Source organism: Marmota monax, unplaced genomic scaffold (assembly GCF_021218885.2).
Source record: "Marmota monax isolate L192 unplaced genomic scaffold, Marmota_monax_Labrador192_F-V1.1 WCK01_AAM20220418_F8-fsc01174, whole genome shotgun sequence".
Lineage (NCBI taxonomy): Eukaryota > Metazoa > Chordata > Mammalia > Rodentia > Sciuridae > Marmota > Marmota monax.
The window spans coordinates 14,309-86,397 of NW_026693033.1; the positions used below are offsets into that span (position 1 = coordinate 14,309).

Consider the following 72,089-nt stretch of genomic DNA (forward strand, 5'->3'; position numbering starts at 1 on the left):
TTTATAGAATGACATGGATGGAAGTGCTTTGTCATATAATTGTCATTTTGGGGATTAGAGAAAGATGGAAATGTATACCATTTCTGTCTTGGATATTGGGATACTTGATGTCAGTGAACAAAGTTTCATCTTACCTTTTATTAAATTATTTCACTGAGTAGGTAAGTTTCAGATTTTTTTTTGATTCATGACATAGAGAATTAAATTAGTAAAATTCATTCCAATAATTCAGAATTTGTGGTAATATTACAGGGCAGGAGGGTTGTATTCTTTCTGTAAAAAAAAAACTAGTTTGTTTCACTCTGTGAAAAGGTTATAAAGGAAATATTAGAATCATTTTTGTAGCTTACAAAGAGCTTTTTAGTGATAGCAATTATAAGTAATTCCTAAGTTTTAAAAAGTAGGATGCCCCCATTAGAACTGTATTTGGAATTGTCAGTAACATATTTGAATTCATGTTTCTACTCACAATCTAATCAAGAACACTTATCACTGTGCTTTATGCAAAATTTTTTAAAAAGTCAGAATCTGTTACTGGTTTAAATTTGTTGCCTTCTAGTTAATTTTGATTGGCAGGTTTAACTTCTTAAGTCCTTTGAAATTCTAGAGTTCAGATTATAATGGCTTGACAATTAAGGCAGACATCAGAATCTGAAAATATGATTGTTTCAGCTACTGTTGATATTACCATTTCTAAATCACTTTTATTCATTTGTTTTCTTTTTATTCTATCAAATATTTGAAGGAGAGAAAATAAATTATTTTGCTTCAAGTTTATATTATGTATTATATGTGTATAACATCTGTATGCTATATGTATATAATTTATTTTACATATATGGTACTGGACTTATATTGCTATTGCTTAATCATAAAATATATTCCCCTTACACAGGTAAGAAATATATTAATTTGATATTAGTTGTTACCTGCTTTCCCAAATAAGTAACTTGCCTGAGATCATCCACTTCTGATTAGCAGAACATCAACTGGGAAAGCCAGACTTGTCTGCTGAGCTTGTGACTTTGAGCAATGTGCTATGCAGATGTAAATAGACGATTACAGTGCAGAATAATGAAAGAATGCAGTGATAGAAATATAGTCCATCAACTTGAATACTTTGCAATTCTTGATATCCTTTTAATGAATTTATATGTGTGCAGCACTGTTAGGAAAATCATAGACCATGGAACTAGAAATGACTGAAAAACTGTCAAATATTTGTTCTAAGTGCTTTACACAAATTATTTCACTTAATCTTCAAAGCAGTTTTATGAGGTTGGTGCTCCTGTTATTCACCTCTGCAGCCTGGGAAACTGAGACTCAATAGAGATTAATACTTGATTTTCCAAAAGAGGATAGGCTAAATTCAGCCATGTTCTTTTAAGCAGTATGAAATTTTTTCCCCTAACTCAGGAATGTTTTTTTTTTTCCCTTTAACTCTTAAAAGTAAGGAATTTTTTATTTGCCACTAATGGTTTTCTTGTAACAAACTGCTTTTACTCTCCTCAGTACAGTTCTAGCAGCCTAGAACACTTTCTGACTTAGGCCTCTGTGGTTAGAAATTAACTCAGGGTCATCAAAAAGTTCTTTGCTTTTGCAGTAGTAGTATTTAGGTAAAATGTAATTAATGGATTGCTTTGTCAAAATTTATAGTTCATAAAGTTACATATTCTAAATATTTTATTAGTCTAAATACAGATTAATTTATTTATTGTTATTGAGTTGTAAAACAATGGGAATATATCTTACCAAGAATTTAGTCTGTTTTCCTGTGTTTACCTGAAAATACCACTCATTCCTCTCATTGACATGTGTCTTATTACTCCTCCCTATGAGTATTATGCTGTTTGTCTTGATAGGACACTCTGGGCTTTTGTGGTATCCTGTCATCCTCAGCATTTTGTATTCTTAAGTTTGTATGTATGCATAAAGGAACAACTAATTTCTTCAGCATTTTGAGTACTTTGTTATATTGCCACAGTAATGACCTTTGTTTTGAAACATACTGCTACCCTGTGGATCTGCAGAAGAATACATTGGGGGTATGTGATTAAAGGGCTTTTATCAGTGCTTAAAGACATAGCAGGAATAATAAGATTAAAACCAAATCATTGCAAATCTTGTATATCTGAGAAAATAGTATCAAATATTCAATGAACCATTAATGTGTGTTCTTTAATATTTAGCAAATTTTATTTCCTTTTTCCTCTCATCGTGGAGTTTATTTGGAGAGAAAAGGATCTCATACAATCTCTTAAAAATTCATAATTCAGACTTTATTTTGTGTTATATTTAAATATGAAAGATTGTATCAACCATGTCATTTCTTTTTCTGGTCTTTCTAGGAGATTATTTGAATTTCATACTCCAGGTTTGAGGGAACTAGAAGGCTACTATCTCTGGATAAGATGTATTTTATATTAAATGCTTAAGTTATTTGTTCTTTATGTTAAATTTAGAATACTTTTAAGCATTTGATATTTTTTCCCCTCCAAATATTAAGCCAGTTAGTTGATTTCAACTCTTTTGACCTTTTCAAAATCCCATCTACCATTTTCGTTTCCCTGAGAAAGCTCTCCAGACTCCTTATTTGGACACCTGAATCACCAGTTTGTGAGGCAGTGTGTTGGAGAATTATAAATAATTTGGCATAATGAGAGCACAGAATGCAGAAGTACAAGAAGTGAGAGAAGATAGAAAGATGGACAGATAGAAAGATTTGTCTTTATTCAAAAAGACAGTGGGGAGCCAATTGCAGAAACAATTATATCAGATTTGTAGCTAGGTAAGAGTACCTTAGCAGAAGTTGGGAGAATAGGATGGAGAAACCAGAAGAAAATCTATTGTAATGATCCAAGAGAAACAAGAAATAATGAGAGCTTAAACTAAACAGATGGTGGGAGTAAGAAATAGTTCAGAGAGAGAGAGGATGGGACTTAGTGCTTGATTAGATGTGGAAGGTGAAAGGAAAGAAATTGAGATGAATCTGAAGTTCTGAGATGCCTGTTTAGATGTGATACCATGCATGGAGACAGGAATGATTGAGAAAGGAAGGAGGTGGCTGGAAACTAGGTCAGTGATAGTGAAAAGAAAGGGAGTGATGAGTTTAGTTTCACACACATTAAATTTAGAAGGCAAACATTTAGTCATTTTATGGACTTGGAGTTTAGGAGAAAGATCTTGACTGGAGTATTTAGTGTGTAGCAAGCTGAAGGTGCAAGTGTGGGTGTTCACACTGGGAAGGTGTGAACAGTTTTGAGAAGTGAAGCACAAAGAGTGCTGGGAGGATATCCACATTGAGGACTAGGATGAGGAGGGTAAGAGTCTACAAAAGTAGACTGAAAATGAACTGTAGAAGAGGACCAGAAGAGAATAGTTTGATTAGAACTAAGGGAGAAAAGAATTTTAGGAGAGGGAGGAATAGTCAGTAATGTCAGTTGTTTCAGAAAGAATTGAGAAAGATGTAAATACTGAAAATTGTCCATTGAATATGGAAATTAGGAGTTTATAGTGGTTTTATGAGGTATTTGTGGAGCATTACGGGCAGAAATCAAATTGCAGTGGATTGAAGAATGAGAAGTGAGAAGCAGAGAAGCGAACTTCTCTTTTAAAAAACTCAGCAGTAATAAGCTGTGGTACACGCGTACTTGGAAAACTGCTGAGCGGTAACAGAAAGGGACTGTTGATAAACGTGACGACCTGGATACATCTCCAGGCAATTATGCCAAGTGAAAGAGTCAATCCCTGCAGTCAATCCCTAACACACTGCATGTTCCCATGTGTATGGCACTCTCGACAAAATTATAGAAATGGAGGATAGAGTGGTTGTCAGAATTTAAGGAAGGGAAGTGGGGTGGGAGGGAGGTGGGTAGAAGGAAGTAGGTAGGAAAAGGACAACAGGAGGGATCCTTGTGGTATGGAACTGTTCAGTGTCTTGACTGTATATATGTGTGAACTAACTGGTAATAAAATTGTATAGAACTTAACACACACACACACAAGTATAAGTAAATCTTGGAAATCTGAATGAGAGAGGTGGATGGTTATCAATGTCAGTATCCTGGTTGTGTTATGTAAACTGTAGTTTTATAAAATGTTACCACTGGAGGAAATTGGGTAAAGCGTACAAGGGACTTTGTTCTTACAACTGCATGTAAATCTATAATAATCTCAATGAAAATTTCAGAGTTTAGCATAAGTCTTGACATATACTAAGGTCATAATAAATGTTGTTCATTGAGTAATTGCTGTCATGCCTTGTTCATGTGGGATAGAGACTGTGAGAAAAATCTATTTTATTCTGAAATAAAGTTCTCAAGAATTGAAGTTATTAACTTTAGATTCCAATTGAAGAATCACATTATTAAATTGGTGTTTGTTAATGCTCCTTTGGAAATGTATTGGCTAAAAGCTGCAGAACAATATGACAGAGAAAGCCTGTAGCATGTAGAGAAGTACCTAAGGAGCACACTAACTTATTAAAAATTATCTTAGATCCTCTGGAGGGCAATAAATCTCAATTCAGATAGCTCAAAGTGGAGAAAGAAGGGTTTTCACCTTTATATCCTCAGTGGGGAGATGGGAAGGGAGAAATGTAAAATGGCATGTCATTCCATTCTCCTGGTGTCTTCAGCCAGTCTGTAAGTAACAGCCATAGAAAGTGTGCCCGAGATGATGTTTGTGACTGTTAGCGTGGACCTACAGAATTGCATACTGAGTTGGCCCATTTGTTTTGAAGTGTAAAGTGTGACGAAGCTCCAACCCATGCAGAATGTTTTTCTGGAGAATGTCATCTTCATCCCACATGGGATGTGTTTTATAGATGACAGGCTGAATTATCAAGACCATCAGTGGATTTATCTAATGAAACTGTGTAAGGGTGGGGAGACCAGGTGAAGCAATTTCACTTGACCCAGTATTATCATAATGTAAAATTTTCCAGTAGTGTAACATAACTATAAAGTGATATTCTATATCTGCCACCAATTAAAGTTACATGCCATAAAAATGCTCTGGCTCCCGCAAAACAAACACACACATGGATTTAGTTTCACTTGGAATTTCCTCTGGCTGGCTGTTTGAATGTTTGCCAAATGCATTGTAAAGTGCTACATACAAAAGATTCAATAGGCTTTCGTTTTTCTGATATTTAACTAGTGCTTATTGACTTAAGTGAGAGTTTTATTTCCTTCCAAGGGCATAATTTGACTTTAGGACCCACCATGGTTATTATAATTTAACATAAAAAGTAAAACTAAGATTTTGGTATAAAGGATGATCCCTATAACATATATTTTTAATCTGATAACCTTTATTTATTCACTATGCATTTTTTTGAATAATTATGTCCCAGGGAATGGGAAGATGAATAAATTTGAAGTTTTTTAAGTGTTTCTGCCCTCAAGTAGCTTATGCCCAAATTTTCATCTTCCCAGACCCCATGTGACGTCTTCTCTGTAGGTTTTCTGGGTCATCTTTTTAGCCATACATTGAAAGACTGACTTGCATTAAAATGCTTCAGCTTTTTCTTTAATAATTTTATTTGTTTTCTATAAAATATTGATTTTTTTTGCTTTACACACAGGTTCTATCATTGTTTTCTGTGGTACTTTTGTCTGTACATTTATTGACAAACAGCTTGTAAATTTCCACTTTATTGGTAAGAAAGTAAATGATAAGTAGTAAACATAAAGAAAGGATGGTTATATGAGTATGTGTGTTTATTCCATTGTAGTAAATACATATTCTGTGAAGTATTTACATGCTTTTCTACTCATTTCACAGACAGGCATACATATTTATCTGTACTCTATTCAAGATGTACATATTCACAACTGACTCCAGCCTAGGTTTTCTACCTATTTGCTGGTATTACAAATTCACTATAACTTTTGGAATATCAGTTACATGATCTCCTTATCATTAGATGTCCAGTAGGTCTTCTTTATTCTTGAATTCTGCTGATTAACTTCCCTTTTCTTCCCATTAAACATCAAGGCTAAGTTTGGACAGAAGTTCAGATTTGTTTTCTCTGTCCTGTCTGGGAGAAGAGGTTTAGTAATGAGGTTCTTTGATTAGAGTAAGCTGGTGGACCTTTAGCTTCAAGGCCTTAGGTCCCAGACTGATTATCATCTAAAAACTCCTATTTTCACTAGCTATACTTAGGGACAAGTTGGCATAATAACAAGTTATAGACTTATCTTACAGAAACAGAACTTTTTTTTTTTTTGCTTTTGTTGGATGAAATTTATGCCATCTATATAAACAACAGAATAAAATGACTGCTGTGTTATAAATCACAAACAGAAGATTTCTGGGAGGGTTTATAATTTTATTTCCTTTTAAATATTGTTAGTAAGCTTTACCTGGACAGTTATTATACTTGACCCTAATTTTAGTGGTTTTTTTTCCCTCAAACATGTATAAAGTGTATGTGGTAAAGATTTTTAAAACCATCTTTGCATTAAACAATATATTTTAGTATTTTTAGATAGTGGAATACTAAGGTTAGAAAGAAACTTACAAATTGTATAGTCTATGCCTCTCATTTTATAACTGAAATCTAGAAATAGTGAATTATTTAGGAACCCACAATGAAATTTAGGCCAGTAAGAGTAACCTGATTCCTAGTCTATTTCTTCTCCCCTTCCCTACTCCTCCTCCTCTTCTTTTTTTTAATATTTATTTTTTAGTTTTAGATGGATACAATATTTTTTTTTTATGTGGTGTTGAGGATCGAACCCAGTGCCTCACATGGGCTAGGCGAGCACTCTATCACTGAGCCAGAACCCCAGTCCCCTCCTCTCTTTCTTCCACCTTCTCCTCCTCCTCCCATTCTCCTCTCCCCTTCTCCTTCTCCTTCCCTCTCTTTCCCCTTCCTTCTCTTTCTCCTTCTATTAAGGATGACCATGCTGTTGCTATTTTTTATTGCATAATTATTCTCAACATACATTATAAGGTACCATCCTGGTTGCCAGGTGGTTAAAAACGTTAACATATACACACACATGATTTCTTCATGTAATCGTCCTGTTTGAAGAGTATACAAAGGCAAGAATCAGCTAGACAAATATAGAGAGTATTTGCCATTTTTGTTTATTAAAAATCAAAGTCTGGGGGTATATCTTATTACATGTGTGAGATAGTGGATTCAGTTCCAGAGCAACAACAAGTCTGTGAATGCCACCATTTGCAATCATGATGAAAATAATTCAGGAAAGAATCTGGGAATTCTAAGCTGAATGAATGCCACAATTAGTTTGAGGGAGAACAGGATATTTACATCATTTCAAAGGCTCTCCCCATAAGATACTGATTCTCTACATAGTGGAAAATGTAAGGTGACAGTGGAGAAATGTGGCATGTGCTGCTTTAAACAGGTCATAAGATTAACATCATCAATGATGGGGTAAATTGACATCATGTGCCTCCTAATTTGGTGCCCTAAGCTGTAATAATGGGATGAGTTTTGTAAAAATTTTTTTTTTTTTACCTTAGTGGTTTTGAAATTCTTTAGAATAAAAATTCAGACTTTATATGTTTTATGTCAGCCTCAAAGAAATTTATGTTACTAGGTCACTTCCAATATGACCAGTTATTTCCTTTCTATTTGAGATTTTCTTATATGATATATCTTGATAGTTATGGTTTTTTATGAATGTAACTAAAACACAAAAAGTTTTTATTGATAGTCTAGGAAGTAAATATTTAGTGTTAAAATATGAATAAAAATATTTATACATATCTGAACTAAAAGATAACATTTTCTTCAGAACATGCAAAACTTCAGTTTGTCATTGACACTCTGTTCTTCATTAGATCCTAAAGAAGAAACTAATTCTTGACTAGCGAGTCAATTAAAATATATTGTCAATGAGGCCAGTGGTACCTGTTGGAACTTCTATAGGTGTTATATTGCTCCCTGGCTATGCATCTAATATAGACAAATTGGATTGCAAGTTTACAGTGTTGGTTTCTTGGGTGTCTAAATAAGAGTACAAAAGGTTTTTGAAAGCAGTTATAAATTGCTTTGAAGCTTTCAGTTACCTTCACTTTTAAAAAAGTGCTGTTTTTTAGAAAATTATTTTAGTTGCATCTAAAAACATAAGCAACTTAAAAGATACCTCAAGTATTAGCTTCTTAAGGATATATTTTGCAGCATTGTGTGTATATTTGTGTGTTTATTGTACACACATGCATATATACATTGTCTATATGTATGTGTAATATGTGGGAGAAAACATTAATCATATGCCTAGAGTCTTAAGAAATTTCATTAGGAAGTTCAAGGACAACTAACAGTAGAACTAAAAGATTTCAATATAAGTATACAGTTTGTACAATAGATGTATTTTTAAAATGTTATGCATAAATGTATCAGAGGAAAAAAAATTTTTTTTTTGATACCGGGAATTGAACCCAGGGCTGCTCAAACTCTGAGCCACATCCCCAGCCCTTTTAATATTTTATTTTGAGACAGGGTCTCCCTAAGTTGCGCAGGTCCTTGCTAAGTTGCTGAGACTGGCTTTGAACTCTCTATCCTCCTGCCTCAACCTCTCATGGTGCTACAGGTGTGTGCCACCACACCCAGCTCTACCAGAGAAATATTACCTTTTCAAGATGGTATGAAATAGCATTGGTAACTATGGCCTCTTAAGTGATTTTTTTTCCTTTGGTTCAAAAGTGTTTTGAAATATATTTTTCTTAGCTGCTAGCAAACCTCACAACTTACCTAATGTCCTACTATTGTTGACATTGACCAATCACCTATAATATTGAACTAGTATTTCTGTCTTTATTCACCCTCTGCACCAGCTTCCTTCAGTGAGGCTAATTAGAGGCAGTTGTTCTGTAGAACTCAGGGATTTGTATAATTCTTTTTATAGCAAATTCAGCTGACTAGCAGTTATTCGATTTTAAGAACTGCACTCTTAAGATTGCAATCTTAAGATTGCAACATGCCATCAAAAACACTTTTGCATTACATGGGAGATATCACACTAAATTTTCAAATATTTCAAAAAGTTGTCATTTCAATTTGTTATTCATTTTTAATCTTACATATGAATTTATTATTACTAAATAAGGTTAAAATATCACAATTTAAAATTGCAGTATTGACTTTAACTTATTTTGAAAATTTGTGTTGACTTAAGTATAATTTGATATGGAATAGGGAATATTTCTACAAATGTTGAATTAGAAAGAAACTGAAAATGCTTTCTTTTCTTTATTGCTCTCTCTCTTCTCCCCATCACAACTGATTTTTTTTTAAAGACCAGTTATCTTTTCTGGGTTCTATTTTGTCCCATTTAATTCTTTAGTTACTGCAGCATGGCTTCTGTTGAACATTCCCTTGTCCCTGACATCTCAGCAAGATCACTGTGGCCTCCTGATTTCCATATTCAGTAAACAATTTCTAGTACTTCTTTTTCTTGGCCTTTCTGAAGCAAATGGTGCTTCTAACTATGACTTGTTTTACTTTTAAAGTATATATGCTTTTGGCTTATGGTCACCCAGTTCTCAATCTCTCATATGGTCCTTCTCAAGGCTTCCTTGGGTCTCCTCTTTGTTTTAGGAGAAGTGAAAAATATAACACTTAATAGCTTGTTTGGTATTCTGCCTAAATTAAACATGACTAACTAGAAGTTATATATAAAGGAGTTTTATTCAATATCTTAGGTTAGGAAATAAATTTTCTCACTAGGCCTATTCTTTATCTTTAAATTGACACACATTTATATTTTTCCCTTCAAGTAGTCTCAATTGATACATAGAATATCTGAATTGAAATACTCTTAAGGAAATTCATGTTGGGCCTTTAAGTAGAATTTAATATTTTCCTAAAGAGAATCTGTCATCTAATTACTGGGGTTGAGCAAAGTTTTTTTATTTTATATTTTTGTATCTTCCTATTAGCACAGAGTATTTATCGAATTCTTCATTACTTTTCATTGTGAAAATGCTTCTTTTTTCTATTCACAAACTTTGTTTTAGGCATAAAGGTGCTTTTTTGAGGTTTCCTTGACCGGTGGCACTTTCAAGTAGCTGAGATCAGTCACTTTCACTTCCCAAGAATTCTCCAAATGGGTCTATACATATGTTTCTCTTTACTTGGCCAGCAAACTTTTATTTTAAAGATTAGTAATAGTACATGCTTTATGAATAAACATTCTAGAGTCATCCATAGACTTGTTCAAACCAAAAATAGAGATATATTTCCCAAAGAGCATGAATGCAGTAAATCAGGTGACCGGATTTGGGAAGGGATGGTAGTGAGCCTATTTGTAAACTTTGGGTTTCTGAATGTTAATTTTAAGTTAGCGTTTTTAAAAGGCCAGTGTTTGTAGAGCTTATTCCTGTCAGCAATATCCTGTGTCAATTGTCAGGTCATGTTTAGCATGTGAAGATGTATTAATCTGCCATAGCTAGCACTGTAAGAGTCTGGGATAAATAGAGGGCTCAAGCAGATGAAGAGGGATTAACTGTGTGGATTGAGCAAACTCTTCAATCACAGATCCAGTGATTTTACAAAGGATTAGTTGCTGTTTTTACAAATATTGATTACTGATTTGCTACTCAGAATGGAGATGACATAACTTGTGCAGTTGCTGTGTAGTGGGCTATGTGAAGTGTGCATCATTCATATTAATGGATTTGTCATAGGCATTATAGAAACTGACAGATTTATTATAGTAGCAGTTACTAGAACTGTTATGGTTAAGGTTGTGTCAGCATATCTATTAAAACTTCAGGATTTTAGAAGTTTATGGCATAGCTATAAAATTCATTTCCCAAGTGGAATTTGGAATACCAGTTATAGCCTGGCACATTTTTTAATGCATATTTTTATATCAGTTTGAAGGCATTTAAGTTGAAATAGAACAAGAAAATACATTATTTTGTTATATGTGTACTACAGGTTGAGTATCTCTTACCAAAATGCTTGGAACCAGAAGTGTTTTGGACTTTAGTTTTGTGTGTTTGTGTGTGTGTGTGTGTGTGTGTGGTGCTGGGGATTGAACCCAGAGCCTTTTGCACTTGTGCATGCGAGGTAAGCACTCTACCAACTGAGCTATATCCCCAGCCCAGATTTTTTAAAATTTTGAAATATTTGCATATGCATAATGAGATATCTTGGGACTGGGATCTGGTTCTTAATGTGAAATTCTTTTATGTTTCATATGTACTTTATACACATAGCCCAGAGGTAATTTTATGTAACATTTTTACTGCACCTTTGTTTTGATGTCAGGGGTGGCATTTTGTTTCTGTGGTATCATAGCTGCTCATAAAGTTTCAGATTTTGGAGCACTTGGATTTCAGATTAAGGATGTTCAACTGGTATCACAAACTTAAATTCATTTCATTTTGGGAAAAAAATGTAAATAACACTAAGAAAATCAGTAGAAAGAATTCTATCAGAAAAAAAAAACTCCCTTTAATATTTTTAAGAAATCAGTTTTCTTGCAGATATTTTCATTGTCACAATAGGAGGGCTTTTCAGAAACATGACTTTTATCTTGATTGGTGAATGGGAAACTTTCTAGAAGTTGTGGTGGTAGGGGTGGGTGGGTGGAGAGTAGTAAGGAAGTAGCATATTTCAGGCGGAGTGAAAACTGTGGACATAAGATACTCAGCTGAGTTGAAGAAGAAGAGCCAGGCTTGTGAACTTGCTCAAGTGGCATCTTCATATGAGCTGAGCAGATTGTTTTCAAGTTCTGTTTTTATACTATGAAACTACAAATGGTTTGTTAAATTAAATCTTCTTACCTTTATGGGTATGCTTTTTCTGGCTAATGATTTTCGTAATATAAATTGATTTAATTTGAACTACTTAAAAGCCTGTTTTTGCTTTTCATTTTAAAAGTTTTATCATGTATGCCAGGTGCAGTGCAACATGCATGTAATCCCAGTGTCTAGGAGACAAAGGCAGGAGGATCACAAGTTTGAGGCCAGTCTTGTCAACTTAGCAAGATCCTGTCTCAAAATAAAAAAAATTAAAAGGGGTAGGATGTAGCTCAGTGATAAAGTACCCCTGAGTTCAATTCCCAGTACACCCCACACATTGTATTATATAACACATACTTATGACAAAGGAAAAGTTGTTGCCTTTTCTACTCCCCCCAAAATACCACTCCCTAAAAGTAAGATCTGCTAACAATTCTGAGTGGGTCCTTCCAGACTTTTTCCTTGAGTTGTATGAATATATACATGCTAGAAACAAATATGGAATAAGACATTTTAAATTCAAAAAGTGTTACATCACTGTACATATTTCACTGCTTGCATCTTTCACCCAAGTATTATGGACATATTTCTTTTTTTATAATTTATTTTTTTAATTGTAGTTGGACAATACCTTTATTTTGCTTACTTATTTTTATGTGGTGCTGAGAATCGGACCCAGGGCCTTGCATGTGCTAGGTGAGCATGCTACCGCTAAGCCACAACCCCAGCCCCTATGGACATATTTCTACATCTTATTACATATATTCCCACATTATATTTCTCTGGTCTTATTAAATAAATGGCTTTATAATGTTTCTCTTGCTGGATAGTCTTTCTTCTTCTTTTTCTTCTTCTTCTTTTTTTTTTGTTGTCACAATTTGTGTTTTGGTGAATATTGCGGCCCATACAGTATTATGTGGCTATGCTCTTGTTTGTAGGATAGATTCTTAGTTAAATTCTTAGGATGTTGTTAATTCTCATCAACAAGCTATATGAAATTACACTCCCCAAAGTAGTACAAGTACCGTTGCTTCACACCCTCCCTATTGTTTGATGTTATTCATTCTTTTGGTGTTTGCTAGCCTCTTAAAAAGTAGAATACTGTTTTAATTTGTTTTCTTAAATTTTTAGTGATGTTTGATTGTTCATTCATTTTGTTCCTTCAGCAAAATTTTGAGAGTCCTATGTCTGGGGTGCTAATCTAGGTACTGGGGATACAGCTGTAGACAAGGCAGTTGTCTCGGAGTTTATAGAATGAACAACCTAATGAAGGCAAAAGACCTAGGGGGACAGACAACAAATCAGGAAATGTTCATTTTTTACTTCATGTTGGCCTTGATATATCCTTTGAGTTGCTTGGTTCATATTCTTCACCTTTTTCTGTTGAACTATTTATCTTTTTCTTACTGATTTGCCAGGAGTTCATTATCTAGTGTGACATCCAGGCAAATATTTCTCCTGTAAACACCCCCTGAAAAAGTCATCATTTGACAAGTTAATGATTTTACCAGTTCTTAGCCACGTATAGAATTATCATACCTCATTTCCTTGGTTAGTAAGAGGTAATTGGACCAAGTATTAAATTTCCCTAATTCAGCATCCTCTGAAGAATTTGTCAGAGGTATTTCTTTTTTCTAATGTGATGTGTTTTTATATTTTCAAAAATACATTAGAATTATGAGTATTGCATGAGGCTTAAGGCTATCCAGATGAAGGAGACTTAATTGACTTAATTGGTTTAAGAAATAACAGTTATTATCTTAATATTAGGAAGATAGGTAAAACGTAATTTATGTAACTTTTGTTTTTCAGTAAGAATGTACATCTTGGTCTATTCAGACATGATTTTTACTGCCTAATTATTGAAGAAAACACATAATGGAATATGTTATAAGATCTTTTCATTGATTGATTTGAAATAAATTGTGTTATAGCATTTATTCATTTGTTATCTGAGTGGGATGTGTATCCTTTGGATTTTGAGTGTTTTCTATATTTGTAAGAGGTTACCATATGTTTTAAATATTCATGAGAAAACTATAGGTTAAAAGCCCAGGTCATTTTGTTTTTTCTGGCCTCTTCCAAGATAATTGCCGGATGTTTACTGTATAAATGAGAGACCCTACTGAACTGCCTTTGGTGTGATTCAAGTGTAACTGAACTGTACTGTTTACATGACGTTTTATCACTTGTAGCATGTCATTAGCAAACATTTTATTCCATTTAATATTCCTTGACCTTCTTTTCAAAAGATTTAATTGTGACATTTCTAATTTGAATCAAAAAGTTAAACTTCAGTGGTGAAAGTCATGGCTCTTAAGTAGAGAGAAAAGGAGGTCTTGGATGATAGGGCCACGTCAGCTCTGGAGAACCTGGGCTGAGATGGTTCACATGGTGAATACATTGCTGCTTTACCTTCTAATGTCTCACTCATAACAAATACTAGTTTCTATGTTTGGCAGTTGATTTTTAATATCATAGATGCTTAGTTTTAAAAAATATGCTAAACTCATGTGACTAAAAATGGGCACTTTTAATAACTGTATGTTCTGTCTTAGTTTCTTTTTTCCTTTTCATTGTATTTCTTGCTTTGTGGTGACAGTTTTAGAGTTTAAAACTGAATTGGAGTGTATTAACTGTGAAGGTAGAAATTAAGGTGGGAAATAAATGTGAAGATGATGTCTCTGCTCTTTCGTTCTGATAGTCTTTACTGTCTTGCTTCTCATTCTTCTTTTTCGTCACTAGTTCCTTGAATCTTTTTCAGTGGAGAACAGTCCCTAATCGGGAACTTTTCAAGGGAAAGGGCTGTAACCATGCCTTTTGCCCCTTCACAGTACCTGGCACATTCTGGGTACTCAGTAAAGGATGAATGAACAAATGGATGTACGCAGTTGATTGCTTAGTACTATTTTTTTTTTTTTTTACTATGATGCTCTATTGAGGCTACTGTGAAAGATTTATGAAATGTTTACAAAACTATTTTAATGTCACAAAAGTTAGGTAGTCTATAAGTAAAAATCATTATCTGCATGATCCTTTATATGTCTGTCATTTTCCTTCTGTTTTCAGTGTTGTGCTGATTGCTAAGCTGTACTTATCAGTGTTTTTCTGGCTTTGCATTGAATGTTATCTTTCAGTATATTTTATAAACCCTATAAACAAGTATTAAATTAGTTTCTTAAAAATTCTGGGCAGTAACCTGGCACAGTGGTATATGCCTGTAATCCCAGCAATTTGAGAGGCTGAGGTGGATTGAGGAAGATTGCAAGTTCAAAGCAGTCTCAGCAATTTAACAAGGCTCTAAGCAACTTAACAAGAGCCTGTTTCAAAATAAAACATACAAGTTTGATTTTGAGTGGTTAAGTGTCCTGGTGTTCAAATCTCTGGTACCAAAAAAAGAAAAAGGAAGAAAGAAAAGAAAAAAAAAATTTCTGAGCGGTGTAGATAATTTACCTTAAAGTAGTACTTTGTATTTTAAAGAACTATTTGCTGTTGATTTTGATGACACCCAGGTTTCAGAACCACTTCCTTAGAATCCTCTTGCTGCAGGTAAGATGAAAAAGACATACTTGTTCACACATTTTAGCCTGATGTTGACGTGCTACATGAATGTCTATGTTTCCCCTCTGGCCAGTTTCACATGTGGCTGTTAACAGTTATTGCCCTCTGAAGTCCAGATCCAGAAACAGAATTCAGCTTGTGGTTTGCATAAATTTTCAGAAATGAAAAAAAAAGGTTATACATTAACTGTTCTAATTGATGTTTTAATGCATATTGTCTAGTAATTGACTCAGCTATGTAGATAAAGTACTTTCTAATCCTTTAGGTTACCCGGTGGTGCTGAATAGTAGATTTGGACATTTTATCATTCTCAGTAGCATGTCCTTCTGTGGATTTGTTTATATGAAGTAGACAGGCATATGCTTCAAATTTTTACAGACTAGAATTGTCCTGGCTCTGAGAACTTTTATAGAGTAATTGCTGATTTGTTTTTGTACTAAGATGATCTTTATCCAGGCATATGTTCTTGCAAGGCCATTAAACTTTACACATTTAACTGTAAATTTCAAGTAAGAATATGTTACTTTACCCCTGGCTTGGCTGCTTGTTAAAGGAAAAGGCTTTTCACTTAAGCAGCAGCATAAACAAGCTGAATGTGCTTCTTGCAGGGAACCAGCTTCTGTTTGGGATTTAATATTTACCAAAAATTTGATCCAGACCAACAGTATTTTGAAAGCATTGTCTGAAAAAATGTGCAGGATATACACTTATAGGTATTCTGTAACCTTTGCCTTGAGTTTAACATAGCTGTTCTGGAGTTATGTACTTGGGATGCCTAGTTTTATACTCTGTAGAATTGCTTTAAGTTCATTTTGCTTTGGTATTAGGCTGTTGGCCCAGTGTGAATGATGTTATTCAAAACAGCCCTTTGAAACTTTTGTTTTATATATTGTAAAAATGTTATTGAGGACATTGAAAACACATGGGAGAAATTTATTTCTCATTTCAGTACCAGGAGCGAGGAATAGTTACATGTTCTTTCCTGAGCCATGATCTGTATTCATCTTGTGGGCAATGGCACACATAATCTCTTGCTTCATGTTTGGGGCTATAAAGCTTATAACTGAATTTTTGGCCTATTCCTAACAAGTTTAAGTGACATTATAGTTCCAACTAGTTTTGTGTCCCACTCATCTCCTTAGTTTTGCTTTAATTAAAAAAAACAAAACCTTAAAATAATGTCAATTACAGAAAGTTTAAAACAATAGTACAGATAATTCCCATATACCCTTTGCTTAGATTGGCCTAACATTACCACTTTATGCAGATATTTGTTTTATCACTCCTATTTCTGTTTCTGTGTCTCTTCCTCTCCCCACACTGATATCTCTTATTTGCTTTTAATTTGCCTCACCAAATGTTTCTGAGCCTTTGAAATACTTCTTGGGGGGAATGAGGCAATGTATTACTGAATTAATGATAATAGTGGATAAGAGTATGCAAATTTCATACCTATATTGAACAGAGAATTATATAAAGACCTCTTGTTCTAGGTGGAAAGAAGACACATTGTGTGTGTGTGTGTGTGTGTGTGTGTGTGTGTGTGTTTGGGGGAGAGAAAGGGAGGCAAAGAGAGAAGACAAAGCACACAGGCCTGATTTTTAAGAACATGGTTATTGTTAGAGTCTGTAAACAAGTCAGGATGGCGCCTGGCATTTTGCCAGAGAAATGTTAGAGTCTGTAAACAAGTCTGGATGGCGCCTGACAAAATGCCAGAGGGAGTGGTTTGTGAAGTTATGCCAGGGAGCCATTAAGTGTGGAGATTTCTTGTTGGTTGACTGATGTATCTAGTTTATGCTAATTAAGATAAGCTGTGTGGAATGTATAAATACTGCTCCTGTCCTACAATAAACGGCTCCTACTCCTGCTGTATCAATGTACACAAGTTATTTGTCACCCCCCGGTTATTTTGCTGCAGCCGGACTGCGGCAGCTTATAATGCTTCAAAGAAGGGTAGTTACTGTAAATGGCAGATGAGGGAAAATGCCAATGATTTTTTTTTATTTCAATAGAAATCAAGGAGTTGCCTTCTTAAATAAAAGCAGATAAGGAATACTAAAGCATGAAAATGATTGGGACTATATTTGCTCTAATAATCAAGCATTCAAAGTGGGACTATGAATACTGTGAGTGCCTTTAATTCAGTTATGTTTATCTTTTATTAAGTTGGTCATAAAATAATTTCAGGTTTGATGGCTTTCAAACTACAGGATTTACTTTTTTAAAAAAGCTTACTTTGTGCCAGATACGGTAGTGCACACCTATAATCCCAGTGACTCAAGATGCTGAGGCAGGAGGATTTCAAGTTCAAGGTCAGCCTGGGCAACTCAGTGAAACCTATCTCTAAATAAAAAATAGGGCTGGGAGCCAGACACAGTAGTGCACGCTTGTAATCCCAGTCTCTCAGGAGGCTGAGGCAGGAAGATCACAAGTTAAAAGCCAGCCTCAGAAACTTAGAAAGGCCCTAAGCATCTTAGCAAGATGCTGTCTCTAAATAAAATATAAAAAGGACTGGGGATGTGGCTCAGTGGTTAAGTACCCCTGGGTTCTGGCTTCAGTACTACAACAAAGCAAAACAAACTCATTATAACCACAATATAAGATTCTTTTGGGAGATGGGGATAGGATGAAAGTTGTTTGTGTACCTGTTCTCTTTCTTCAGGGCAATAATAAATGTAAGCTTTATTTTATTATTTACCATAAAGTACAGAAGGTGCTATAACTTTATATTTGTATTTCAGATACTTCAGATATAATTCTGTGTTATTAATGACTCAAAAATTGGGGGTCAGCAATTTTTAAAAAATGGAATAAGATGAATTTAGAGAATGTTACAAATTATAAATGATTTTCATATTCTTAAAATTATTTTAAAAATTTATAGCTTAAAGCAAACATAAAACTGTTGCAAAAATAAATAAATGAATGAATCGTCCTCTGGCCTATTTGAAAATAATATGGTGGAGTGGAAAGGAGCTAAAGAATTCAGTCTAAATTATGGTCAGTTCTTGTTTCTAAGCAATTTGTTAGAGGAATCTACATACAAAAGAGCTTCCTTTTCCATTCATAAATATCAGTTTTCTGAGCATTAATTTGTTCCAGGTTTGTGTATATGCATTTTTAAACCAAAATAGAAGTCTTTTTAAAAGACATGCTTAGGAAACAAAATTCAAATATTGTAGATGATGAAATAAATACTCTAGATTTTAAATGCATGATATTTTAAGATATCATCATTCTCCTATTAAGGCACTAATTTTAAGTAACAGTGATTAATGCCATACAAGAATAATCCGGTAGTGTTGTCTTATATATCTTCTACAGATGTCATTTATTTATTCCATCAGCAGCATTTCAGAAAATGGGCTTTGTAGGAAGGCAGACTTGGGGTCCCAGCTCCACTTTTTGAGTATGGCCTTGATTCCCCATTGGTAACATAGAGCTAATAATACCTACCTCTTGGGGTTGTATGAGAATGAAATGAGATGATGATAGTATCATGCTTATTTTGTAGTGAAGTCTCAATAAACATTAGCTGTTGCAGTTACTACCTCATTGAACCATGCTTATGTTTGCAGTCATGCCATGGATAGTTCCTTTTTTCTTTTCTTTTCTTGTAATATCTTTATTAGTCTTTGGTATTAGAATAATATTGGCCTGATAAAATGAGTTCAGGGGTGCCCCCCTCTTCTTTTTCTTAATTTTTTCTTATTTGTTATATATGACAGAAGAATGCATTGCAGTTCATACTACACATATAGAGCACAATTTTTCATATCTCTGGTTATATACAATGTATATTCACATCATTTGTGTCTTCAAACATGTACTTAGGGTAATGATGTTAATTTCATTCCACGATCTTTCCTACCCCCATGCCACCTCCTTTCCCCTCCAACCCTTTGCCCTATCTAGAGTTTATCTAATCCTCCCTTGCTCCCCCTCCCAACCCCACTATGAATTAGCCTCCTTATATCAGAGAAAACATTTGGCTTTTGGTTTTTTGGGATTCACTAACTTTACTGCTTCACTCTTCTTGCTAAGGATTGCTTTAGCTATTCTGGGTCTCTTATTTTTCCAGATGAATTTCATGACTGCTTTTTCTATTTCTATGGGGAATGTCATTGGGATTTTGATTGGAATTGCATTAAATCTGTATAATGCTTTTGGTAGTATGGTCATTTTAATATTAATTCTGCCTATTGAAGAACAAGGGAGATCTTTCAATCTTCTAAGGTTATCTTTAATTTCTTTCTTTAGATTTCTATAGTTTTTGTTGTAGAGGTCTTTCACCTCTTTTGTTAGGTTGATTCCCAATTATTATTATTTTTTTTTGAGGCTATTGTAAATGGAGTAGTTTTCCTTGTTTCCCTTTCAGAGGATTTGTGAATAATAAAGAGAAATGCGTTTGATTTATGGGTATTGATTTTATATCCTGCTACTTTGCTGAATTCACTTACTAGTCCTAAAGTTTTGTGGTGGTGTTAGAGTCTGTAAACAAGTCAAGATGGCGCCTGGCATTTTGCCAGAGGGAGTGGTTTGTGAAGTAACGCCAATGAGCCATTAAGTGTGGAGATTCCTTATTGGTTGACTGCTGTATCTAGTTTATGTTAATTAAGATAAGCTGTGAGGAATGTGTAAATACCTCTGTTGTCCTACAATAAATCCCCCCCCCCCCCCAGTTATTTTGCCCAGCCAGCCAGGCTGCAGCATGGTGGACTTTTTTGTGTCTTCTAGCTATAGAATCATATTGTCAGCAAATAATGCTAATTTGAATTCTTCCTATCTGTATTTCTTTAATTTCTTTTGTCTGTCTAATTGCTCTGGCAATTGTTTCAAGAACTATATTAAATAGAAGTGGAGAAAGAAGGCATCCCTGTCTTGTTCCAGTTTTTAGAAGGAACACTTTCAATTTTTCTCCAATTAGACAGAAGTTGGCCTGGGGCTTAGCATAGGTAGATTTTATGATGTTGAGATATGTTACTGTTCTTCCTAGTTTTTCTAGTGTTTTGAACATGAAGGGGTGCTGTATTTTGTCAAATGCTTTGTCTGCATCTATTGAGATGATTATATGGTTCTTGTCTTTAAGCCTGTTGATGTGATGAGTTACATTTATTGATTTCTATACATTGAACCAACCTTGCATCCCTGGTATGAACACTGCTTGATCATGGTGCACTATCTTTTTGATGTGTTTTTGTATTTAATTTGCTAGAATTTTTTTGTGATTTTTTGCATCTATGTTCTTTAGAGATATTGGTCTGAAGTTTTCTTTCTTTGATGTGTCTTTGCTTGGTTTTGGAATCAGGGCAATATTGGCCTCATAGAATGAGTTTGGAAGTGCTCCGTCTTTTTGTATTTCCTGAAATAAATTGATGAGTATTGGTTTAGTTCTTCTTTAAAAGTCTTGTAGAACTTGGCTGTGTATCCATCGCAACCCTAGGCTTTTCTTGATTGGAAGGCTTCTGATGTTGTCTTCTGTTTCATCACTTGCAATCGATCTGTTTAAAGATAATTTGCCCAAATTGAGTATCATCCTGATTCAATTTGGGCAAATTATATGATCCTAGAAATTGGTCAATGCTTTCAATATTTTCTATTTTATTGGAGTTTAAGTTTTCAAAATAATTTCTAATTATCTTCTGTATTTCTGTAGTTTCTGTCATAATATTTCTTTTTTCATCACATGTTAGTAATTTGAGTTTTCTCTCTCCTTCTCTTTGTTAGTAAGGCTAAGGGTTTGTCAGTTTTCTTTATTTTTTCAAAAAAATTTTGTCAAATTTTTCAGTTGTTTTCTTTTGTTTCAATTTCGTTGATTTCATCTCTGATTTTAATTATTTCCTGTCTTCTGCTACTTTTGATGTTGATTTGTTGTTTTTCTAGGGCTTTGAGATGTAATGTGGAGTCATTTATTTGTTGACATTTTCTTCTTTTAAGGAATGAACTCCATGCAATGAACTTTCCTCTTGGTTCTGCCTTCATAGTGTCCCAGAGATTTCAGTACATTGTGTCTGTGTTCTCATTCACTTCTAACAATTCTTTAATTTACTCTTTGATGTCTTTTGCAACCCATTGTTCATTCAGTAGCATATTATTTAGTCTCCAGGTGCTGGAGTTGCTTTTATTTTTTATTTCATCATTGATTTCTAATTTCATTCCATTACAGTCTGTTAGAATGCAGGTATATATTTGCTAAGAGTTGCTTTATGGAATAATATATGGTCTATTTTAGAGAAGGATCCACATGCTATTGAGAAGAAAGTGTATCATTCATTGAAGGATGAAATATTCTATATATGTCAGTTAACTCTAAGTTATTGATTGTATTATTGAGTTCTATAGTTTCTTTGTTCAGCTTTTGTTTGGATGATCTATCCAGTGGTGAAAGAGGTGTTTAAAGTTACCCAGAATTATTGTGTTGTGGTCTGTTTGACTCTTGAAATTCAGAAGATTTTTTTTGATGAATGTAGATGCTCCATTGTTTGGAGCATATAAATTTATTATTGTTATGTCTTTTTGATGAATGGTTCCCTTAAGCAGTATGAAATATACTTTTTTATTTCTTTTGATTAACTTTGGCTTGAAGTCTACTTTATATGATATGAGGATGGAAGTCCCTGCTTGCTTCTGCAGTCCATGTGAGTGATATGATTTTTCCCAATCTTTTACCTTCAGTCTGTGGATGTCTTTTCTTATGAGTCTCTTGGAGGCAGCATATTGTTGTGTCCTTTTTTTTTTTTTTTAATTCATTCTGCCAGTCTATGTCTTTTGATTGGTGAGTTTAGGCCATTAACATCCAGGGTTATTATTGAGACATGATTTGTATTGCCAGCCATTTTTGTTTATTTTTTGTATTTAACTTGACTTGGTTTCCTTTAGTTTAATACTTCTCTTTGCTGATTTTCATTGTTCTTTTCAGTTCATCTTTATGGAATATTTTTTCTGAGGATGTATTATAGTGCAGGCTTTCAAGTTGTAAATTCTTTTAACTTTTTTTATCTATCATCAAATCTAAAGCTTAATTTTGCTGGATATAAGATTCTTGGTTGGAATCCATTTTCTTTCAGAGCTTGATATATGTTGTTCCAGGATATATATTGTTGTTCCTTGATATATGTTGTTCTTCTAGCTTTCAGAGTCTGGGTTGAAAAATCCCCTATATGTAATCTGATTCCTTTCTCTCATGGCTTTTAATATTCTTTCTTTATTCTGTATTTTAGACATTTTTATTATAATATGCCTTGGTGTAGATCTGTTGTGATTTTGTACATTTGGCATCCTGTAAGCCTCCTGAGTTTGGTTTTCCAATTCATTCTTTTTATTTTTATTTATTTATTTATTTTTAGTTATTAATAGTCCTTTATTTATTTCACGTGGTGCTGAGAATCGAACCCAGTGCCTCACACATGCCAGGCAAGTGTGCTAAAACTGAGCCCCAGCCCCAGCCCTCCAGTTCATTCTTAATGTTTGGAAAATTTTCTGATATTATTTCATTGAATAGATTGTTCATTCCTTTGGTTTGGTACTCTATGCCTATCCCGATAACTCTTAAATTTGGTCTTTTCATGCTATCCCATATTTCTTGAATGTTCTACTCATGATTTCTTACCATTTTCACTGTGTGGTCTACATTCTTTTCAAAATAATATATTTTGTCTTCATTGTCTGAGGTCCTGTCTTCCAAGTCGTCTAATCTGTTGGTGATGCTTTTGATTGAACTTTTTTTTTTTTTTTTTTTTTTTTTTTTTTTTAGAGAGAGTGAGAGAGAGGGAGAGAGAGAGAGAATTTTAATATTTATTTTTTAGTTATCGGCGGATACAACATCTTTGTTTGTATGTGGTGCTGAGGATCGAACCCGGGCCGCACGCATGCCAGGCGAGCGCGCTACCACTTGAGCCACATCCCCAGCCCTGATTGAACTTTTAATTTGGTTTATTGTTTCTTTCATTTCAAGGATGTCTGTTTTATTTTTTTAAAGAACCTCTATCTCCCTATTTTGCTTCCTGTGTTTGTTTATGTAGCTCATTGTCAAAATCATCTTTTGCTGCCTGTATTTGCTCTCTTATATCCTTTAATTCGCAGAACATTTTAATTATGTACATCCTGAACTCCTTCTCTTTAATTTCTTCTGCTGTGCTGGCCATGGATTCTAATAATGTGGTATCTTGATTTGTTTGGGGCACTTTATTCCCTTGTCTTTTCATATTGCCTTTGTGTCTTCCCTTCTAGCTCTGTGGATCCGAGGTCTTACCTTTTTTACCCTATTGGCTTATAGTGCCCCTGTAGGGATCCAATACCTCTCCTTTGAGGTGAAGGATAACCTTAACAGATCTCAATATAAATAATATACACCCTAAAAACAAATGTTTGCTATTAAGACATTTACAATGTACAGAAATGGTGAATTCAATATTATCTACAATATACTCAGTAGGTTTATAAAAGAGTTTACAATTTCTGATGGTGGACAAAGAATGGGGGTGAGGAGTAGGATGATATGCTCAGGAGGTAGGAGGTAAGGATATAGAGTTATTATATCTTAGAAAGTGTGAAAGAGAAATCTAAAGAGGAAGATCAGTAGCCGAAGAAAGGAGAGGAATTAATTTTGGGTAGACAAATTAGTGGGAACGCAGAGTACACAAAACAAACATATACATTAATAAAAATAAAAAATGTTAAAATAGTAGAAAATTGTTAAAATAGTAGAAATTGGCGGGAAAAAAGAAAAAAAGAAAAATAAAAGAATATACAACACAACTTTAATATACTATCCAGATGTCCCACTCCTCAAAATCCTCTTTCATGTAAAGTACTTGGTTTCACATATGTTGGGGATTTGAGGGCAGGATAATAGAGAGGGAGAAGAAAAAAAAAAGCTTGAAGGAATAAACAGGGATTGTTCCTGTTGGAGATCAGTATTTTTCCTGCTTCCCTTCTCATCCAATAGGTGGGGTTGTCTGTTGTTGGCTGGTATCTCTGCTCTCAGGATTGTGAAGGTAATCAAGGTGTCACTACACTGGGGTAGCGGCTGCTGGGGAGAGGGGGTTAGAAACTGGGTACCTGGCCAGCTGAGTTCCAAACTGGGAATTGCCCCCACTGAAGATGGTGATGAAGGTGGCCCAAGATGGAGGCTCCTACTCTCAGCAGTAGGGTGTCCAGTCGGGTGAGGGGAACCCAGTGATGGTGTTGGATAATGAGTTCAGAGAGGAGCTTTGTGGAGTGCAGTGTGTGGCTGTCAGCTGACTTCAGGGCCTGTGTGAAGTTCCCTGGTGCAGGAGGGCTACTGTGCCTAGGGGACTATCTCTGCTGTTACAGAGTACAAGATGGCGGTGACTGGGGAAGACCCATGTTGGTAGATGGGGGTCCACATGGGGTGGTGGCCGATTTCCTGTGGGTGGAAGCTGCTAGGTGTCCTCTGTGGGATCGGCCTTGGTGATTTATGCTTGGGTGGGTGGCCAAAAGTTCTTTGTGGGTGCTGCTGCTGCTGCTAGTCTCGCTCAGTACCAGGTAGTCCTGCGTGGGCAAGTAGTTGGGAGACCTACTCTGTCACTGAGGCATCCTGGATCCCTGGACGGGCCAGTGCTTCCTGCGTGGGGGCAGGAATATCGCTGGCAGAGAAGCAGTATTTTCACTACTTGAGTCCCAGGTCATGGAGCAACACAGAATGCTGCCTCCCTCTGGCCTGCCTGTTAGAGTCTGTAAACAAGTCAAAATAACACCTGGCATTTTGCCAGGGGAATGTTAGAGTTCGTAAACAAGTCTGGATGGTGCCTGGCAAAATGCCAGAGGGAGTGGTTTGAGAAGTAACAAAAGCGAGCCATTAAGTGTAGAGATTCCTTATTGGTTGACTGATGTATCTAGTTTATGCTAATTAGATAAGCTGTGTGGAATGTATAAATACTGCTCCTGTCCTGCAATAAACGGCTCCTACTCCTGCTGTATCAACGTTCACAAGTTGTTCGTCACCCCTGGTTATTTTGCTGCAGCCAGACAGACTGCGGCACCTGCCATCTTGGATCCTCTCCCATGGATAGTTCTTTCAAAAAGGATTCTTAAGATTATTAGTATAGAGATGTGGAACAGGTAGTGTTTGATAAGAGATAACAGGTAAGGAATAAAGGAGTAGAACCGATTATTAATTGCTATTCTTTACATTTTATACATAGATTATTTGACTTTTCTCCTAAATGCCTTCAACAAATTTTCAATATTGAGTTTTATTTTTCCAGGTTGCCTTCTTTAAGTAATATTTAGAGAAGGGCCAGCAAATAATGTACAATAGTGAACATTTGTTTAATAAGTGAATGGATTGTTCCTTTTCATTTATACTAATCATACATATAATACCTTTGTGTGCTTTTTCATGGATCAGATTTTTTTTTTTTTGGCCAAATATCTACAAGTGGAAAGAATTTTGTATTGCTAAGCAGTGTTTAACTTTCATGTTTTTATTTAAGTGGTTTATTTTCATCTTATTGTTTTCTTATGTGTAGAACAAGGGACTTGTGACATATCTGTCATTTAAAAAATAGTAGTAATTATAAGAACTAACATCTCTTAAAGGATTATCCTCAGTGTTGACCTTCTAAATTCCCACAGTATTTCTCCAGAGTATGCTCTCTTATTATGTATGTTCAAAAATAAAGTTTAATGCATTGAAGTAACCTCCTAAGTCACAAAACTAGTGGTTTAGGGGCAATTTGAATAGAAAACCCAGAGTTTTAACCACAGTTTAAAGATATAATATCAGATTTGGGACATCTTGATGGTGGTGAAGAAAAACTTTAAAACCTGATTCATAATTGTATATATTGAGTTTTTAAGTAAGAGTTCCTGTGAAAATTTTGATATATTTAGGATTATGTTTATAGTTTAAGGAGAAGTGTGTATTCCATTTTAAGGTTGTTTTTCATTTTTTTCAAGATGTTTGTTTCTTGGAGGCTATTGTTTTTCGGAATTCTGTTAATTTGGGGGGCAGAGCAGATGATTAAAATATAGACAAATACAAAGTAGCTGAGAAATTATTCTATGTAGACGATTCAATTTGGTTTTTATTCTTTCTGTGAAATTAAAAGACCTATTATTAAAAAGTTTTTATCAATATAAAAAGAGGGTACCTTATATAAATATATGATTATAATCTTGTCTCCATTGTGGAATTTCTCATATTGAATCTTATTTTTGAATGATTGATTCAGTATATTCATATACTATCATCCCTGGAAATAGTTGAGAGATTCTTACAGAGTTTTCCACAAATCAATGAATTTGGCATTTTAAAATTTAAAAAAATACATATTTTTAATCCTAAAGGAACAAACAATATATTACAAAATTGTGATACCTGATGGTCTATCATGGATCAAAGAATGAGAAATCTTAAAGAGATTTTTTTTTCTCATCTTGGTTGATGAGAAAAGGGCAGCAATCCTATATTAAAGACTTGTTTAAAAAAAGCTATCCACAGACAATAATCATATAGTTACACATACTCTAAAGGAACAGTTCTAAGTGATGGGAAAAGATAATTGAACCCTATTGATGATATAGTTCCCACATACTTTTGGCCTGTGACTTTTTGACTCCGATTCTAGTGGATACTGGTTAACATACTTTATTTCAGGTTTCTCCTAATTATTCTGCAATCTTGCCATTTGAATTTCATATATTTTGGTAGATTTTCATGAAAACTAGTACAGCCATAAATAAGTAAGTAAATCAATAAATATTGATATAAAATAGAAGCTTTTGATTGGATTCTGAATAAGCAATCTTTGTATTATATTCATGAGCATATAGATAATAATATTGATAGCTATTGTTGTCTTCTTTGGTCCCACATAGACTCACTGAAGACATATTGGAATTCTCTTGAGGTTTATTGGGATTTCCATTTCATGAAGTAGAGTGAATAAAGGCAAAGTTGAATTACCCTAATCGTTTTTCAGTTTTTGCTTGGTAGCTTTCAAAGTGGCTTGCCACTTTACAGAAAAGGGAGGAGACTAACAGATGGTAAACCTGTGATTGCAACCTCTGCTTTTGCCCTGTGTCATTACATAGACTGCTTTATCAGTCTTTAAGGCCTTGTCCCCACAGCCTAACCCTCCTGAGAATTATGTGGTTCTGCTAATTGGAAGTTGACCATCTTTGTGTCTAGGCATGCTGTGAGCCTTTTCTGTCTTTGTTTTTAAAGGAAATATCATGATAACTTTAGAGTCACCAGTATTAGTCTTACTTGGTTAATCCCTTCTGAAGAAATAGTGGTAAGAAAACAAGCTCCATGAAAAGACTGTGCTTATGTCACAAAATTAGTCATCTTTCAGAAATATTATTTTCTTAAAAGTTATTGTTTGCTGTGTCTATTGAATATATAATGATTAAATATATAATAATTTTCTTTTTGCCACTAAAAAACTGATAAAAGGATTTGAAATTCCAATTTTCTGTGTAGAAAATAATTATTAGAATATGGAAAATATTTAATTTATATGCTTATTTTCTTTCACAGACATTAATAGGCTAACATTCTAGCTAGAAAGAAAACGTTTGAAATGATGTGAAATTTTTCTATGCTAGATCTAAAGGAATTGACCACTCCCCCCCCCAAAAAAAAATATGAACAGTTTCCACAGTTGGTATCTTTGAAAGTTAAATTAATTTTGGATCTTGGCCAGTTGTTAAAGCATAAGAAAAACATGAGTATGCATACAGTTTATGGAGTCCTAAAATTGGGAGAGCCTTCAAGATGAATAACCTGTTTTTTTATGTTTTAGATGAGGAAATGAAGTCCTAGATAGACCAAGTGACATATTTAAGGTCACAGATTTACAGAACTAGGATTTGATTATAGACGTCTTTAACCTATACTGTGGGTTTTGAAGTCAGTATTAATGTAAAGCTAAACTCTGGATATCTGCTGTATCACTAAACTGTTTTTAAAATATATATATATATATTTGTGTATCTATCTATATATACATATAATATATACACACAAATATATAACATATTTACATAACATGTCCATATTTTCAAGTTAAGTTTAGGTTTCTTTGTTTGTACAGAGTCTTATTTTGTTTTGTTTTTCATTTTGCAGATATAATAGTGAATTATTTTTACTTAAAAATTTTTAAGAATAATAAGAAAAAGAGGGTCAGTGACTTTGCATCTTTGCGTCTTCTACCTATTTTCTAGAATTAGGAAAATGACACCCAAGTTTATGTGTGCAATTGCAAAGTAGTGAACTAATGATAAGTTCTGAGCCAGTCATAGCTCTGGAGACTGAGTCACATCTATAGACTGTTTTCCTAAAGCTCAGTACCCAATATACTCTTCAGCCAAATTGCTGTAAAGATACTGGCATCATCTGGAAGACATTGGAGACAAAACATTTTTATTACCTTATACAAGATTATGATGCATTGGGATATTGGCATTATGAAATAGCACCTGAAAATGTACTTCAATTCTGATGGCCACTTCTTTTTTTTAAATTAAAATTTTTTTGTGTTTGTGATGGATGGGGTCATGACCACTTCTTAAGAAAAATTAGGCAATTAAACAACCAGGAGAGGTTACTCCAGGAGGAGCAGAGAGTATTTCAGCTTGAAATGAGATTGTGTTTTAGGAAAATTAAAGCCTAATATAATGCGATTTAAATAAAGCAATCATTGAGTAGATAGGTACATTTTGAAAAATGGGTCTGTTTACCAAATTTAGGGTATACTGCCTGACCAGGGAGTGTTATGAAGTTCATTACATGGATTTAGAAGAGAAGAAAGGAAGCACTATGTCTCCCCCCAGAGGGTGGTCAATTTAGGGACCCAGTATCCCAAGTATAAGGTGAAAATGAAGAATTAAAAAAGGTTTACATAAACGTATGGATGTTTTGTTCATGTGAATTATAGGAGCTTATCTTAACTTTTTGTAATTGAAGGAAAACATTTACATCATGTAGTGACTCAAAATATTTGACTGAATAGACCAAGAAGATCGTGACTCAAAGTGAGAAGTCTCATGAACAAAAAACAATCCTTGTTATATCTCTTCCTTCCCTTTCAATATAAAAGAAAAGGAATTTTTAGTTGCATAAAAGTGGTGGAAAAATTATATGACTTGAAAGCTTTAGGGTTCATATTGAAGATTATATAAATGCCAACTAATAAGGAGAAAAGGTGAGGCTCAGAAACCTAGCAGAAATTTTGTGTAAAGTCTAAATTGAACAATCATAAAAGTGTGAACATATTATTACAATGAAGGCTGTAATATTATGATTTATTAATGATAAAAGTAAAATAAGGTTTCATATACTTTAGAAGTCTAGCATATAAATTGGTCACTAAAGTTGCTTATCAAAAATTAAAATTAGTGTAACTGATGTGATTCTGCAGTCTGTATATGGGGTAAAAATGGGAGTTCATAACCCACTTGAATCAAAGTGTGAAATATGATATGTCAAGAACTATGTAATGTTTTGAACAACCAACAATAAAAAATTAAAAAAAAATTAAAATTAAAATGGATAATAAAATTAGAAAGGAAACTGAATAAAAAGTTAATTCAAGACCTAAGTATTTAAAATTTCTACTGATTTCTTTCTCATCTTTCAAGCATTTTTTTTAATTGCAGTGATACAGGATGGATTTTAGATCTCGTTGAAAGTAGCCATATCCATGGACCACATAGTCTTCAAAAGCAGTGATCTCCTCCTCCAACTTTATCATTGTCAAGTACACTCTGGATTTGAAGTTTTAAATTTCCATATCCCACCAGAACTAGTTGAGAGGAGTCTAGATAGAGCCTTCTGTTTGAATGCTTCTGATGTGTCCCTCTACTTTTGCTACAGCTGTCTCATCCTCCTGAGGTTTCATGTCGAGTAAAAGTTGCAGGTTGGAAGGAGACCCCTTTCTTGCTCATTTGCCCAAGCAACTAAACATGGGTGTTAGTTCTAATGTCTGATTTTTCAAGCTGCTTTAGAAAAGTGGAACTATCATATAAGAAATGTAAGTTCCTTTTAGAAAAAGAAAACTGGCCTTTCCTCATTTCCTCATGGTACTGAAAACTTGTGGCCCTTAACCAAGCCCATGTAGTAATTTTCTGTAGTATAAATAGACTGGTCTAGAGTATGGGTTAATGTTTTTCCTCCCTTAGTTAGAATATAATTTATTCATTTCACCTTTACCTTATCAAAGGAAATCTTTTAATTGCTTTGAAAATAACTACAGTGCTTATCTTGATAGTTTCTAAGTCATGCTTTTATTGTCTTTCTGATGAACATTCTCTAGACAGCATAGTATTACATTAGCATCCATTCAACTAATAGTTGCAGTTTCACTAACGTCTTAGTGGTTAATTATAATAATGAATTAAATCTAGCACATATTGAATGTCTACAGTATGTTAAAGTACTATGGTCTGGTTTAAAACTTATTTTTAGGACAAGGGTATGAATTTTTGATAGTGTTAATAGATCTAATAGTACAATTATAAATTCACTGGCATGTTATATAATTGGGCGTTTTCAGTTTCTTATAGGAGCTAATGTAATTGTGCACGGCAAATGTTTGGCAGTTCTTCATATTACCCGCTAGGTAGATTTGTGCTAGTCTTAACTTCCTTTTCATGATGTATTATTATTATCAATTATTATTATCAATACAATGATGTATTATTATTATCAAAATCTAATTTGTAGTATTTTAATACTTTGGATCAATCTGAGTCTTCTTAGCTGGTAAAATACTATTTTTCACTATAACACTATTTATAGGTATAGTGGAATGAGTCTAAATGATGTGAGAATTCATTTTTTAAAATCTTGTAGAAAAAAATAAAATCTTGTAGCAAATTTCCAATTTCTTGCAGCCATCAGAAGGTAGTAAGTATTTATATGTTTATGGTGCTACACAACTCAAATGGTTCTTCTGAGGAATAAATATAAAATATTTAAAGGGAATACTACTGATGTACTTTTGAAAAATTTCATATAGCTGTTAAGCAAATTCTGAATATTGGACAAGTAGCAATAATGATTTAGAAAAATAAATTTCAGTTAAAAATGTCTTGCTTCCCTCCTCCCCAGGAATGAAAGTAAAGATTTTTGAATTAGAAATATGAATTTAGAATCAGAATAAGTATTGCCTATGATATGAAATATTATTATGATTTATCAGGTAGAAATTTAATTAACATTTTTCTTAAAGCAAAACACTCAAGTTATGTATATATTCACCTGAGCAAAGTCTAACATCCCTCTCTTTCTTCTCTTTCCCCATTCTTTTCCCTTCTTTTTTTTAAACTTGAAAGCTATGCTAAAAGTAATAATTTGAGTTTTCTTAAGATTTGGAAATTATTTATTCTGAATGTAAAGAACATTTAACTCCTCAGTGATCTAAATCAGACCACTATCATCACTATCACTATACTGTTTTGTACTTACTGAGTGAAATTAATCCATCAGGGAACTGAAATTAGTGATTTAACTTTAAGGTTTATTTCTTCAGGAAACGTGTCTATAATTTTATACCTACAGTACCGTAATTCCTGGGATATTTTTAAAAAACTGATAAAATTTTGTGATGAATTTACATATAATCAGCTTCCTACCAAACACATTTCTATCATATGCTATATTAAAACTTATTCTATTGGATGTATTCCATAGAAACTTTAATTAAATTGGTGGTTTTCAATTGTTAGAATTCTAGTAAAATGCTGGGTATAACTATTATATTTCTAATGAAGTTTATAAAAATGGTGGATCCTTGTGAAACTATTGAGTTACCTATCACCCATCACCATAAATACAAATTTATAATTTGACTTAACTCTAGGTTTAATCTTTAGATTTCTTTATAGGGATCCAATATTTGTTTTTGATTGTTCTGTCAGATAAATCTAGTTTTTAGACTCTTTTCCCTAGAAAAACCTAAAGAATACTCATTTACTTGAATGTCTGTAAGATTATCTGCAAGTACAATCAGGGAGAAAGAATATTTGTTAGGGACTCAGAGAAACAAATTTTAGCATTTAATTTTGAGAAAAAATAATCTTATGTTTACTTGGTAGGAATAAGGATATTGCAAGTAACGGTCAAAATGCATTGAAATTCTTGAAGATTTAATCTATAGAAATGTAAAGAATTATATGATTTTTTAAAATTTCTGACCTTTCTTTCAGGGATTTATTGCATTCATCCATTAATAGTTTTTAAGTCCTGTCCTTATAGAAATATAAATAGAAAAATATCACCCTCTCAAGATCATTCAGTTGTAGAACATTTCTGTATTTGGGGACTATAATATATTAAGATGTAGGAGGGAAGAACTTTTTTTTTTTTTGCTCTTGAGATTTATAGGAAAAGAGGGACTAGTCTATGGAATGGACCTGAAACAAGACTAATGGGAATTTAAACAATTTCAATAATTAAAAGTACACTGAATCTAATGAGGTCTGACACTTGGTTTTTCTAAAATGCATTATCCACCTCAATTTTGTTTTTCTTCTCCACTTTCCACAGGAAACCAGTTTCCTCCAATTGCAGCGCAGGACCTTCCTTTCATCCTGAAGGCTGGCTACCTTGAAAAACGCAGAAAAGGTAGGCTGTAAGAGTCTAATGAAAAATCTAAAAATGGTTTCCTCCTTAGATAAAATATAAAGAGAGAATACTGCAGTATACATGTGTAGCCAGTATGCTCTTTAAGTAGAAGAGTTTAGGACCATAAGAAAATCTGCAATGACATTATCCAAACCATAAAATAATATAATTTTTAGCTTTAAATCATTTTAAATAACAAAACATTAGGTCAGGTTTTTTAGTTGTCAGCCTGAGCTGTTTATGAATTATTCAGGCACTATTTCCCCATCCTCTAGGAAAGCTGTGGGCCATCACTGTTCCCAAGGATGGGATTTCTCACTGTTAATCATCCTGTTGAGCAGCATTCTGTCCTGCACCCAACTTGGCACACACCAGAACTGGTTCAGATCAAGCCTGGCATCTTGTCTTGCCACTGTTTTTATTCGTTTCAGTGTTCCTCTCCATTGGCCATAATAATTGGGAGTTGACCAGATGGTCTCATTCTTTCAACACCAAAGTTTAATGGAAATGAAATATGGAGGTGGTGTTATGATATGGGAAGTGAAGGGCAGAAAGTCTCTTCATTACTGTTCTGCTTATCTCTTGGGTAATCCCTTTGGGCTCTTTTGTTTATATTCTGTTTGCTTTTCTGAGCTTTCTTAGCTGAATTTTAAAGCTGAAAGATTTAATAGAAATAATCTAGGTCAGCTCCTCCTACCATCCTTTTTATAACAGATTAGAAACCAAAACCCAGATGAACAAATTATCTCAAGGCTACACATAGGACACCTTTCTGAAACTCTCTCTGTCAGGGAAGTTTGGTTACCAGGCAGTTGATCACAAAAGAGTAGCAAGCACCATCTCTGCTTTACTTTATTACTTTTAGCTTTATTGGGATTTTTTTTTTTTTTTTGTCTCTTGGAATAGAGGATACATACTAATTAGTCATAGAATTTTAGAGCTAAAAGCAACCATAGAAGTTATATTAACTAATTTTTCCTTTTACCAGGATATGGCCTTATATTTGTATGGCATGTGTGTTATCTAAACTATTTTTTCTCCCCTTTTATTGCAGATCACAGCTTTTTGGGATTTGAATGGCAGAAACGGTGGTGTGCTCTCAGCAAAACAGTGTTCTATTATTATGGAAGTGATAAAGGTAGGTTAGTGTTCAGTTATAGCAACTTCTATTGCTTGAGGTTTGGGCACCATTTTACTGTCCCCTTACCCTAACTTTTGGGTACAGGATAAACTGAAGATAAATGGAGAAAGCACAACAAAGAATTTTTAATAATTATAGTCTAAGAGTAATTTATAATTCTCTTTCATTATTTGACAAATGTTATGAATTCCAGATTGCCCTAAAAGTTAACTCAATTGTGTTTCTTTTTTAAAAAAAAATATTTTTTTTAATTGTCAATGGACCTTTATTTTTATTTATTTATAGGCAGTGCTGAAAATCAAACCCAGTGCCTCACACATGCTAGGCAAGCGCTCTACCACTGAGTTACAACCCCAGCCCCAGTTGTGTTTCTCGAATTAGGAAAGAGAGTAAAATAACTTTCATCCATGTCCTTTCACCTTCAGAAATATTTATCATCCAGGCAACAGTTGTAGAATTTCTGGAAAAACAAAGACCATACAGGTGTAAAATTATAAAGGCAGGAAAAGAAAATAAAGGAAAAATTCAGATGAAATTAAATGTGCACAACACCTGTCTGGGCTCCCTTTACAGATGGAAATAACAATAGCAAACATGTACACAGGGTTTACTATATTCTGGATCCTGTGTAAGCATTTTAGCTGCCAAAGCATGGCAGCTATATTAATTTGGTTGACTTACAACAACTCTATGAGGTATGTACTATTACTAGTTTATTACTAAATAAACTACATTTATTTTACTGTTAGGAAAACTGAGGATAGATTGGTTAAGTTTTGTTCTAGGTCACAGAACTGGTAAATGGCAGATATAGAATTTGTCTATAACCTAGGTAGTATGGTGAGAGTTCAGGTTCTTAACCACTGTTGTTAACTCACTGTATTAATATACAAATAGTAGGATGCATTTTGTAACTTCATTTGTTGATTAATAAGCCTTTTAGTCATAGTTCATATTGTTTGTTTCTTATTTGAATAAACATAGGCATAAAATAATGAAATTTAAAGAATGTAAATTCTTGGTTTTGCTTTTTTTCCTAGGGAAAGCAGGTCAGAAATTGAATATTATAAAGTAATGGTCACATAGATATTCACTTCTAGAAGGGGCATTTTTAAGAAGAAAAAGGCATAAAGTCCCTGAATCACTAAATGTATTTTTTTCATGAAATTGTTACTTATAAGTATTATTTGGAAATCCATGTTTTATTTTATTTTATTTTTTTTTTAATTTTTTATTGTGGGTTGTTAAAAACATTACAAATTTCTTGACATATCATATTCCACACTTTGATTCAAGTGGCTTATGAACTCCCACCTTCACCCCATACACAGATTGCAGAATCACATCAGTTACACATCCATTGATTTACATATTACCATACTAGTGTCTGTTGTGCTCCGCTGCCTTTCCCATCCTCCACCCTCCCCCCTCCCCACCTCTCTCCTCCCCTCCCCTCCTCTCTCTCTACCCCCTCCACTGTATAACCCTGAGGGTCTCCTTCCATTACCATGCAATTTCCCTTCTCTCTCCCTTTCCCTCCCACCTCTCATCCCTGTTAAATGTTAATCTTCTTCTCCTGCTCTTCATCCCTACTCTGATCTTAGTTACTCTCCTTATATCAAAGAAGACATTTGGCATTTGTTTTTTAGGGATTGGCTAGCTTCACTTAGCATAATCTGCTCTAATGCCATCCATTTCCCTGTAAATTCTATGATTTTGTCATTTTTTAATGCAGAGTAATACTCCATTGTGTATAAATGCCACATTTTTTTTATCCATTCGTCTATTGAAGGGCATCTAGGTTGGTTCCACAGTCTTGCTATTGTGAACTGTGCTGCTATGAACATGGATGTAGCAGTGTCCCTGTAGCATGCTCTTTTTAGGTCTTTAGGGAATAGACCAAGAAGGGGAATAGCTGGGTCAAATGGTGGCTCCATTCCCAGCTTTCCAAGAAATCTCCATACTGCTTTCCAAATTGGCTGCACCAATCTGCAGTCCCACCAGCAATGTACAAGTGTACCCTTTTCCCCACATCCTCGCCAGCACTTGTTGTTGTTTGACTTCTTAATGGCTGCCAATCTTACTGGAGTGAGATGGTATCTTAGGGTGGTTTTGATTTGCATTTCTCTGACAGCTAGAGATGTTGAGCATTTTTTCATGTACTTGTTGATTGACTGTATGTCCTCCTCTGAGAAGTGTCTGTTCAGGTCCTTGGCCCATTTGTTGATTGGGTTGTTTGTTCTCTTATTGTCTAATTTTTTGAGTTCTTTGTATACTCTGGATATTAGGGCTCTATCTGAAGTGTGAGGAGTAAAGATTTGTTCCCAGGGTGTAGGCTCCCTATTTACCTCTCTTATTGTTTCTTTTGCTGAGAAAAAACTTTTTAGTTTGATTAAGTCCCATTTGTTGATTCTAGTTATTAACTTTTGTGCTATGGGTGTCCTATTGAGGAATTTGGAGCCCGACCCCACCGACTGTAGATCGTAGCCAACTTTTTCTTCTATCAGACGGCGCGTCTCTGATTTGATATCAAGATCCTTGATCCATTTTGAATTCACTTTTGTGCATGGCGAGAGAAAGGGATTCAGTTTCATTTTGTTGCATATGGATTTCCAGTTTTCCCAGCACCATTTGTTGAAGATGCTATCCTTCCTCCATTGCATGCTTTTAGCCCCTTTATCAAATATAAGAAAGTTGTAGTTTTGTGGATTGGTTTCTGTGTCCTCTATTCTGTACCATTGGTCCACCCGCCTGTTTTGGTACCAGTACCATGCTGTTTTTGTTACTATTGCTCTGTAGTATAGTTTGAAGTCTGGTATCGCTATACCGCCTGATTCACACTTCCTGCTTAGCATTGTTTTTGCTATTCTGGGTCTTTTATTTTTCCATATGAATTTCATGATTGCTTTCTCTATTTGTACAAGAAATGCCGTTGGGATTTTGATTGGCATTGCATTAAACCTATAGAGAACTTTGGGTAATATCGCCATTTTGATGATGTTAGTTCTGCCTATCCATGAACAGGGTATATTTTTCCATCTTCTAAGATCTTCTTCTATTTCTCTCTTTAGGGTTCTGTAGTTTTCATTGTATAAGTCTTTCACCTCTTTTGTTAGGTTGATTCCCAAGTATTTTATTTTTTTTGAAGATATTTTGAATGGAGTGGTTGTCCTCATTTCCATTTCAGAGGATTTGTCGCTGATATACAGGAATGCCTTTGATTTATGCGTGTTGATTTTATATCCTGCCACTTTGCTGAATTCATTTATTAGCTCTAATAGTTTCTTTGTAGAGCCTTTTGGGTCTGCTAGGTATAGAATCATATCATCTGCAAATAGTGATAATTTAAGTTCTTCTTTTCCTATTTTTATGCCTTTAATTTCTTTCGTCTGTCTAATTGCTCTGGCCAGTGTTTCGAGAACTATGTTGAAGAGAAGTGGAGAGAGAGGGCATCCCTGTCTTGTTCCAGATTTTAGAGGGAATGCCTTCAGTTTTTCTCCATTCAGAATGATGCTAGCCTGAGGCTTAGCATAGATTGCTTTTACAATATTGAGGTATGTTCCTGTTATCCCTAGTTTTTCTAGAGTTTTGAACATAAAGGGATGCTGTACTTTGTCGAATGCTTTTTCCGCATCTATCGAGATGATCATATGGTTCTTATTTTTAAGTCTATTGATGTGGTGAATAACATTTATTGATTTCCGTATATTGAACCAGCCTTGCATCCCAGGGATGAATCCTACTTGATCATGGTGTACAATTTTTTTGATATGTTTTTGTATCCGAGTGGCCATAATTTTATTGAGGATTTTTGCATCTAGGTTCATTAGAGATATTGGTCTGTAGTTTTCTTTCTTTGAAGTGTCTTTGTCTGGTTTAGGTATCAGGGTGATGTTGGCCTCATAGAATGAATTTGGAAGTTCTCCCTCCTTTTCTATTTCCTGAAGTAGCTTGAAAAGTATTGGTATTAGTTCTTCTTTAAAGGTTTTGTAAAATTCTGCTGTATACCCATCCGGACCTGGGCTTTTCTTAGTTGGTAGTCTTTTTATGGTTTCTTCTATTTCCTCAATTGATATTGGTCTGTTTAGGTTTTCTATATCCTCCTGACTCAATCTGGGCAGATCATATGACTTAAGAAATTTATCTATGCCTTCACTATCTTCTAATTTGTTGGAGTATAAGGATTCAAAATAGTTTTTGATTATCTTCTGTATTTCTGAAGTGTCTGTTGTGATATTGCCTTTTTCATCCCGTATGCTAGTAATTTGAGTTCTCTCTCTTCTTCTCTTCGCTAGCATGGCTAAGGGTCTGTCGATTTTGTTTATTTTTTCAAAGAACCAACTTTTAGTTTTGTCAATTTTTTCAATTGTTTCTTTTGTTTCGATTTCATTAATTTCAGCTCTGATTTTAATTATTTCTTGCCTTCTACTTCTTTTGCTGTTGTTTTGCTCTTCTTTTTCAAGGATTTTGAGATGAAGTATGAGATCATTTATTTGTTGGTTTTTTCTTTTTTTAAGGAATGAACTCCAAGCAATGAATTTTCCTCTTAGAACTGCTTTCAATGTGTCCCATAGATTCCGATATGTTGTGTCTGTGTTTTCATTAATCTCTAAGAATTTTTTAATTTCCTCCTTGATGTCTTCTATAACCCATTGATCATTCAGTAACCTATTGTTCATTCTCCAAGTGATGTATGCTTTTTCCTTCCTTCTTTTATCGTTGATTTTCAGTTTCATTCCATTATGATCAGATAAGATGCATGGTATTATCTCTACTCCTTTATATTGTCTAAGAGTTGCCCTGTGACATAATATATGATCTATTTTAGAGAAGGATCCATGTGCTGCTGAGAAAAAAGTGTAACTGCTTGATGTTGGGTGGTATACTCTATATATGTCAATTAGGTCTAGGTTATTAATAGTGTTATTGAGTTCTATAGTTTCCTTATTCAACTTTTGTTTGGAAGATCTGTCCAGTGGCGAGAGAGGTGTGTTGAAGTCTCCCATGATTATGGTATGGTGGTCTATTAGACTCTTGAACTTGAGAAGAGTTTGTTTGACGAACATAGCTGCACCATTGTTTGGGGCATAAATATTTATGATTGTTATGTCTTGTTGGTGTATGGTTCCCTTAAGCAGTATGTAGTGTCCCTCTTTATCCCTTTTGATTAACTTTGGCTTGAAATCTATTTTATTTGATATGAGTATGGACACTCCTGCTTGTTTCCGAAGTCCATATGAGTGATATGATTTTTCCCAACCTTTCACCTTCAGCCTATGTATGTCTTTTCCTATCAAATGTGTCTCCTGTAGGCAGCATATTGTTGGGTCTTGTTTTGTGATCCATTCTACTAGCCTGTGTCTCTTAATTGGTGAGTTTAAGCCATTAACATTTAGGGTTATTATTGAGATATGGGTTGTTCTTCCAGCCATATTTGTTTATTTCTGTTACTAAACATGGTTTGTTTTCCTCTTTGATTATTTCCCCCCCCCCTTTACTGTCCTACCTCCCACTGTTGGTTTTCATTGTTATTTTCCATTTCCTCTTCCTGTAATGCTTTGGCGAGGATGTTTTGAAGAGATGGTTTTCTAGCTGCGAATTCTTTAAACTTTTGTTTATCGTGGAAGGTTTTAATTTCATCCTCCATCCTGAAGCTTAATTTCGCTGGATACACAATTCTTGGTTGGAACCCATTTTCTTTCAGTGTTTGAAATATGTTATTCCAGGATCTTCTAGCTTTCAGAGTCTGTGTTGAAAGATCAGCTGTTATCCTGATTGGCTTACCCCTAAATGTAATCTGCTTCCTTTCTCTTGTAGCTTTTAAAATTCTCTCCTTATTCTGTATGTTGGGCATCTTCATTATAATGTGTCTAGGTGTGGATCTCTTATGATTTTGAACATTTGGCGTCCTGTAGGCTTCTAGAATTTGGGATTCTGTCTCATTCTTCAAGTCTGGGAAGTTTTCTCGTATTATTTCATTGAATAGACTGCTCATTCCTTTGGTTTGGAGCTCTGTACCTTCCTGTATCCCAATGACTCTTAAGTTTGGTCTCTTAATGTTATCCCATATTTCTTGGATGTTCTGCTCATGGTTTCTTAACAGTCTTGCTGAACTGTCTATGTTCTTTTCCAGTTGAAATACTTTGTCTTCATTGTCTGATGTTCTATCTTCTAAGTGTTCTACTCTGCTGGTAGTATTCTCCATTGAGTTTTTAAGTTGGTTTATTGCTTCCTGCATTTCTAGGATTTCTGTTTGTTTGTTTTTTATAACCTCTATCTCCCTGTATAGTTGATCCTTTGCTTCCTGGATTTGTTTGCGTAATTCATTGTCGAAGTGATCTTTCATTGTCTGATTTTGCTGTTTAATGTCTTCCTTGATACTCCAGATCATCTGAAGCATGTATATCCTGAATTCTTTATCTGACATTCCATCTGCTGCAGCTGTTACCTCTTCTAAAGTTGCGTTGACCTGCATTGCTTGTGGTCCTTTCTTTCCTTGTCTTTTCATACTGCTTGCGTATCTTTCCTGCAGGTGCGGGCGGCGGCTCTGCTCTCTCCTTAATTGGGGTGTCGTGGCTACCACGCCGGCAGGCCACCGGGCCTGATCCGCCGGTCGGTTGCAGGTTTGCCTACCCTGCAGGCGCGGGCGGTGGCTCTACTCTGCCCCTACTCCAAATGGGGTGACGTGTCTGTCGTACCGGCAGGCCACTGGGCCTGTCCCGCTGGTCGGTCGCAGATCTGCCCACCTTTCGGGCACGGGTGGAGGCTCTGCTCTGCCCCTACTCCAATTGGGGTGTCGTGACTACCCCGCGTGCAGGACGCTGGGCCTGTTCCTGGCACGGGCGGCGACTCTGCTCTGCCCCTACTCCAATTAGGGTGGTGTGTGTACCACGCCGGCAGGCTCCTGGGCCTGATCCGCCGGTCTGTTGCAGGTCTGCCTACCTTGGAGGCGCGGGCGGCGGATCTGCCCTGCCCCTTCTACCACGCCTGCTAACCCCTGGGCCTGATCTGCAGGTTGGTCACAGGTCTGCTCACCCTGCGGGCACGGGTGGCGGTTCCGCTCCTCCCCCACTCCAATTGGGGTCACGTGACCACCACACCGGCAGGGCCTGTTCGGGGCGCGGGAGACGGATCTGTTCTGCCCCTACTCCAGTTGGGGTGACGTGTGTGCCACACTGGCAGGCCACTGGGCCTGACCCGCCAGGCTGTCACAGGTCTGTTTACCTTGCAAGCGTGAACGGCGGCTCTGCCCTGCCCCTCCTACCACGCCCATGTACCACTGGGTCGCGGGTCTGCCCACATTGCAGGTGCGGGTGGCGGCTCCGCTCCGCCCCCTCTCCAATTGGGGTCACGTGGTCACCACGCTGGCGAGCCGCTGGGCCTGCTCCGGGCGCTGGCGGCGGCCCGGCTCCTCCCCTCTGGCTCGACGACAAATTGAGGAGACTCGGGTGTCTGTGCCTCACCCCCCCTACCAGGAGACCAACTGTTTCTGTCGCCGCTGGTATTGATGAAGTTCTCTCCTCCGCCGCTTTCTGATGACATCAGATCTCTGCCATGTTGGTATCCTATGTGAATGGCAGCATTTCATTCCCCTTGCCGGGCAACCAAAGCAACGGGTGAGTCCTGACCGGCCCTCAGCAGGACCCGGACCGAGAAGCAGTTTCCGCGGGCTCCTAGCCCCGGGCCAGGGAAGTTCCGGGAGCCGGAACTCGGCTGCTCCGTGCTCAGTGTAAGCTCCTATAAGTGTAGGCTCCAAGAAGCAGTCCCCGCGGGCTCAGTTCCGGGAGCCGGAATTCGGCCGCTTAGTGCTTGGTGTATGCTCTGATAGGAGCAGGGTCCAAGAAGCAGCCTCCGCAGGCTCCGCAGCCCTGGGCCAGGGCGGTTCTGGGACGGTTCCGGGAGCCGGAACTCAGCCGCCCCGCGCTGGGTGTTCGCTCCGATAAGATCAGGTTCAAAGAAGCACCCAGGCACTGAACCCTAGCAATCTGTCTGCAAGCCGCAGGCGAATTGCAGCCTGAAATTACCTGTTCTATGGCTGAATGAGCTGCGGTCAGTCGAAAACAGGGATGGTGACGTCAGCTTTCCAACATGGTCGCTGCTGGCCTCCTCTGTGGTCTGACCTGTGTGGAGAACCGAGATGGACCGCTTCCTTCCCCCGTCTCGAACCCAGAATTCAGCCCTGAGTACGGTGCTTGCACGGCTGGCAGAAACTGCAGCGCTGTATCCCTGCGTCGCTATCTCCTCGTTTCCCAACGCGCGCTGCAGACTCTAGCCGCGGGGCGGTTTGCTGAATAAGCAGTGTTACCCTCCGTGCGACAAACCTCTCGCGTTTGAGTCCCCATAGCCCATCCTCGTGCGATGGAAATCCTTCCTCCAGGTTCTGGAGCACCCCACTATTGCTGGAAATTCCTAACAAGATATCCTTTAGCCGTCCTGACTTGTCATACTCCCTCACAGTGAAGCAGCACACGGGGGCAATGCACTCCCCTCGCCACCATCTTCTCACTCTCCATGTTTTATTTGATATTATTTGTGGTTTTAAGGATTTCCCCTTCTTATTAAAACATGCAGACGAGACTATTGTATTTCAGATAGTTTTGAAATACTTATATAATACTAGAAGTTGGTCTCATCTTTTGGCTAATGGAATTAATGAATTAAGCACCCATGGCCAGCTTGTATTCCATCAGTAATCTATAATATGCTCAAATAGTGGCATCAGTGAAGTGTAAACCGTAAACAACCATAAACAAATAAGCTTTTTTTATAAGTAGGTGGTTTTATCAGAAAACTTAAAGCACAAGTTAAGTTATGATTGTCATAGATTATAAGTTTGTGTTACTATTATAGAAGTATGATTTTTGTACAGTATTGTGAATTTAGATCAAGGTCAGCTTTCCACACCAAAAAAAAAAATCCTCCTTTTCACAAGTCTTGGAGGAAGGTTTCAATCCTGTGTCTTTGGTTCAATTAGGCTTCTCATTTCTAATTTCTTTAAGAATCAATGAGTAGTACTGTCAGTGTTTCCACCATTTCAAACTGGTATATACCTATACTTAGGTCCAGTTCAGTAAGAACCTTCCTTGAAAGCTTGGAGTATTTATATTTACTTCAAAGGCCGAAGTTCTATAAAGAAATTCTAATTAGAATTTTTTGGATATTATTTAAATTCTCAGTCCTGTTCTTACTTGTTGAGACCTCCTGAGTCAGTGACATTCTTAGTAATTTGCATTTTAACTACTTTGTGATTCATTTAGTCTCCTCAACCAATTATTATTTTTAAAAAGTATCATTTTATGCAAATCAAAACCATACAAAGATTTCATCTCACTCCAGTCAGAATGGCTATGATCAAGAATACAAACAATAATAAATGCTGGCGAGGTTGTGAGGGGAAAGGTCCACTTATACATTGTTGGTGGGACTGCAGATTAGTATAACCATTCTGGAAAGCAGTATGGGGATTCCTCAAAAAACAAGGTATGGAACCACCATATGACCCAACTATCCCCACCCTTGATATTTTCCCCAAAGATCTAAAATCAGAATACTATAGCAATATCGATATAGCCATCTCAATATTTACTGCAGCAAAATTCACAATAGCTAAATTATGGAATCAACCCAGATGCCAGTCAATAGATGAATGGATTAAGAAACTGTGGCATATATATATAAACAGTGGAGTTCTACTCAGCCTTAAAAAGAATGTCATTATGGCATTTGTGGGTAAGTGGAGAATATCATGCTGAATGAGATAAGCCAAACTCAAAAACTCAAAGGTCGAATGATTTCTCTCATATGGGGAAGCTAGAATAAAATAAAGGAAAAGGGAAGGGAAGGGTTGGATAATATAAGGATAAAGGGAAGATCAGTAATGTCAAAGAAGGAGATAGAGAGGCACAGTGGATGGATGGGGAAGGGGAGGCAATGCAGAATGAATTCCTAAAACATCAAGTTATGTGCATATATAAATAAACTACAGAGGACTTCACCTTTATACATAGGTTAAAAAAACAATCAAATATAAATAAATAAATGAGCGAAAAGAAGTCTAGTGGAGTAGAGGAAAGAATAAGGGGAAGGGGAGGGAGGATGGGAAGGAAAAGGAGGAGGATTAAGGATGCAGATCATGAACTGAAAGTGAATTCCATGAATATGTGAGTTTATTCAGGTGAATCCAACTACTATGTATAACTATAAAACTCTAAAAAATTTAGCATTTTACCATTCTTTTTTTCATGTTAGTATTTGAATATCTGGCTTCTATTTCCTCAAATTCTTGCTGTCAGTTACTATAAAGCCTCCTGTTTCAAGTGTGATTTCAGTCTGTTTCTTGTGGTTCTTTTCTCCTCTGGCTGCTTCCTTTGGAATTCCAAATTAGTTCCTCTCCTTTAGGCTCTTTGGAAAATATCAGCCTCTAGACATTTTTAATTTGCTTATTTGCATGATCCTGATTTCTTTCCTTTATATTATTTTCTTTCCAGGAAATGTATCAAATATTTTTATATTCTTTTGTGAAATAAGGTGACTAATTTGTGCAGCTTTGTTTTGTTGTGTGAAGCATTTACCAAAATAGCAAGAGCTATTTAGATATATGAGAACTGTAATCCTCCCACTAAGTAGAATTTAGATAAATGGATTATAGAGGCACAGAAGGAGTTGATACCACTTACTAGGTTAAACTGTACTTTGTTACTGCTTGACAGATATACAGCTCACATTTTCTGCCTTATTGTGTGTGCCAAAAACATATTGACCTATCAAGATAGTAATGGCTTAGAAAGAGTAGTTCCATCCTCTAGGGTATATAATGCACTTACCTTTGTACCCGTAAATATTGTCTGTATTTATTATTCATAGCCATTTGGGGCCCTTAAGTAACAAATATATATAGTACATATTTTATTACTTTATGAAATCACATCCATCCTCTCATCTCTTTCCTTTTCCTGTGATTGTAGATCCTAGATATTCAGATTCCATTCATTCATTCACTTACTCATGTATTCATATTTTTATTCAGTAAACATTTGTGGAACACTCAGTAGATAAAAGGCACTGGGTTGGGGGAGTCTAAAGATACTTAGAGGTGCTCACAATTTACTTTTTTGGGTATAAGGGAGAAGAAGTAAAAATGTTATGGGATCAGAGGTGGGAGCTGGGCAGCTAGACATAATTGCAGTGCAGTGCGGTATAGGAAATAACTAAAATATCTTTGGATTTCAAAGAAGTGAGAGAGAACTGTCCAGGAGAGTTAGGGAAGAATTGCTGGTGAAGAGCACATTGTGTTTGGCCTTAAATTATGAATAGGAGTTTGCTGGGTAAATGATATGCTTATAATATATGTTTCCCTCCAAAATTAACATGTTGGAACCAAACGTACAAGGAGATAGTTTTAAGAGATGGGACTTTCAGGAGATGACTAGGCCACAAGGGCTTTACCCATGTACATGAGGTAAATCCCTTTATAAAAAAGCCTCTTTTGTCCTTCTGCTTTGTCATGGCTCAATGTTTGTCCCCTCTGGAGGATGCAGCAACAAAGTGCCATCTTAAAGTAGAGAGCAGTCCTCACTGGATGATGATCCTGCTGGTGCCTTGATCTTGAACTTCCCAGAACTTTGAGAAATAAATTTCTGTTGTTCATCAGTTACCTAGTTGTGGGTGTTATAGGAGCACAGATGGACCGAGATAAGGAAGAGAGGGGCACAACATGCCAGGCAAGAGAACAGTAGAAGTTCTGGGTTTCGAAAGGCCATGAACGGGATCATTGTTAGGACAAGGCTGGTGGTGTGTGGAGTGAGTGAGGAGAGGGGCCAGGTAAATTATATCAGATTGGTAAGAGCCTGTTGAGAATAGGACTTTCCTAAAGTTTTTGAGTATGGCCTTTAAGCAGAGGGCTATATAGCCAGATTTGGTTTTTAAAAATTAATCATGATAGTATTGTGGAGGATGTATCAGAATGGGAAAAGATGGGATCAACAGGACTATTTAGGAGGACATTTAATTAGTCTAAGCAAGAGAGGTTAACACAGGACTGTTGAGAAGCAGAGCAGAGATTTAATGCAGATCTCTCTGGCTCTAAAGCTTTGCTTTCTCTACAACTTTGTGATTGTTATCAACCACTCCAAGGTGCCCATAAATGATGGGCAAGTTAGGAATCTGTCATTTTTTTTTCTTTTTCTGTTTACCTTTCATATGATCTTGAATGACTATTATGATATGAACCTTTTCTCTTTTCACTTAAGGAGGGTTGGGATTGGCAGTTCATAGTACCCACCTCTTTTGAGGACATATGCTGCCCTCTCAATTAAAGAATATCTCAGCATCATCCAGTAAATGGCAGCTACAAGGAGCCTTGGTCCTACCAAGTCATTCTAAATGTATATCAAAGGTTATTTATTATATCTTGTGGCTGTAATTTTTCATTATAATATATCTCCTACATATAATAAATGTCAGTAGAAAATTGGGCATAAAACAGATAATGTAATGTAACAAAACTTTCAGAACTTGGCAGAGAACTTAAATTTTTCATTGAAATTGACCGTCTGCTCTCTCACTTTCTTCACAACTTCACCATTGATGGAAATAAAGAGAACATATCTGTTAAGTTTGAAAATTATTTCTGGGTTAGGGCATCAATATTTTATAACTATATCCTGATGATATATATGAAATGTGTAAGTGGATTCTGATATTTTTATGGTTTATATTGCAATTTTGTTTTCATTCAATATGTGAAGAATAATCTTTATCCCTTAAGAACTAGGAATCATTAATTCTGCTTTATCAAAAATCATTGCAATTTTATAGACTTTGGGGTCTTTGATATGCAAATATTATCTCTTTATTGCAGTAAACCTTAAATAGAACATATGCCTTTATTTTCTGCCTTGGTAGCTAGAAGACCTTGTAACAGTATAGAGAAGTTGAAAGGAAAATTGATATCTACTTATGTAAATATTCAGATGTTGCTTTACTATATGGGTGCATAGATAGATGAGTATACTTAGATAGACACGTAGCTGTAGCAACATCCATACCTGTAGGTATTCTTTGAGCTTCTGTGTGTCAGATGCCATTATTGTAAAGCACTGTAATAAATTGGCTCAGAGGAGCCGGCACAGAGGACCCATTAAGCAGTGGGATTCATGGGAGCCAGCTCACTGGAATAGTGGGTGAGTGAGGACTGCCGAGCTGCAGAAGGTGAAGTCAAATTGTGAAGAGTTGACATGCCCTTGTCAGGAGTTTAGGCTTTCCTGTCCCAGGGACAGTTAATGTTTAAGCACTGAAAGTAAACAACAGATGGCATGACAAGCTCTAATTGGATGTTGGAAAGGCCACATCAGCAGACAGGGGAAGGTTTGGAGAAGGTGAGGCTGGAGGCATGATGCATTCTGAAGTTGAAGTGACTGAGAATGCGTGGAGGCAGAGGCTGTGCGACCTTGAGTGCACATGGAGCTGATGCTCATCTTGAGCCACTCTTATGTTGTGAGAATCACAGCAGCAGCATTCACTCTGTAGGAGGCTCTAAGAAGATAACATCTATAGGACAGTAAAATATTCTCTGTGTAGTGGTTTTCTTAACAGTACTTTTTGTTGTGGTAGTCTCAAAAACCATACCATAATTATCTGAATTTTAATTTTTGAGGAAAATGGTAGATATTTTTTTAAAAAGTAGAAATTAAGTCTTTAACTTCTCTTCCTGCAATACTGCCTGTAAATAACTTATTCTTTATTCACAACTACTTCATACTATCTTGTTTTTAAGTCAAGTTAATACCTATGGTTGAAAATGTGTGGCTATATAATACCCCATAAATCTGAACAATTTTTATGTCTTTATATATCAGTTAAAATAATTTAATTAAAAATAAAATAAATGTTTAAGTAGTTAAAAAGAAAATGTGTGGCTATGTTAGCTTTCCATTACTATAACAAAATACCTGCCTGAGACAATCAGCTTATAAAGAGGAAATGTTCACTTTGGCTCACAGTTTTGGACTTTTCAGACTATGGTCTATTGACCCATTGCTTTTGGACCTTCAAGGCAGTACATCATGGTAGGAGCTTGGTGCAGAGGAAGCTGTCTATCATCTCATGATGGCTGAAAAGCCAGGAAAGAAGAGTTGGCTGGGGTGCTAATGTCCCATTCAAGGGCATAATTCCTGTGACCTAACTTCCTTCCACTAGGCCAGACCTCCTAGAGATTCTACCACCTCCATAGCCTTCAACAAGCTTCTTTTGGGGGACATTTCAGATCCAAAATATAATAGTGACTGTATACAAAAATCACTTGATAGTTATGCTTGCAATGTACTCTTATTCTAAAGCAAGAAAAAGGTTTTGAAATACCTGCCATAAAACCATGTTATCCAGATATTTAATTTGAGCTAAAACGTTTATTTTGGATCCACAAATATATTGTCACTCATAGCTAATTAACAAATATATAGATAGCTCATAATATTTTTCATTTAGTAATCTGTTATCTCCTCACAGTCAAACTCAAAGCACCAAAAAGTATATTTCAAGCATTAGCACTTGTATTTCTGTGATCTGAACAAACAAAAGGAAAATGTTCATTTATCTTTAAATGAGGTCCTACCACTACTTGTGTCAGTTGTGACAATGTTTAGTGAAAGGACTTAGTGTCAAGGGACATCTTTTCCTCTTCCTTCCTAATCAGTTTTCATACCTACAAGTATAATATGAGTTGTTCACTGAGGGAAAAGACCTTCTTAAATAAAAGTATCCATGGCTGAACAGTGCATGGCTTTCTATTTACTAGCCATTGTGCCAAGTTAGTGTCTTGAAACCAACAGCAGAAACCAACTTGATGCAGAAGACGAAACTGTTAGGAGAGTATCAGCCTTTAGGCAGAATTGATGGGAAAGCTAACAACCATGCCAGAAAGTAAGCGAGAACCAAGAGGAGCAAGGTGGCAGAATTTTAGCCCAGTCCCTGCAGAGTCTGGTTGGAACACACTGCTGGTCTTGGCCTTGCTGTGCCAGGACATGTGATGTTGCACTGTTGACTGCCACCAGTTGGCAAGTATCTTTGCCACCAGAATGGATTCCGAATGTTCTTGATTGGTTTGTTACTCTCTTCAGATTGAGGTTCCAGGCTGGAACATCTGCTTGCTGAGCTGGAACAGGGAAGATCCACTCTCCCGCTACTGTGGCGGGAATCTAGGCCCCATACCCAATAATCTCAGGACAAAAACAGGAAAGATTGGGTGCTGGGGAGTCCCAGTTGATAAATACATATGACTTATAAGGGTCATAAAGGATTTGGAATGATGTAATAGTTGATGTATTTAAAATGAAATGAGAGTGGTTTTTCTAAACATATCTTCTAAGGGCCAATGAAGAAGGGAAAAAGCAAGTATATTTGTAAGAAATATAGCACTGATTGGATTTTGGTAGGTGGCAGTGGGTATTTGGGGGAGCATAGGGGCACCTCGTGAAGGAAAAGGGGAAATAAAAAATGGTACTCAGTTTTCCTGTTTGGGGGCTTGAGTTAAAGGAAGCATTAATTATTGAGATGGAAACTACAAGAAATATCATAGGAATTGAGGATCACAAGTGTTGGGAATGGAGATATGATCTTCTTTTTGAGTGTGTTCTGTTCATTGTATCTGAAGGACATTCAAAAGAGGAAACGTATAGCTCATAGATGAAGATTTGGATATATAGTCTTGAAACTCTACTAAATATAGAGAATTATGAGTCACAGCCATGTTGATAGGAATTTAATCCTCAGAACTAAATGTGATTGCCCAGGGAGCTCTGTAAAGTGAGAAAAGAGCAGGATTTAGAACATAACACATCATGGCTGTTTAAGAAACAGGAAAAGGTAGAGGAGCCCATAAAGGAAGCTGAGAAAGTTTGACCCAAGTTATAGGAAGAAATGTAAGATAATACTTATTTTCTTTATGTGACTTCATAAATCATGTATTCTGTCTAGGACAGTGGTTTTTCACATCTTAGTATCAAAATCACTTTGAATGCTTGCTAAAATTTGGTTTCTTGTACCCACCCTTAGAGATTCCTGTATAGCAAGTGCAGAGTGGTAGCCCTTTCTGCATTTTTAGCAGGCATTCAAGATAAGTGATTTCTTGAAATATACTTTGGGAAACACCTCTCTAGGAAACCATGTGAAATGGTTAGTATCACAGTTGCTTAGAGTCCTAGTTCTTACCACTTAACCATTTGTTTGACTATAAGTTGGTTAAGTTAAGGTTTGTTTTCCCATCAGTGTTTGGGATATAATATATACCTTCTGTCACAAGGCACATATGAGATGTATTATATTAAGATCCTGACATATGAAAGGAGCTTGGTAAATGTGCGTTGTCATTTTGGAAGCTTAAAAAATCCATAATGCAGCTGTAAACCTAAAAGACAGTGGACAAGTAGAAGGAAATCTTTTGTCATTAGCCTCGTGTATTATGTTTTGGAGGAGATTGGAGCCAACTGGTTTTACCTTGGAACATACTGAATTAGAATTGTGTAAAATTAAGTTACTGACGTAATGGATTTCATCCTAGTTTCTCCTGGCAGCCTCCAGCTCTGTAGACATTGAGCTTGAGCAATAGGATAGAGGCAAAGTTGAAATGTGAAGTAGAAGCCAAGGAAAATTTAATAGGGGGGCCAACAGCTCAAACATCTGGCAGACATCAGTGTGTTATAGCATACTATAAAAACTAATACTCAAAATGAAACTGCTAGATTGTCAAGGAAACATTGAATTACATTTAAAACACATATTTTGAGAAGTTAAGGAAGTATATATTTTAGAGAGATTTCCATCACAATGACTAAAACTTTTAAAAGTTTTGGCACTTAAGGGAATAAGCTTCTGCTGTGTGTGAAGTTCACTAAGATAAATTATTTTATTAGTCTTTCACAGTTATAGGTAAATGAACCTAGATAGGAACCTTGTTTCCTATTCAGTTGGAATTTAACTGGTTTTAACAATCTGTGTCAAATCAACAGATGTTCTTGAAACCATCTCAGAAAATCCCTTGGAACTAACCTGTATATATAAATTTTTGTGGATAATCATATAATGTTGAAATTTTCTCTGCCCAGAAGTGAAGCTGATGTGAGGGAGAAGAGCAGGTCTTATTATAGCCATGTCTCCCATTTTATGCCTTGGACTTCTTGTACCATGTTGACTAATGGGAAATATGGCTACTTTATTTTTTTTAATTTTTATTTTTTCACATTTGCATACTGTATGCTTTTTTCATAGTTTTATTGGTGCAATATAATTATACATAATGGTAGGATTTTTTGCTTTGTATTCATACATGCATATGCTATAACAGTATAATTTGGCCAATCTCATTCCCCAGTACTTCCCCTTTCACTCCCTTCCTGCCTATTCCTGGTCCCTTTCTTCTACTCTACTGATCTCCCTTCTATTTTAATGAGATTCCCTCCCCCATTTTTCTTTTCCTTTTTCCTCTCTACCTTACACATATGAGAAAAAACATAGGACCCTTGACTCTCTAAGCTACTTTATGAATATGCTTTTACAAATCTATTGAGGAAGAGTTAGGAATTTCCTTCTGTTTAACATTTCTGGTCCCACACCCTACCCCACTTGGCTGTTCATGTGATTCTTTATCCCCAATCAAGCAAGTAGGTTTAAGTATTAGTTTCTTTTTTATTACTTTCACTTGGTTAAACAACATCATCTTTTGTTCTGCAGACTTGGGTCTGTCTTTGGCAGAATGAAGTTTTCTTCTGTTACGTCTGATTATTGGCACTGTTTTGTTACTCATCTTCCAGAACACTCTTTTTCCTTATGTTGTATTTTTGTCAGTCCTCCATGTCTATCGTATTACCTTTTCTCCCTATCCTCTTTTACTTGTTTTCCTATAGGCTAAGTGAGCTTTTCAAGGTATACATGATCTGGTTTTCAGCAATGTCAATTTTACTTTTTATCACTCCACTTCTAATACATCATTTATTTATCTACTGCATTTTCCAGTTCCTTTATATAGTTTTTCCCTTGCTTTGCCGACTTCACTTCAATCTCTACCTGTCTCAGCCCTTTTTATTTATGTTATGTCACTTCATCTTTTATCTCTTTTGTAACTTGTATGTGAATTTTTTCTTTTATAAAAGATGTAAAGCAAGTGAGGGGAGGGTTAGGGCTATTGGGATGGGAAGGACAGTAGAATGAGACAGACATTATTACCCTATATACATGTGTGATTACACTACTGGAGTGACTCTGCACCATGTACAGCCAGAGGAATGAGAATTGTGCTCCATTTGTGTCAGTATGTCAAAATGCCTTGTACTGTAAAATAAAAAACAAACAAAAAACCCCCAAAAGAAACAAACATGTTAAACAATGGCTAAAGTTTACTTTGATTCTCCTACTTTATTTATAATTTCTACATCTCAAAATCTTACATTTTTTTGTATTATATCTTTCTGACACCTGTCTGCTAGTTTGCTTTTCTTCTTTTACCTATCCTGGGACAATGGCCTGTCTGTATAATCTGTAATGTTTATAATAAATAGCATTCATGGTTTCTCTCTGGTTCTCCTCTTAGACTTTAATGGAAGATCTGCTGCATGGCTCTATAATGTGTTCCTGGGAATTTTGTATAAGGTGTATCTGCTAGTATAAATCAGGGTCACCTGATCTTATTGCTTCCTAAAAATCTAGTGCAGGAAGGTCTCCTGTTCCCCGTGGCTTTTCTAAACTCAGCTTTACGTATCCAAATGTAGACTACCACTCCTTATGCATTTCCACTTTCATGTGTTACACTGATAAGAATTTTAGACCTAAAGTAGAGGAAAAAAGCACAGGCTTTAGATCAGATGGACCTAGCAACTGAAGAGATGGAACCTTTGTGTGGCAGAGGGGAGAGTGACTTGCTCCATATCTGCTCCTTGAAAACATGTTTTCTTGGTGGAGTGGGGTGGGGTGGGGTGGGCATAAAGGAATCTTTCAAAATTGTCCTGGATGGTTTTGATATATTACCTCAGATTATTTTCATTTTTGTAATGGAAATTAAATTTCTTTTGCAGTCTAGTGGATCATTGACTGTTTGTTGAGAGAGAGAGAGAGAGAGAGAGAGAGAGAGAGAGATTGATTGAGTGTGTGTGTGTGTGTGTGTGTGTGTGTGTGTCTATTTCAGTGGGAAGGTAAGAAATGTCTGATAAAGTGTTATAATGCTACCTGGCTTGTTTAAAGTGCTTACTATAAATTTGTTGAATGAGAGAATGAATGCTTTAGTTAGTTTTTTAAAAGAGAATTTTAGAACCAACCATTCTTAACAATTTATGATTTTAATATTTTCCCCTCAATGTTCTCTGGTTAAATATTTTGCAGAGTAGACTTTGGGCATACTGGATCCATAAAATATTCTGTTAAAAAGGGTTCCATAGATGAATGATTTTTGGAAATGATGCATACTAAACATTTTTCTTAGAAATTCAGTCAGTATGTAAATCTACTAAAGATCCCAAATAGGACATGTTGATCTAATCTGAACTCACCCCCCACAAAACTTTTTAACTTTGTTTAATTCAGCAAAAATCTCCCCAAACTTTCCTGATCATAGAAACATATCAATATGCACTTCAAGAAATGCTATAATTTAAAAGTATAGTTTGTGAACTTCTAAGAGTTAATTGTAGACAAACTTCAAATTTTTGAATTGAATTTTTTTAGTCTTTCAGATATATAAATTATGACTAAATATAATTAGATTGTCCAGATTTAAGTCAAGAATTTCTAAATCATATTTCTTTTTATTCAATAGTTTGAATATGATAGGCTCTTTATGATCTTTTAAAATACATGTTACTTCAGGAATTAAATTAGTTTATTTAAGGAAAGGAGATACACACACACACACACACACACTATATATTTCCATCCTTGATGCACTGAACTGAGAGACCCCTTTACCCATGTTATGAGATCATTCTCTATTTTCTCAGAGCCTAGTACAATAGACAGTTTGTCCCCTACTCATATTTTGAGTACCATGTGTTTATCTGAGAAATAACCTAGAACTATACAGCTTTTCTATCAAAATGACATAACCAAGTAAGGTAGGAAAGCTAATTTTATTCTCATTTTTAGAGTACTAAACTCTTTGTTGCATTTCTATTTTGTCTTTAAAATAATATCTGACCAAAGTTCCAACCATCTTTTCTTTCAATATTTATCATTAGATTCAATTGTGCTTCTACTAGTTTAGCATTGACTGGTTAATAAATCTCAATTTTTGTTATGAGTTATAAACTTTTCCACCCTTCTCCAGCCAAGTATTTTGTTTTCACATTATAGCTTTTTTGTAATTAGTTTTGCTTTGCTTTGCATTTAATATTTAGAGCTACATTTGTACCAAGTTTTGTTTTTTAAGAAAATATATTTTGTTTTGATGATGATGGTGGGAAGGGGTTGGTAACAGGAGGTAATGGTTAATGAAACCCAGAAAGTTTCAACTAGACAAGTTTTCCATTGACTTTCTAAATCTGAAAGAGCCAGAGTTGGTAGTGGGTTTGTCTAGCAAGTTCTAAGTTCTAGTTCTTATATATTCCCTATATACAAGGGTCTTATATCCACACTTCATGAACAAGACCACAATCTCTGGTTCCCATAGATATCCTTTTTAGATGCAATTGTCTCCAGTATATCTGTATTTTAGAATTAAAAATGATATGTAGAAATGTTATTTAAGCATTACATTACTAAAACAATATGACCAAAATTACTCTTTTCTAAGAGTTGACAAAGAAAATCTATATAAAAGAAAATTGACTGAACATTTATATTTGCTGTAGTAAGTGAAATTCTAACTGTGATTTTATCTTCAACAGACAAACAACAGAAATGTGAATTTGCAATAGATGGCTATGAGGTCAGAATGAATAACACTCTTAGGAAGGATGCAAAGAAAGATTGTTGCTTTGAAATCTCTGCTCCTGATAAACGGATGTATCAGGTTGGAGTTTTTGTGTTGCCTTGAAATTAAGTTGATAAGATGTTCTAGTTTCATTTATAGAGACATTAACAGTTTGTTAAAACAGCGCTCACTGACATGTTAGTAATAATAAAAAAAATACTGGTTTTTGTACATTGGACATTCATATAAGAGAAAATACATTTAAAAAAATTCAGATTACTTCAAGTGATATCTTCTTGAAAAGGAGGAAGTGAATATATAATTTATCAATTGCTTTACATGTAGCATTTTATATCTATTTTAATAGAGCTGTATGATTTCCTAAAAGAATTACATAGCAGAAAGAGTGAAATTATCAAAGGAAAAATATTAGAATGGTAATGCATATTGTATTGCTTAGGGGTGTGGGAGAAAATGAAGATAAAGACACGTATCAGGTCTGCAATTCAAGAGCTATCAGCTAGGCATCAATATGGAATGTATGTTTAATAAGTTTTAAATATCTGAGATTGCAGTTGAAAGCCAGTTAATTGTCAGATAGTGTGTTGGGAATCTGACAAGAGCATTTTTAAGAAAACTATACCCAGCAGTCTAAAGAAATTCATGGGTGTCTTCTAATTGTCAAGGGCAAATTCTGTTCATCAGTTCAGTCTTTGACATTGATGAAGAGAAGCAGCTTTTTTTCCTGCACAGCTGCCAGCTGCTGATCAGAGTTTCAAATCCATCATCCTCTGCTTCATTTGCGTAAATTTGTCAAAATTAACTGTGCATTATAAGAAGCATCCTTGCAAGAAAAGTACCACTAGACATGAAAAGAATCACTAATGGTCTTAAAGAAATGATAAGAATGCGACATACTTTTCATTTCTACGGTGGTGATTTGTGTTCTTATTGTTGGTTCTTTTATTAGTTTACAGCAGCTTCTCCCAAAGATGCTGAGGAATGGGTGCAGCAGCTGAAATTTGTATTACAAGGTAAGAGCATCAATTGAACATGTAATCCTGGTCTTAAAATACTAAAAAACTGAGTAGTTTTGGTTTTCATATACAAAAGCTTATTGACTTCAATGAGAATGATAAAGGGAACATGACTGGTTTAATATATAGACTATTTGCTTTAGATATATAAAAGCATCTTTTCCATAAGTGCCAGTTGGCAACTTTAAAATCACATATGTACAAAATGATCAACTTGAAAAATGTTTTAAATGAAGAAGAGTATGCATAAAATATTACTGTCACTTTTTAGGATTGTGTTTATTTAGGAAATTTAATTTATAAAGCCTCTTTTGCATCCCTTTAAAATTTGCTTCGTGAAACATTTTTTAGATATGGAATCTGATATTATTCCTGAGGACTATGATGAAAAAGGAGAATTATATGATGACGTTGAGCATCCTCTACCAATCAGCAACCCACCAACAAGTGGGCAGCCAGTAGACGATGAAATTTATGAGGAACTTCCAGGTATTATCTGGTGATTCATTTAAGATATTTGGGCTCTTTTTGCACATGCGTGCGTGTGTGTGTGTGTGTGTGTGTGTGTAATTTGTCATCAAGTTGACACTTGAGTAGAAAATGGTGAGCTATTAGGAACAAGGACAAAGAAAATCTTCAAAACCCTATTTTACATAAAGGGTTCTGCTTGAGGTATTTCAAGCGAGTGGATGTTCGCTTACAAAAAGTGAATGGAACATTAAAATGAAGCAGATATAGTCCTAATCTCTTAGGACTTTTGGCTCATTAGCATTGTTTATGCTACATAATTTTTTAATTAAAAAATTGACTTGCCTTACAGTTTTTTCCACCAACTCACACATCATTTTTTATTTATACATCTTGGAACTTCCATTAACCAGAAGTTCCATGCACACCCCATATGTCATCAACTTCTGTCTCCTCTTCCTCCTTGCTGTAGTGTGTCCCATTGTTTTGGAGGAATGCTGATGAGCTATAAACACAGGCCTTTTGAGGCTTGAAGTCTTCTTTACTGATATTTTTAGCATCAATATGAAATGAAAGGTTTCTTACTGTAAATTCTCAGGCCTGGTGTAGTGTTCAGATGCCTCAGTATCTGTTGTGTGACACAGAATGACCTACTGGCTAATCCACTTACAATTTTGAGAATCAACCTAAAACAGAAAAGATAGGCATCTGAAATTTAGGATTATTAGGATATAACAACATTTGGGGAATTTATTAGCATTAACCCTCTAAGTTGAAATGCCTTTTTCTGACCATTAAAAAGTCAGTAATAGAGAAGAAAAAGGAATCATAAGCAAAAGGTGAGATTTAACTAATATCTCATGTAGAGAAGCTATTTTTCTCTTGACTAGAACAATTGAATGACATGATATACACCTTTTAAATTGATTTGAAAATTACTGAAGATGTTCTGAATTAATGTACAAGTGGCATTGCAACAAAGTCAGTAAAATCCTAATAACAAGATCATGGACTTTAGAGTAAAAAAAATTAAATTCTGGGCTGTATCATTTATTGGTTCAATGATCTTATAAGTTAATTTCTTCATCTATAAAATGGGGATAATATCATTGGGAGGCGTAAGTGTAATTTAGCACAGTGCTTGAATATTTCTATATTTGGTGGAGCTTTTCATTATAGCTCTCCCTTTCTGGTCATGCTAAGGAAATGACATCTGCCATGGCATCAGTTACCTTATGTAGCAAAGAATATTCTTTGGCTGTTTATTTTTAGTCAGACCATTTCATTAATAGTTATTTTAGTCTTCAAAATATTTGAGAGAACTCATGAGATAGGTAAAACGGAAGAGTGTAGTACCTTTGAAATGATATTAATGCCATATGCATTCCATCCCTTTAAAGCCCTATGGTCACTGTATTATAATTATTGAATTAACTGTACAATTCTATGATTCTTCAACTTGACTATTGTCTCCCTACTACCTGAAGAAAAAAAAAATCCATCAAGAATAAAGATCAACTATTCATAGTTTTTTTTCCATAATAAAGACCCTAGGAAGATCTCCTGTAAGTAGCTTGAAATATAAAACTATGAAACATCTTCTCTAACAACAGCTGTTGTTTCTCATTCTTTTTTGGCCTAAGGTCACATAATTGTTGGAAATAACTGGTTACTCTAAGTAGTGTTACTTCTTGCTGTGGTACTGGGGGAAATTTAAGCTGCTCTGGGATTTCTTTGCCCCTGGCTGGGATCCCCAGTTGCTGTACAAAGTGATTGAGCTTGATAGAGTCTGCAACTGTGCCCCTGGGAAGGGAGCTCTTGGAGGCAGCTGTGGAATGTCTGGTGCTTCTTTCTTCCCCAGTGTAACCCAGAGCCACTTCAACATCTGCACAATTCAGCGAGTTTGTCAAGTCTGAGCCAGCCGCTACAGAGGGGATTTTTTGTAGGGAAGCCCCTAAAGTTATTTCACAGTTAAGAGTTTTTGTTTATTTAAGTATCTACAACTAGGAAAGTAACTTTTTTTAATTAAAAAAAAAATTCTTTCTGGATAAGAATTGAAACTTACTGCTTTCATTTCTGTGAAGTTTTAATTTAATTTTGAGGCGAAGGTGATAAGAACTGTAAAAATAGAAAAGCATGGAGCCCATGGACAAACTTTTGATATTTTTCCAGTTCTGTACAAAGATCTATGTATCTGTGAAGTCTCACTGGTTCAGTTCCCAGAATTAAATACTACTACCATTCCAACACAATTTTCTGTCAATTTCATATTATTGAAAACTTATCCTCTTAGTTGAAAGAGGAGGCCTAGATGTATTGGAAGAAAAATCTAAGCAGTCAACATGCTACTTTAAATGATAAAGCTCTTTTTCTGGGAAAGTCAAATCTTACTTTAATAAGTGTATTTTTAAAAAAATGAAGTAAACCTTCAGTGTTTAAGTCTCAAGAGTAAGAAGAAGAAAACATTGTTTAAAAAATTGTATTGCAAAATATCCCTTGAAAAATGTCTATAATTCCATGGGAGTGTAAATAGTTTCATTGTAATTGTTTTCCAGTTAGAATATTCTAACTTTATTACAGCACCTTCACTTTAATTTCTTGTTCATTAATTTTTAACTAACTTCATAAAAGAATAAAAATAAATTCTGGATTTCTTTGTGCTTAGGGAATTTATATATATATATATATATATATATATATATATATATATATATACATACATATATATATATGTGTGTGTGTGTGTGTGTGTCAGAAGGGTTGAGGAAATGGTATTTCTGGGGAGTGGTGAAGGTATTTGGCTTTTCTTCAAAGACCCCAATGCTTTGGCATCTTTTATGTTTTATTACTTATTAGCATAAGCCAATTGGGTTTGTATATATTGTGATATCACTATATTTTTGATTGCACAGCTAATATATTGGTGTGTGTTAAATTATTTTGTAACACAGTAATGAGTTCATTTGGCTTAGCATTTCACAATTTATTGCTCATTTTTTCATCAAAACTATAGAGAAGCATTTTTGTCTGATTTTTAATTCTGAAAATGGGAAGGAATACTTGGGAAATTGTTACAGAAATCAGTCCAGCTTGTTCTTCTAGTGACTGTGTGTCACTGGATTCCCCCCCCCCCCGCCACCACCACAACACATACACTTTAATGGCAGGTAATTGTGTAGAAGCACCAACAAAAAGATTTTTCTAGATAGAGGTGGAATAGAATCATCCTGGTAACAAGAGTAGTAACCACCCATTAGCCTATTAAATCTACAGCTTTCAGGGGAATTGCACTTGAAATGTCTTCTGGCACAGTGGGCTGGAGGAGAGAGGGCAGCAGAAAGCAGGAAGACAAATTTCTATTCCATTAACCTATTTTTTTTAATTGTGAATTCATTTTTTTTATTGCAATGACAGATTGAACTATCTGAGGTAGAAAAGAATGTTTTTATCCTTTGGTTATTCAATTACACTTAAATATATTCAGTCCAGTCATATATATCTAAAATGGAATAAAAAGTAAAATGCAGCTATAGCTTTTTTTCAATGAAACTATTATATGTACATGAAAAAGAATTTTGTTTGAGTAACTTAAATTTGAAGTAATTTCCAGCAGGTGGGCACAAATGCAAATCTAATCAGAATGGTTACAAAGCCTCAAAATATATTTTAGCTTTATTTTCCTCCTGAATAATTATCATTCACATTACCAAGTAAATGTCAAGGTAATAGGGATCTGGTATCCGGTATTAACATTGTTATGATAGTAGGTTCTAACTTCACCAGTTTTTCTCATTCCTTTTTTGGATACAATGGAAATTGTCTGTTAACCTTCACAGAAACACATATATTCAACATTTTAATATTGTTAGTACAGGCAGCCTGCCAGCATTTTTTCTTAAACAATGGTACTGAATTATAAAGTTATTATGGTGATATTGTATCCAAATATATAGTATGGTAAATATTTTTTCCCAAATGTATAACTAGTTTGGAGTAAAATTTTTGGATAGTTTCAGTTCCAAACTCTGCTGAGGGTTATCTGAAGTTATTTTAAAAATAGGGAAAATATTCATAATTTAAGGGTCAATGCATGCATATACTATGTTTATATTTTTATCTTTGCTGAATGTATCTGTGTTTTTAGTGTTCTTTATGTTACCTATTTCAGAATATGATTTTGCTTGTCACATAGCTTTTCTCTACTTTGCCACTGGCATTGCAAACAAAATTCTTTTCATTACAAGAGATGATATTAATACATTCTAAAACTTAAAAAACCTGTATGCATGAAAAATACATATTTCCATTGGTAGAGAGATAAAATGACCCATTTTGCAAGCTGTAGCCCTTACCCAGGGAAGATTTGGCTCCCAGGATACATTTGACAATGTTTGGAGACATTTTTGATAGTTCCAACTAGGGTATGTTTGTGTGTGCTTGCACCTGCGTTATAAACATCTAGTGGATAGAGGCCAGGGATGCAGCTATAATAAACAAAGAATTATCTGACTGAAAATGTCAGTAGGGCTGAGGTTGTGAAACTTTTTGTTTATCACATTTTAATCCATATCTCTTCAGTTATACAGATTCATAACCCAAGCTCCAGATAAGAGTTTATTCATTTTATGGATATAATGTAGGTTTTCTTACATACATAAAACAAAGTTTACATAGAATGTTTCTAGGTTATAAAAGAGCAGCTGACCTACCTGTCATCATTTCCTTCAGGACAGTGTTGAAGTTCTGTCTATCGTAGGGAAGTGAGAAAAATCCAAGGTGGCCACAAAGGCAAACAAAAAGAAAAGTAGGGAAACATTTTCTCTAGTCTTACAAGCTACTGTCTGTGAAGGATGAAAACAACTTTCTTTCTTTGGTTTGTTTGTTTGTTTATTTATTTATTTTGACATGGTAGGTGTTTGGATACTTGGTGTATACTATTAGGATAGGGTTGATTTTTTGAGGCTGATGGGGAAAGACCCACGTATGGACAAAGGACTGGACCTTAACTAAAGGGAGTCAGGCCAGGTGTGGTGGCACTCGCCTGTAATCCCAGTGCCTAGGGAGGCTGTGGCAGGAGGATCGCGAGTTCAAAGCCAGCCTCAGCAAAAGCGAGGTACCAGGCAACTCGGTGAGACCCTATCTCTTAGTAAAATACAAAATAGGGCTAGGAATGTGGACTCAGTGGTCTAGTGACCCTGAGTTCAGTCCCCGATACCAAAAATATAAAAAATGAGGTAAAATAAAGGGAATCAGGCATCCTGGGGGAATACAAGGCTAAGAAGGTCCAGGGCTACCTGGGATTTGGCAGGTGGCTATAGAAGAACTGAAACTCTTTATGGGAACTGAAGAGACTAGCTCTTCAGTTCACTCGAGGTGGTCCTCTGCCCTTGGAGGTGGCCTGGGAGTCACAGAAGCTGCTCCATGAAGAGGGTCACACACTTGAGTGGACTTTGCAAGCCACAGAAGCTACTTGTTTATGACTCTATGTTCATGTCTTTTTTGTTATTGTCAAGTCTTGATTTTTAGATATGTACATGTCTATATTTAAAAATATATCGGTATTTAAAAACAGTTGTCTCTATATACCTGTTTTTAAATTTTAAACCAGTACATACTAGAAAAAAACTAAGTATTGCTGATGAGCATAAAAGAAAAAAATGGAAGTTGCCCTTACCCAAGTAAACATTGCTAACTGTATGATATGAATCTTTGTCTTTTTTCTTTTGCCTATTAAAAATATACAAATACATAAACACAAATAAGCAAAATGATATCTTTCCTTGTATTTACTTTCTTCTGCCCTTTTAAAATTTTTTTTTCCTTTGGTTTTCTTCCTACTTTCTTATTACTTTGTCTTTCCTCATTCACTTATTTTCTTCACTTTCTTCACCTTTTTCTGTTTCCATCCTTATTTTCTTCCTTGCTTTAATTTCCTTTAGTTTATAAATTTTCTTGAGCACTTACTATGTGTCAGGCTTTGTATCTACTTCACCATCCTTACACAGGCCTCGAAAGGGTGTCGCTACCCCTTTCTGTCCCATGCCTTGACTTACTACCTCTAATTCTTCATGTTTATTTATATCTTATGATACATACTGTATTCATGTCTCATGAATTTACTGTTTCGCTTTTCTGGCATAGGAATCCTGTGCTCCAGCAGATAGTTTCAAAACTAGCCTGTGTCTTATAGTCATCGCACTTTCTTTCAAGCCATTATCCACTTCCCTCTTCCTCTCCGCTCCATCTTACCTCTACTTCCCCCACCCATACACCCAGAATACCTTTCACTCTGTCTATGACTAGTAGGTCATAGATCTAGAGCAGGGACTTAGCAGGGAAATGTACATCCTTTTGAATCCCAGCTCCACCTCTTACTATATGTTTCAGCCAGAAGAGTAAACACAGAAGAAGGGTGCAAGAAACAGCAGTAAACATAGAAACAGGTAAAGTGAGTCAGTAACTTCATCTATTGCTTATTTCTAAATGAGCCTGATTTTAACTCAATTCAGCCAACAATTAAAAAGTTACATAGAATAAGATGGAGGCATAGGTAATAAAAGTTTTCAAATACTGTCCTATTTAGGAGGAAGGAGAAAAGAAGAAATGAGTAGTAGCTTTTGTCCTTGTTGGGAAATGTAGAAGTAGGAATTGCATTTTAAAAATTCACAACTTAAAATTAGAACTAAAAATGCAATTTTAAGTTACCCAAAGCAATAGAAGGGATATTAAAAGTGATTACATAAGAATTTTTTTAACCCCAGAGAAGGCAGGGGATGGGAAATAAAGGAGCAAAGAGAAAATATGACAAAAATATAAGACTTACTATAAAAAGTAATTATAATACATGTAATTTGATTATATCAATCTATTAAAAGAAATTATCACATTGGGCATTTTTTTTTAAATCTAGAAGTACTCTTCTTAGAGCAGTTAGACCTGAAATAAAAACCACATAGAAATTTTCAAAGCAAGGAAAGGGAAATAAATATTTCAGACAATCCTTTCTATAGAAAGCTACTATAGCAATCCTGTACTTTAAGACATATCAATGGTAAGATTATAAAATACGACATAGTATCTGTAAAAGAATAAGCTTTAAATCAGTAATATAAAATATAAGCTTTAAATCAATAATACAAAGACTTGAAAACAAATTTGACAAATCCTCAGTCATAGTAGGAAATTTTAACATACCACTTTTAGAGCCTGGTAGACCACGGAAGCAAAGCATTAGTAAGAATATGGAAGATTTTAACCACAAAATTAGTGACCTTGGTCTAATATATTTAAAAACATATAAAACCAGCCTTACAAATAGTGGAGAATTTCTGTTCTTTTAGTACACATTAGAATAATCATGGAAACTGACGGCACATAAATCACAAATCCTAACAAATTTCAGTGAACCTTTATCATACAGGCTATATTCTTTACAATGAAATTTCATTATGAGACAACTCTATAAAGAAAATTAAAAATACCTCAATATCCCTATGTTTGGAGACTAAAATTAAACTCCTAAATAGCTCATGAGCTAAAAGAAAAAAAAATTGCAGTGGAAATGTCAAAATGTGTAGTTCTGAAAGAGAATGAAAATAGTACAGATAAAAACTTTTGGCATTGTGCTTTAAACTGTATTTAGGGGGGTTACAGTGATGAATAAGCCAAATGGGAGAATTAATCACCCAAGAACTGGATATGAGAGAGCAATCTGGAATGCAACTGTAAGTACACTAAGAATGTGTAAAAAGAGAAAAGAAGGAAATAGAAACTTTACCAAGAGAAAAGGACCCTACCAAAAAAGGATCAGACTTGCGTTTTTAAAGAACCCAATAGATTCACTAGAAATTATTGATGGTTTGGATTACTTATCCTCTGAATTCTAAATTTTAGATACATATATTTATATTGCTTGGAGAACCAGAATATGTATTGAAACATCTGAAGCAGAAGGTTAACAAATGTCACCCACTAATCAGACAAAAATGTTGACATTTATAAAGAAAGAAGAAAAATTACACTAATGGGGCTGTATTATTAAGATTTTTTCTTGTGAACCTTATATTCTTCAATCCTAACACTGTGCCAGAAGGTCAGATATCCACACTGCAGGTTTTGTGTCAGAACAAAACTTAATATCATTTGCCACCAAGAAACCTCAACAATTAGTTCAAAGGCCCAGCTTCTCACTACCTTCATGTCAGACATTTTAACTGGAGTCTTCATTCTGTAGATATGATTTGCCTCCCAAGCAGAATAAACAAATCATAGCTGACTTTTGCTTTTAACTCCTGTATGTTTTTGGAAGACAGAATATGATAAAATTTGAGGTAGCTTCACAAAAATTTAATTGCTTTTTTAGGTCCTAGATACACAAGCGCGTGTGCGTATGTGCACACACACTCGTGCGCAAATACATACATCTCTAAAGACAGACTGCAGCAGGAGAGTATCAAGCTTCACTGTTTCTGCAGATAGGTCAGCTGGGAATATCAACTTCCTAAGAGTACTTGGCTGCTTACTTTAAAGCAAAGATTAATAAGAATGGACAAGTTCAACAAAATGTCAGTGATAAATATAAGCACTCTTCATATCTGGCCTCACAAGTACTCAGTTGAGTGGTGCAAAGCTTTCAACAAAGTGGGAAAAAATCCAATCTAACTTAATTAAGCCTAAGTGAAATTTTACCTTGATTTTGTTTCAAAGAAAACATTATTTCATAGATCTGTTCCTCTTTCTTAGAACTTCATTAGAATTCTTACAAGGAAATGACAGCTCCTTATAGCTACTTATTATCTGTTGGCCCCTTTGTTCCTTATCCAGAAGTTGAGATGGGCTAGAAAATGTTTTCTCATAGAAGAACGAGGAGATTAAGTTGCAGAGTCCGAGTGGCATTCTCAAGCTGTCTTTGAACCAGATCCTGAATCCCCTACCTGCTTGTCTGGACCTCTTTCCACTTTCGTGATCACAGTTCACAGAACTACAACCTCACTTTGCTTTCTTTAGCACACACAGTCTTGGGAGCTCTCTTTGTGCCCTGTCTCCTCTCTTTTCCTGCTCACTCAGGAATCCTTGGTAGTTTGGTTTTCTGTCCTGATCCCTAACTAAACCAGCTCCTGCAGAAGTCACCAGTACGCCCCCAATCACTAGTAGTGCGTCTCACCTTGATCTCTGGAAATTTAGCCTTTCTGGCCACCCCTTTGGTCCTCCTGTTGCCTTCCCTGTTTGTTTTCTTGGTACGTATAATATTTGTACATAAACATCTCAGCATGTTAGATTTCCTAATGCTTACTCATTCTGATTATTTCAAATTATTCATTTTCCAGTATATTCTTTATTTCTTTAATGAAACTTTTGGTTTCTATTTTGCCTTAGGTTCTTATTATTCTTCACATCAGACAGTCTTATTATTATGTATTTCATTCATCCAATGAATATTTATTGAAAGCATGCCAGAATCTGTTTTTGGTGTTGGGAGTTTAAGCATGAAAAGGCAGATGTGGTCTCTACTAAGATAATTACAGATTGTAGAAAGTGCTGTGAGGGAAGATAAGAGGATGATGGGTGAAGGAGTGACCATTTTATATTCTGCAGTCAGAGAAGAGGTGACATTTCAATGCAAAAAAAAAAAAAAAAAAGCCAAGCAAATTCTTTTCAGGCACAGAACACCAACTGCCAGGGCACCGAGGCTGGACAATGCTGGAGTGTTCAGGACACAGACAGATAGCATAGCTGCGAGGCAGAGAGAGGTTAAACTGAGATTGGGAAGGGACGCTGGAGCCAGGTAAAGCAAGACCTTGTAGGACAGAATCACAGCCCCGTGTGTATACTTGACACTTTGAAAAACCTGCACTGAATTTTTAAAGTGAGGCTCATGTGTACAATGACGTGAGATTTCCCACATACATCAAATACTGTTTATTATGATGTGCTTTAATGTGATGAAGATTTTGTATTTGGAAAGCTCTTTCTCTTTTTATACGTTCTTTCTCTGGGCAACTTTATACCTTCAAGTACCACTACATGTAGATGCATACATTAGAGCAAAGTAGAAGATCTTCACTGGGAAGCTAGCTCATCAAAAGAGCATAAGATAATATGATGATAATTTTAATGGTAAGGGTTAACCCTTATTATGTGCCGTATGTGCCAGGTACTTTCCTAAGTATTATCTCACTTAATAATTTATATACTTTATGGTATCAGTACTATTACTATTTCTGTTTTACGGGTAAGAAAACTGAGGCACAGAAAGACTCAACTTACATAGAGTCACAAACTGGGAAATGGCAGAGTTGGAATTCCAACCTAGGCATTCTGACTCTGGAGGTCAAGTTTGCTTAACCAATAGTTTATTGTCTCTCAATAGAAATTTGGTAAGAATCACCTTGTTCTTAGCCATCAAGTAAACATGCACTGGCACATATGTTAAAAAGACACTAGGAAGATGGCATACTGACCATATCTCATCTTCACATTGGGCCTCTCCTCTGAGCCCTGGCCTCATTTCAAGTAACTATATGCTATCATGTCATACTCATATTTAAGATCAGACTCACCATCTTCCTTACAAATACAGCTTTCTACTTTATTTTCTATTTCTGTTAATAGAATCAGTAGTCATTCCAGATTAAAAAAAAAAACAATTAAAGAACCTTAAACCCATCCTGACTCCTTCCTTGGTCACCTCACTTCCCCCAATCAGATCAGTTACCAGTTAGTACTGATCCTGCTTCTAAGATATCATCCATCTCTGGCTGTCCATTCACTCAAGTTTATTGATTTCTCACCTGGATCAACAAGTGTTCCTGAGTGCTCTCCCCACTTTCTGAGGCTGTATCTATTTCTCTTTCTTCAACCAAACCTGATCCATTCTACACAATACCAAGAGATTGATCTTAGAATAAATAGCGTGTTCATATTAATCCTTTGTTCAGTAACTTTTTTGGATCCCTAATCCCTAGTGGACCAAGTTCAAACTCACTGGCCAGGCCAAATTCCAGTCTGCTGCTCAAACCCTTGATGCTCCAGACAGACTGAACTTTCACTAATCCTTGATACTGCACTGTGATTTATCTTGGTGCCTTATTCTAAATCAGTGTGCTGAGTTAAAGAATTAGTTCAAGGACATAAATCCCAATAATTATGGATAAAACAGGTTGTTGTTTTTTTTTTTCCATCCACACTGTCCATGACCATCACTACTGTTGTTTTTTTTTTTTTTTTTCTAATCTGTTACTATTTATAAGGTATAGTATAGATGCTATGATGGTGGGTAAATAGCACCTGTCCTCAAATATGCCATAATTTAATTATACAATCAGGTTTATGAAATCTAACTATTTTGAAAAAAAGCTGATTAAAATTTGTATCACTTTTGGCAATTTTAAAGTGTAATGTTCTGTGTTCACACCTCTGTGGAACCTTTATAGTCACCACATCAGCAACAATAAAGATACCCGTATAGATCTGTGTATTTATTATACCATTCTATATTATTAGTATAAATACAGCATTTACTCAAAATCTACTAAGAAATCTCATGATCATTCTATAAAAAAAATCTGAATTCCCTTGAGATTCTCTATCTTCATTAGGCATAGTATGATATTTTTATGAGTACAAGATGGCATAATACCCAACACAGTACAGTATATAGAATAAGAGAATATGGTATGATAATATCATATTCTCCAGCATCATTCTGGGCACATCCAGAACGTTATCTAAATGCTTGGAGATACCATGTATAAAAGAATTCAAAACCTTCAAAACCAGTTACTAATTTTTGAATTAAGGGGAAAATATTTTCAAGAAAAAGAATTCCGAAGTTTCTTAAGTCGTATTTTTCTGCTGCTCCAAAATGCCCAGTGGCTCTCCAGTGCCCATGGAGCACCTATTCCTAACTGTGGCATCCAGAAGTCTTCCCCACAGTGTGACAGAGTCTCACATTCTAGCCTAGTCCTGATTACTGTGTAGTACATCTTCTGTTTCAACAAGCTAATTAGTTCTTTGTTCTTCTGCAGGCATTCCATCATTTTAAAACCTCACATTTTTGGTCACACCTTCCTATCTTCATGGAATGCTCTTGTTCAGTTTCTAGCCAGATTCTTCCCACTTTCCTAGATCAAATCCCAACTCCCCAGAAAAGCCTCTTGTGCACATCCCAGCATGAAGTGACCTCTGCCTCTCTAAACTTTGGCAGCACCATTCATCTGAGAATTAACCTCTTAGGACTTTATGACCATTTTTAATATTGATATCTCCTGTTTTACAAATTTCACTTTTCATGTGATTATTTGGCAAGAAAGCAAATGGGTAGATCATTATAACTTATCTTGATTATATTTACAAGCCCCTAAAGATTCAAATCTTTTATTTCTTGGCATATCCTTTATATAAGTACCCAAGAATTCAGTACTAATACTTTGCTCCTAAGAATTCAATAACTAATACCTGAGTAGTGCAAAATTAGAAAATCCCATCAGTTAAATTAAGAGAAATCTTCTCTATGGTGATTGTTTTCTTAATAATACATCAATTATTGAAGAATCCCAAAAGAATTACTAAACATTGTATTATCGATGGTGAATTGAAGTAGAACTTCATTAAAATCTAACATTACCATTCCAGTGAGCATAGTCTCTAATAAATAAGGTTATGAAACGTAATACATTGAGTGATGAAAAGCTCTAATATCATCAACATTTTGTACCATTAAAGATAGATCATGTACTGTGAGCAACAGGACCAACTGAGCTCCTAGCTCCCCATGGAGTGCCAGTCATCTCAAGCGAGACATTTCCCAGGAAATGGCATGTTCCTTTAGCTCCCACTCATTCATTAAGGGTCATAGGTAATGTAGATCTAAAGAGCACAGGATGATAATGAAGACTTTGTAAAGCTGACATCTGCAAAGATAGATATCGCAGAACTTAATGTAACCAGTAAGCAAATGGTGAATGTTTTGTGTAAAAATAATCTCAGATATGAAAAGTTGCATAAGCAGCTTAAAGTATGGTAAAAGGAGGTTAATAGCCAATGATTGGATAAATGCTGGGAAAATACTTAAAAATGATCTCTCAAGCTACTGTGTGATTCTGTGGACACAGAGGAGCCATGGACAGGCCTAGAAAAAGAGGAAGGCTGTGGTGAAGATTCACTTTATTCACTCCTAATACCAACCATGGCATACTTTAATCTGCATTTCCCTTCTCCACATATTTTCTTTCAATTAAGTTTACTCCTTTCCACAGACTTCTGTTTGTGAGTCCTGCTCCTGATTTCACATTGTCTATTATACTCATTCACCAGATAACCTCAGCTTATTTCCCTGATCTGCCTCTTTTTCTCCTGAAATTACCCGACATCTCAGTTTTTCCTGAAAACTTAACCCAATTAAGGGGTCAAGGTGAAGGTCATCTACACCCATAAAAAAATATCCTCTATCCCCATATTGTTTAAGACTTAAGCATAGGGGCTGGAGTTGTAGCTCAGTGAGAGAGCACTTGCCTAGCACAGGTGAAGCACTGGGTTCAATTCTCAGCATCACATAAAAACAAATAAATAAAATAAAGTTTAAATTCTTTAAAAAAAGACTTAAGCATAAAAGACAGTAACCTCCAAACATGTTGATATACATGTGAGTTCTGAGCCTTATTATTACTTCAGAATTCATTTCAAAGTATTATGAAAAGATCAACTAAAATTCTAAAAAATGAACTGAAAAGAAAGACAGAAAAAGTGAAATAAGAAAAGCAAAAAAAATTATTTTTTTAGTATTAGCACTTCCTGTATTCATGCAACAAATATTAATGAGGCAGTTTTGATGCCAGGCACTGTGCTGGACACTAAGGACAGATGTTAACCACTATAACTCAGAGTTTGTTAAGCAGAAATGTAACAAATAACAAGAAATAGTTATGAAAAGGTAACCAGAGAAGGTAACAAAGAGAAGCTGATAAAGAACCAGAGGTGCAAACAGTAGGTGAGATAACTGAAAGGGCCTATTTGTTTAATGCTGCTCATTCCCAGCGGGCAGTATGTGGTTCTGAACACCTGCAGAGCATTCTGAAGATTAAAGTGAAATGATTAAGGCAAAGGAGTTTATTAAACAAAGGCCCTTCAAAAAAAGGTTTGGATGGGGTAATTATTGGTATATTTGAAAGAGGCCAGATTGAACCTATTCAATTTTACAGAGAAAAAGGGGAATTTATATACATGAAAGGATTTAAGAATTATTTAAAAAGTACTTTTAAAAACAACTCTTAAATTACTTTTAAAAGCAACTTTTAAATCCCCTTAACATTTAAATAAGAATTTTTTTTGTTTCAAAACAATGAAAAAAGACTTTCCCAAAGAAGTGGTAGAAGAAACCCCATTGCTTGAGATATTAAAAACCAGATGGTCCAAAGTCCCAGAAAATATTCACATGGGTTCCATTCTTCACTGGGTGAAAGCAGAGAGACCAGCTTCATGTAATATATGGTTTGCATCTCTAGCTTAGAAATGCTATGAAAATAATGATTTGCATTTCCTTGAACTTTCCCTTAATTTTGTGTCCCTCCCCTGTGCTCTTACAGTGTTCGGTGTTCACTTCTATTAGAGCTGGCCTCACAGGAATTGCCTGTTAGCTTGGCCACTGGGCCATTCTTCTTCTAGCTTCACATGACATGAGCTTATAGGGTTTTCTCCCTGTCCCTAGGGACTACTTTACACTATGGGTTCTGGAACCTGCTCCCCTTACATCATGATTCTGCATTTATTTCCACCAGATCCTTGGGGGTTTCACAATTTTTATGTTGAATTTCTTGGCTTGGGCACACCACACTTGAAGGTTACGTAAATTTGGACCTCCAATTGTACGGAGTTGGAGTTTTCTCACAGAAACCCCAACATCACCAACATTTTCTGGAACTGAGAAAAGATAAAAAGTTTCCTGTGGCTACCCAGGAATGGCGGGGCAGAGGGGGCTCTCACTTGCAGCTGTCTGTTCTCACAGGCCCAAAGCTTTGTCTCCTGTATCCATGAAGATGTTCCAACTCCAGCCTTTCCATCCTGCAAATAGTGTGTCCCTTTGAGCAAATGGGGAAAAACAAGTTTGTTTCAACTTGGTGTTGCTAGAGGTTGAATTCTTAGCCATAAGTAATCACTACAAAGACACTACAATAGGTACTTAATTATAGGTACTTGATTTATAAATTTAATTCAAGTTAAATAAACAAAATTCTGAATATGTACCGTGGGCAAGGCTCCATGCGAGGTGCCTAATATCCTCTCTCCTGAGAACTGATGAGCTTTAACATTTAATATTAATTACTTCTTGACAAGAAGACATTTTTGTTGAATTTATGAAGGAAGAGATCTTAAGTGGCTATTTAATTTACAAAGTAAATGATCCTATATAGCTGCTTAATGCCACTTAGGGTAAAAATGACATTTGTATATAAAAAGCATTATAGAAGTTATATCAAGGTAGAGATCCATCCAGATCCAACTATGGACTTTGATTTTTTTCAGCTAAGAATAACACATATTTGCAATCTAAGTCATGTTAAATCAGGTTAATGTGGTGACTTTAGAATAGGTTTTAAAAATGGAGTTGGCATTCCAATCAACTCCAGTCCTTCTAATTTAAATAACTAGTTTTATGCCCTATGCCAA

At 35.5% G+C, this 72,089-nt stretch overlaps 1 protein-coding gene across 1 annotated transcript; it reads left to right on the forward strand.

Annotated features, from left to right (window-relative positions):
• The first annotated feature begins 28,367 nt into the window (after positions 1-28,367).
• On the forward strand, positions 28,368-59,099 carry LOC124098726 (src kinase-associated phosphoprotein 2). Its single transcript, XM_046453615.2, has 5 exons — positions 28,368-32,890; positions 33,945-34,028; positions 54,896-55,020; positions 55,892-55,955; positions 56,310-59,099. Exons 1-5 carry the CDS (start codon positions 32,767-32,769, stop codon positions 56,459-56,461), a joined length of 549 nt encoding a protein of 182 aa, XP_046309571.2. The 5' UTR covers positions 28,368-32,766; the 3' UTR covers positions 56,462-59,099.
• Positions 59,100-72,089: the final 12,990 nt, after the last annotated feature.

What these genes read in the sequence shown, in the direction of transcription:
- LOC124098726 (XM_046453615.2), top strand. Translation starts at nt 32,767, where the DNA reads ATGCATTATCCACCTCAATTTTGTTTTTCTTCTCCACTTTCCACAGGA. An exon ending in TTATTATGGAAGTGATAAAG is followed by an intron (nt 34,029 to 54,895) that starts GTAGGTTAGTGT and finishes TATCTTCAACAG; the next exon opens with ACAAACAACAGAAATGTGAA. An exon ending in CTGATAAACGGATGTATCAG is followed by an intron (nt 55,021 to 55,891) that starts GTTGGAGTTTTT and finishes TTCTTTTATTAG; the next exon opens with TTTACAGCAGCTTCTCCCAA.